General features: G+C 36.5%; 1 protein-coding gene and 2 long non-coding RNA genes across 4 annotated transcripts; all 3 read right to left on the minus strand.

Moving 5' to 3' along the window:
- Positions 1-8,306: 8,306 nt before the first annotated feature.
- LOC131301410 (inactive leucine-rich repeat receptor-like serine/threonine-protein kinase At1g60630) lies at positions 8,307-31,831 on the minus strand. The gene is made up of 2 exons (XM_058327706.1): positions 29,871-31,831; positions 8,307-9,230 (listed from the first exon to the last, which is right to left on the minus strand). Exons 1-2 carry the CDS (start codon positions 31,231-31,233, stop codon positions 8,584-8,586), a joined length of 2,010 nt encoding a protein of 669 aa, XP_058183689.1. The 5' UTR covers positions 31,234-31,831; the 3' UTR covers positions 8,307-8,583.
- On the minus strand, positions 18,790-27,725 carry LOC131301411 (uncharacterized). Its single transcript, XR_009191274.1, has 2 exons — positions 19,642-27,725; positions 18,790-19,561 (listed from the first exon to the last, which is right to left on the minus strand). It is a non-coding gene; the product is annotated as an uncharacterized LOC131301411 (long non-coding RNA).
- A 31,522-nt stretch (positions 31,832-63,353) lies between the features above and the next one.
- On the minus strand, positions 63,354-65,844 carry LOC131300980 (uncharacterized). Of its 2 annotated transcripts, XR_009191123.1 has the most exons (4): positions 65,768-65,844; positions 64,865-65,618; positions 64,668-64,790; positions 63,354-64,063 (listed from the first exon to the last, which is right to left on the minus strand). It is a non-coding gene; the product is annotated as an uncharacterized LOC131300980 (long non-coding RNA). The 2 variants fall into 2 exon arrangements; XR_009191122.1 differs by having other exon boundaries at positions 64,865-65,838.
- Between the last annotated feature and the right edge of the window lie 6,245 nt (positions 65,845-72,089).

Raw genomic sequence — 72,089 nt, forward strand, 5'->3', positions numbered from 1 at the left:
CAAGATATCAAGGATTCTCGTTTCCTTTATCAGTTCATTACCTTAATCCTTGTAGGACTCTTTTCCATAACAAGCCGAACATCCCATACTCGTTGGGTATCTTTCTCAGATCCTATATTCTCGGGATCTTATTCCTTAACGGAATACTATTGTTTCTGGATTCTTCCAGAATATTCCTTATGCTCCAATACTTGACTGAAGTTCTTTCTTTTGTTCGGCCATCTCGTTGCCGAACAGACTTCCTGGACCAGTTACTTCACATGTAACTTGGTCCAAACATAATCAGAATGTCTCTTATCTGCCGAACAGATAGTTTTACACCAGTGAGTTGTCATGTCATTGACCTTTATTTAGCCGAACAGATTGCATGAACCAAGAACTTCCCATATCGTTGATTCATATCGCTGTTCTTCATACTGCCCGGCGATAAGTCCGGTCGTATTCACCATGTGCTCCCAAACATCACGTGTTCGGCAACTAAATGTATGTGCTCGGGAATACCTCCCTACAATAGACGAAGAAGCATGCCTGCATTTAATGGCCGCACCTGAACAAGAAACTGTCTGCAGAAAATGAAGAGTCGCCTGGGAAAAGGGAAACACCATGCGACGTTAAGCTACACTACATATCGTTCTTGGGATAATTAACTTATTTCCGTTAAAGCGTTAAATTATTAGGCAGTTTCTCTATTGAAAAGTTGCATTTAGTGCCCCGAGCACTCATCCTCCGGGACTTCGTCGCATTTGGTGCCCCGAGCACTCGTCCTCATGGACTTCGTCACATTTAGTCCTTCAAGACTTCATTGCATTTTAGTGCCCCGAGAACTCGTCCTCCGGGACTTCATCACATTTAGTCCTTCAAGACTTCGTTGCACTCTAGTTCCCCGAGCACTCGTCCTCCAGGACTTCGTAACATTTAGTCCCTCGAGACTTGTTCACATTTTAGTGCCCGAGCGCTCATCCTCCGGAACTTCGTCATATTTTAGTCCTCCGGGACTTCATTATATTTTAGTGCACCGAGCACTTGTTCCCCAGGACTTCGTCGCTTATAGTGCCCCAAGCACTCATCCTTCTTAAGTTTTGCTATTTACTCCTGCATTTTGTCCTCCAAGACTCACTTTATCTGTATTGTCTCAATTGAACTACGTTGGTCTGATCCCGACAAATGGGGTACGTAGGCAGCTCCATGAGCGCGACCACCATTGTTATTTACTTGCATGTTGGTTTCTCGTTTAAAGACTTTGGAGTAGCGGATTAGGATGCCTATTTCTTTAACGTCACTCATTCCAATCAATGGTATTCGAGTTCCGTTAAAGAGGGACTACTATAGACACCCCAATCTGACCTCCGAATGATCTTTAAATTTCCCAATGATGAAACAAAGGAATGATACCTCCTAGATATTGAATGCGGACTTCTAAAGCCCAAAGAGCCAGAAAAAAGCCCAAAAGAAGCCCACAAAGCCCAAAACTGGACCTGAACATCGCGCGGTGTTACTACCTAAGCTGTATGGTGTAATGTTCTTAATATACCGCACGAGGTTTTATGGTACGCCGCACAATGTTTCGAGGAAAAGTTCTTACAGGTTCAGAAGGCTGTCGACCACGCTTGCTGGAGCCTTACCTAAAAAACGACTTTGCAAAGAACATTAATAAATTTTATTCCGCCTAGAAGCCACCTTCCCTCATTGCATTCATAATTCTTGGCCCTCTTGCCTATAAATACACCATCCCTTTAGTTGAAAGGCACCCCCTTCATTCTTGGAAAAGTTATTCTGACATTCCCCAGACATTCTCTCTCTCTAGAAATATTCCATTCTTCTTTCTCTTCCAAAGCTCAATAACTACAAACTTTGGAAGATCACAACTCCAAAGCCACAAACCCCCGCTCTACAATCCACATACTCAAAGATAAAGGTAAAAAGTAAGCTTCCTTGGGCTAAGCTCAATCATAGCCCTGAGAGGAGCTTTCTGCAATCACACTTAGCCTCTTCGCGTTAAGTATTGACTTAAAAATCATTTTCAAAAGCAAATAAAGCAAAAACCAGTGACTGAACTGAAAAACACTACACCGTGCAGTGTTTTAGTACACTGCACGATGTAACGAAATCCAGCACGCGGCGTTTTGTTTCCAGTATGCTTTTCTCATTCTGTTGTTTCATTTAACCCATGGATCACACTTACTTGCTGCCTATTCTGCTAATACTATTGAGAGAGTGTGCAGATGTATTTCAGAGCATAGCTTTATGATAAGGATCACTTTTAGTTTGTTTAAAACATTTTTGAATACTTTGAAAGAGATTTTTAAATATCATTTCATATGATCAAGTGAACCAAAAAGGTCTAACAAATTGTTTTATGCAGGATTAGAAAGGATAAAAGAAATAAAAACTATTTTCTAACCCATGGTTTATTTCATTTTGAAAATGCTAAGTTGTTCTAAAATATATGAGAAGCACACCATACGATGTTCTGGTCACACTGTGCGATGTACCAAATACACCACTGGAGATTCTAAATAATACAAATGGATTGTTGATAGAAAGGTACATCCACGATGTTTTGATAATATCGTGCGATGTATCTCCTACACCGTGCGGTGTTTGTTATGACATGGGCAGATTGTTGTCGTACTATTATCACATTTCTGCACATTATTCATTCAGCATTTACTGTACATTAAGCACCACGAGCACGTTTAAGTTATATATCCAAACCCATGTCCCTATCCCGTATTTGTTTTCTAAAAATTTAATTTTTCAAATGATATTAAATTTTTCGCCTTGAAAATGTTTAGTAGAGACCGATTTTTACCGGGCGAGCAGGTTGCTTTATCAACAAAACTTTTCTCATTCGTAACTTGGCTCCCGGACTCAAAAACTCACATTTTCGCTAGGCCAAAAGCCTTCTTTTCAAAATCAAACCCTTGGTTTCTCCATCTCAAAAATTCGAGTGGCGACTCCCGAGCGCGCCGGTCGGGGAGCCCACTCTCTCTCTCTCTCTCTCTCTCTCTCTCTCCTAACAATGACCTCCTTCTTCTGAATCCCACCAACGCCGAGCCGCCGATGACTTCAACCAGTCCACACAATGTGAGTTCATTTTCAATCCCTCTTTCTTTTCCTTTATTTTACATATCTATATATCTGTCACCTGCCAATCCACAATTCCCCTGATTCAAACCCAATTGCAACAGACACTAAGAACTTTGTGTCTTCTTCTAGGCATTCCACTCTAGATAGATTCATTCAGAAGGTGGGACCCGGTATTCGATTGGAGGACCGGATCGATCGGGAAATCAATCAGGACAGGGTCGAGAAAATAGACCTAGATAAGTTCAAGGGCCGTGGACTGGTGAGTTACGTTGAGATCGATGAGAGGGTGAAAAAATATGGATTTACCCAGGTTTTATTTACTACTACACATTTAATTTTCCTATTCTTTTTCTGTAATGGTTTTAGGCTTTCAGGATTTTTGTTTATCGGTTTAAAAAGGGTTATAGTTTTCATGGGTTTTGGTAATTTATTGAAAATGTGACACACGCGCGCGCATACGACATTCCTTGAATAGGACGTTGAACACCATCAAATTTGCCATCGGGAATTCTCATCAATTTCACTCTCCTTTTCGTTAAGTGAGTTCACTTTGATAAGGTGCAAAAAACTCTTACTTGATGGTTTTTTGAAATCCTATAGTAAATCATACACTTCTATTCTTGATTGGAAATTTTTTCTTCCTCAATTAATGTCCCCTTGGAATATGGACGAAGTATTGAAAATAGAGAACTCACCACCTATTTGACGTAAGGCTGGAATGAAAGTACAAACAAACAGGGAGCAACAAACTCAGAGTTAAAAGAATTCTCACTTTTTTAATTAAAATTTTTTACTTTGATTTTCTTGAGACATCTACATTTATACAACAGTTACAGTCCATAAGTTGTGGATAATTATTTCTTTAATGTCTCTGTAAGTTTTTAGCACCAATGAAAAGATAAAATTTATAGTGATTTGATTGTGAATTGTGGGTGACATTCCCTTGGGTATGAGTGGGTGGCCTAACATTTTCTCTTAGAATGCAGGGTTAGTCTTTGTCCAGATCCCTTAAGTTGTGGATAATTATTTTTTTAATTAACTTTTTAGCACCAATAAAAAGATAAATTTTATAGTGATATTATTGTGGATTGTGGGTGACATTCCCTTGGGTATGAGTGGGTGGCCTAACATTTTCTCTTAGAATGCAGTGTTAGTCTTTACCCAGATCCCTTAAGTTGTCTCCCCATGGTTGGGACGACTCTATAACTATGCAATGCAATTTAAACATAATCATATGCCTATTGTTTCATTAAGTTTATCAATGAGTCCCTGATGTGTGAATTCATTTGGCAGGTTTAAGGTTTTGACAATTGAAAGTAATTCGGATCTCACTCTGCTCTCCCTACCCCTATAACTCTATGTGATTCTCTCAGTTGTGGCAACCACTAGGTATGATATTCTCTTTACTTCATCCATTGTTTTGTCTCTTAACTATGTGTTTGGCTTTTCTAAAATCATTATTGGCTACATTTTACCATGGCTTAGACTTTATCCACTTTTTTTCTTTTTTTCAATTTTTTTTGGGTTTTTGTTACTTATTTACCTGCACATAATTTGTGCAATAACGGTGATACAATTCTAATTGTGTGCCTTTGGTTTTATGTTAGCTTTCTTTTTCTTTATCGTTACCCCATCCTCTTCACCTACAGAAATTCTTTTGGTTTTCTCCTTTGGAGAACAAATTATGGTTGCATGTCTTGGCCCTTGGGTAAATAAAGTGAGTTACAGAGTTGGTAAGCAACCATGGGGTACTACAGAGACTGGATGTGAATGAACTTTTTTCCAATTTCATTTTTCAAGCAAGGACAAAAGTTAAGACTATTTCAGTTGCACCTAATGGTTGTGGCTTTTCTTCTTCAAAACAACAAATTTATTAATCTAACATATTGAGATTATACTTCATATTATCAGGAAAGCAAGGGAGCTCCAAGCTTTCTATGGAATGACTTATAGACTTGAATATTTTCACTTGATCAAATATTCTTCATGCATGTTAAAGTTTAGATCACTTTGTTACCCGTTTGATAATGTTTCAAATAATATTTAGAATTCTAAGATATACTTTGTTTCCTCCTTTTGTGAATGTTTGTTTTGTGATGAAAGAGAACGGAGAATTATAGGAACATAATATATTTTCTTAATAGGGTACGGATAATTAGAGGCAATGGCTAGCAAAGGGAAGCCAACACAGTAGGCAATGGAGAAAAGATTCACGGGTATAACCTTTTGGCATATTTTCTATCTTTATTTTGATTAAAAAAAATAAAGGGAGTCACCTTACTAAACTACATCTTTTGACCTATTTGGGTAGACAACAACATTAGTGTTTCAATTTTTTTAATGAGTATTGGGACTACAATAATAATTTATTAGAGTTGGTGCTACACATAATTTAGGCACAATCTGGTAAAGAGATATCAAAAGTAACACTTGCACAACATGTACGACAAGAACGAGAACAAATTTTAAAGCAAAACACTGCACGGCAATCGGAACAACACTCAACGTGAGATACAAATGTAAGACTCTTATAAATCAAAATCTTGTTCGACTATCTGCATCTTCCAACTATGTTAGTTGTAATTATTTTTGCAATTTTTTAGTTTCAATGTTTGCTTAAAGGAAATAAACATGATTGAGTATAATGATGCTTTTTAGAATCGTACCACTGTACTTAGTATGTGAACTGAAGTGCCATCCCTTTTTTAAAATTTAATTGCTAGATGATTGAAATGGTATGTAAACTGAAGCCCCATCCATTTTTTATAGGTTGCATCGGCTAACCAGTAACAGATACCGAGTTGGTTGAAGCTTGAAGCTTAGAAAGTCTACAACTTTGTTATCAGTGATTCAATATAAGTGAAATTACGTTGTTATATTCAATTGAAGGGTTGATTATGTTCTTCCTTTTCTTTTTGATTTTACTAAACTTGATGAAGAAAATATTATCATTTAATTGAATTACTGATTTTGTATTCTTAAATTCTGAAATTAAGCTACTAAGCTTAATTTATTTTTAAGCCCATAAATTGAATTTTGTAATAACAATTGGGTTTTTGCCAACTGTTATTAGTACATACTATAAATTTAAATGGCTGATTTATGTTAACCGGTGGATATACTTGAGCTATTGTTTTTTGCGCAACGAATTTTGTAAATGGGGCGTTGGCCTTCAAGAGGTTAGAGGGACAAAACTAGATAATTTGGTAAATACCAATTTCGAGCCGTGCCGGCATGCACTAGTTTTCCCATATTTCAGAGTTGTTATATTTTTATATGTATAGACTTTATAGTGTCTTTAACAAATTTAGACCATCAATTACATTAATTATAAATGGGTTGCTCTGGTTCAGTTTCTCTCCAGTGGTGACGAGGTGGTTGCGGTCCCCATGGATGGGTTGCTCTTGGTCGTCTTTGTGTGCCGAAGTTCGGGCTGTAAATGAATTGAGCCATTCGCGAACTGTTCGAGATTCGGTTTGGTAAGAGCTCGTTCGAGTTCGATTCGTCTGCTAAACAAACTTAACCTGAACGTCAATTCTAGGCTCGTTCTGTAAATGAGCCGAACCTGAGCCTAACGGTATTCGGCTCGGTTAGGTTCGCGAACCTATACTTAAATTTAATTAATAATTCAATAGAGGTCTATTTGTAAATGTAAAAAATTTTAAGGTTGTATATATAATTCAATACTTATTTTTCTCCCAAATTCTATACAATCAATGAGAGAGTTTGGGTTCACTTGAGTTTAATGAGCTGAGCCGAATCAAACCTGAGTCTTGACGAGCTCAATTCGAGCTTAGATTCGGCTCGGCTCGATTCATTTGAGTTTAACGAGCCAAACTCGAGCCAAGATGTTCAAGTTCGAATTGAACCCGAGCCGAACTCAAGCCAGACTAGTACCTTAACAAACCCAACCAAGCCGAACCCGAGCCATGAAAAATTTTAACGAGTCGAACTCGAGCCAAGTTGTTCAGGCTCAAATCAAACTCGAGCCGAACTCATACCTTAATGAACCCGAGCCGAACTTAACAGGGTTTGGCTCGATTCAGTTCGTTTACAGCCCTAGCCGAAGTCCAACCGGCAGCCTTTTCGAGATCTCATTTGGGCGAGGGACCGGCAGTTCGTCTTCTCTGGTCTGTTGTTGCTGCTATTGAAGATCGTGAAGTTTGGAGGGGTTTTGTTGGGTTTTTGTTGCTGATGTTGGTGGTCAGTTGGGTGCCCTTGCCCTGGCTGCTTTGGCGGTCTCTTTCGTAGGCTGGATTCCAGCCGCTGGTTACTACTTCTGGGAGTGGCCGGATCGGCTTAACAGCGAGGCTGTGTTTTTTCCAGTGGTTTGTACGGCAGGGTTGCCTTTGTGGTTAGGGTTTTGGCTTGGGTGGGCCGGTATTTGGGTGTTTGGGCTTTATTTTTTATTTGGATGTTGATTGGGCTCTATTGTTTCTATTTTTGTGGACCCATGTAGACCCTTGGGTGATTGGGCCTTTGCCCTTTAGATGAGTATTCCAACTTTTGTTGAATCCCGTTTCCCCATTTTTAATAAAATTTCATCTTTTGCCAATAAAAAAAAAATTACATTAATTATAAAGATGAACGAAATACTATTACTTCCCACCGTCAGGGAGAAAAACATTCCTTTTTCGGTACATATCCCCTATTCTAAACCTCCAACGTTCCCATATCACACATGCGATTTATAAAAGGAAATTGATTTTCACACTCTCCTATTTAAAATCCACTCTTCTTTGCTTTTTAGTGTTGAAAATGTATGGTTTTTTTTTTTTTTTAAAAAAAAGTGTGGATATAAAAAAGGTGAGTGTGAAAATCACTCCCCTTTATAAAGATCCAAGACAAAGTCTACGTGGGCACCATCTGGCATAATTTTACTTTCAATTGGTGAGCAACCGGTTTCGTACATCATTGGAAATGACGGGAAAAAGCAAATGGCTGCCAACAGTCTTTGTAAAACTCAGCCGCTGTCGCAACAAAATATGAGGTTGCATCTCCTACTACGGATGTCAAATTTGACACAGTATGCCAAGTGAAAGAACTAACATGTGAAGCAATTCTAATTCAAATGTCAAATATTTATGTATCATTTGACATTTCCCTCCTCGTGTCAAATTTGACATGTGATGTTAAAAATTTATTTTCATCACTTTATTCCAAAACTTTCTAAAAAAATAAATTTGACATGTTTGTTGGAATGGGCACCTTGAAGATGTCAAATTCAAACATGTTAAATTGCCATGTAAGCCTTAAAATTTTGATATCCTCAAAATTCGAAGCCAAGGCTTGCAGATGCTCTAAGCTGCAAACTGGAAATGTACTACTCCAGAGTGGCTTCAACAGCTAAAACAATAACTAGGAGAGGAAATTGAATGAAAACCTTTACACCAAACAGACTCTACAAAATCTAGCAATGCCTAGTTGAAGAATACGATTTTGAAAATCATGTGCCAAAAAAAAAAAATTCAAAATCCCAAATCAATGAACAACTCAAATACTCAAATGTTCTTCCCTCGGTAAGCTTTGAACTGTATCGGACCACCTACCCGGTGAATGATCACTGCTATTCGAAGACACTTGGGCTTCTGCCCTCATCTCTCTAATCATCCTCAACACTTCCCTCATCACAGGCCGATCTTCCGGCCCAATCGACACACAACCCATGGCAATGTTCAAAAGGGCCCCGAGTTTCTCCTCGGAAGCGTCATTACTATCACCTGATTCAGTCTCTTCTTCGCGTACTGACCGAACCCACAAGGGGATATCCGACCCGTGCTCCAAAACAAGGTCTTGGAATGGTGTTTTACCCGTTAGGAGCTCTAAAAGGAGAACACCGAAGCTGTAGACGTCAGATTGTTGAGTGGGAGGTTTTCGGATGTCGCGACATTCTGGGGCCCTATAGAAGAGGGAGGAGGCGCTGGATTCCTCGTGGGTATCCGGGTTTTTAAATGGGTTTAGCCCGTAATCCGTGAGACAGGATTCAAAGTCGGATCCTAATAGTACGTTCGAGGATTTTATGTTTCCATGGGTTAGACCTGGGTTTTGGTGGATGTAGAGTAGTCCTGTGGCCAAGTCCTCTGCTATTTTGAGGCATGAGGTCCAGTGGAGAGGTTTTCCACCTCCGTTAGCTCTTGTTCCTGAGGACAGTAGCAATTGTTATGGGCAAATCATGGACAATATTAACGAAACACGATGAAAACCAAGGGAGGAGTTTCGAATCAGCAAAAAGGCAGGAAAATTAGTACACAACCAAACAAGCAAAAAAGCTTGTGCACTGACAGAATTCATTAATCTGGTAAAAATAATTCCGTTGATTTGATAATATTTGTCCAAATAGTTTAAAATTGCTCCAAAACCTACTGATATATAGGTGACAGTATATCAGTAGAAAAAAAAAACCAAGGCTGCTTATTAGGTTTTCAAAGGGATGACAAGTTTTTCCTGTCTCCCTGTTGTCCTATCATTTGCTATGTTCTAAATGTATGTAACCACCCACGTTGGATGCTGGATACTTGGATAAGGCTGTGGAGAGGTGTCCAACGGCCATATCCAATTCGGATACATAAGTCGACTAATTTTTGTAGAGTACGGAAAAAGGATAAGCAGGTAATAGCTGGAAAATAATCATTTCTAAAGTTTCACATGGATTGGAGTTAGACGTGCCTTATGTTTCTTTAACCCAAACTATTGTCATGCATATTTCTATTGTTTAGGAATGCTAGACCCTGCACAACACCAATATGTGCTCAGGACGAGTTCCCACGACCAATATCTAACATTTGGACCCACCACATTCAAAAAATTCAAGTGTAGAAAGGTTACTTTAGGACACATCCCCATCCAAAAATTCGAGTGTTGAAAGGTTTGACACTTCGATACATGCCCCATACTCAATCGTTTTATTCAAATCAGCTCATATCGTCGTCAAGTAGTTAAAATGGGGGCAAAAGAGTGGAACATGGAAGATAAATATTAAATTCGTGACAACACTAGGCAGCAGAAGTAACTCAAAACAGCTAAATCAAAGGTAAGGGAAACACAAACCAGAAATCAATCGTTTTTTGGGTACACATCATTTTTCCACGAACATTTTTCAATTTTGGTAATGAAAACTCCTCTAAGACAATGAAGTTGAACATATATAAGAGCATCAAATTTACGGTCCGTCTCAATAACAACTTAACCATCTGGTCTGGAAGGTGCTTTCTGAAGAAAGTGAAAGCCACGTTCAACAATTTCAAACAGACCCAATGAGGAATTAAACCATTAGGATTATACACTATCCGGCTATTTGTCAGCTGGATGAGTTTTAGGGGATAAGCATAAGGTGAATATTATAGAATGGAGAATATGGTAGAAGGGGAACGAACTAAAGAGATGGTTTGTTTATGGTATTTGTAAAGAATGATGAGTATATATGTGCATGATTTGTTTTGTACTTGTTGATGGGAGTCACTTGGAGTCCTGTACATATAAGAATATCCCACAAGGAGTTACGGATCCTGAAATATTGAGTTCCCCTCTCTCCTTTTTACATCATAATAATATCCTATATCGTCTGGGCAACTAGAGAGACTGTGCATGCACCCCCGTCTACCACCGATCCCGTAATGTGGAGAATACGTCTTTATGCATCTTGGAGTGATATATGATTGTTAGAACCTACACGAAGGGAGGCAAATATGGCTTCATGATTTTAGTGTTTCCCACTATTTTGATCACTTGTTTAGTGTTTGATGATTGTTATGTGATAAATTCCCAATAATTAGTATGGGTGGACAAGAGCGGGTGGATGATGATTGTAGTGGCCCGGAGTAAGCAGACTCGGGCCGACCCCGAGACGCTTCCCATTGCGCATCCCGGTTCGGATACTAGTGCCCAACAGCGCAAAGCCTCAAGGCAATATTATTAAAGGCCCAGGCAGCCTTTGGGATGTCACTCAGTACATCACGAAGCGACCACCCATGGTGCCTCAGGAACAACCCCCTGTCTCGATGAGCCAGGTCCCTCGGGCGAACGCGTCACCATGACGTAAGCCGAGACAGTTATTGCATGAGGATCATCATTGGAGTTGACCTGGCCATGTGCTCCGTAACCGCCTTATCCCATACGTCACCTATTAAGTCACCCGAGGTGGTTACCCGAGCGTACCCTCCACGCGCTAGCTTGGAGGCCAAGCAAAGCAAGGTCTATAAATACAAAGTTACTCTAACCTAGAGAGAGGTATGTTATTCTATCCTAACCTTAGACCTATACACTTCTCCATACATCTAACTTGATCATCGGAGGGTCAAGACTTCCACAGGCCTAATGACTTGTTTCAGGTCCCACAGCGGGCGCACAGAGCAGCAGAGGAAGGAACCAAAACCAACCCACGGTCAAGATCCCGATAAACCAAATCCCTACAATTGGCGACTCCGCTGGAGATCTGATCGACTTCTCAGCATTCCATTTCTTCTCCTTCCCAAAATCTCCGTTCAAAATTCCCGAACCAAGATGGTGGAGGTACAAGATCCACCTCTCAGCGACACGACCTCAGACTCGGACCCCTGGGAGTTCCCCACCTGGGCTCCGACGCAATGTCCTAGGCAAGCAGCACGTCTCCATCGCTGTCGGAGCCAGCACCTCAAACACCAGACGCAAGGCTGTCCTCCGAACTCCATACCTACATCTGTCACCTGGAGCAGAAGATCGATGACCTCACGACGGTCATGGAACAGGACAGGCACGTTAGGAACGAGTTGGTGGAGATCAAGCACCTCCTCCAGATCTCTCACTCTCGCTCTGCCGAAAGCTGTGACGAGCAAAGGAGCCACCACAGCCCACCCCGCAACCAAGGAAAGGGCCCCCTGGTGGAGCATAGATCACGACCTTCAGCAAAAGACCACCTTGAGCCACCAGAGGAGGTAGCCCGCGTCGAAAAGAACAGCGACGCGAGGAACGCTCCTGCTCTCCCGACCCAAACCCAAAATGGCACCCAGGGAAGTGATCCGCCTTTGAGGAGTTTGGAAGTGTCTCCGTCTCCTCCACCCATCCTATTAGGAGCAGGGGGCATATAGAGCCCACCCCTAGCTTCACAAAAATCGCACGAGAGGACAACAGTCTTTCGGAGATCCAAACCAAAGGGTACCGCGAACGCCTAAAAAACAGACACGAATGAAGCCCGATCGTTGAGCACCACAAAAACGGACGCGACAGAAGTCCAATTACGAAGCGCCTCGAGCACCACTCTCGAGACAGTTATAAATTTGATAGACGAAAGGACCAGCACGAACACACACCCCAGAAGTCAGAGAGCGTTCCGCCAAAACCAAAGAACTTTGAAAGATTGGACCATCTCACTCCAAAGAAACGCACCATGACCGAGCGTCCAAACGGTCCCAACCGTTCGATCCGACCTCATCGCAATGCACGTCTTGAGAGACTCTCGACTTCTCTATTCACAAAGGAGATCGATTCAATCACCCCTCCCAAATGATTCACCCAACCCAAGTTTGCCAAGTACGACAGAAAATCCTAAGCTTACACTCACTTGGTACAGTATAAGCATGTTATGTCTCTATTCCTCATGAACGGCCCCTCCGACGACGCCTTCCTTTGCAAAGTATTTCCTGCGAACCTCGGGAACCTGGGCCTTACATGGTTTAACCAACTGCCTCCCCGCTCCATTTCCTCATTTGATTCCCTTTGTGACGCCTTCATGGCTTGGTTCGTCACCAGTAACAAGCTCGCAAAGGAAATCGACTCTCTCCTAGCATTACGCAAACGGGGCGATGAGACGCTTCGCCAATACGCCGATCGATACTGGGAGCTCTTTAATGAAATCGAAGAATGTGACAAAGTCATTTTGGCCCCAGGGTTTAAGCTAGGTCTCACCACGCAGGACGAGCAAGTATACGATGACCTAGCTCGAAACAAACCAGGATCCATGAAAGAGCTCATGACCCAGATCGAAGGGTGGTGCCAATTGATCGAATCAAAGGTTGAGCGAGGAATCGGGAAGCCCGCAGCATTGAAGGTTCCTACTGCCTCGGCAGTCATCCAGAGCGCCGCACATGCCTCGACCTCCAAAAAAACAGGTCAACAACATCAAGCAATCACCAAAGCGGGGACCGAAGCCAAGCAATTTCAATGCCAAAAAAACCGTCTTCGCCATCCCAATCTACCGGATCATTGACCAAGGACCAGCCCTTCTTCTCCTTCCCGAACCAAAAGCTTAGCACTGAGAACAGGAAGATCAAGAACCCGATTGTCTGATGCACCTACAATAACGAGCAAGGCCATTTCACCACCGCTTGCAAGCCCTTCAAGACTTACTTGGAGCAGCTTGTCGCAAGTGGCAACCTTGGTAATCTCAATGATCATGAAAAAACTAGGTCTAGAGCATAACGGGCCACAGGCCAGAACGAGGAGGAGGTTCAAACGATCCATGTCATCCACAGTCCCCTGGACGCCGAGGCTGCACGGATCATTCGTGCCGAACTTGATGATGCTTCATCATCCAAACAAGTCCTGCTGGTAGGTCCCGAGCCTAAGCGCCGCCGTAATGACAATTGCTCTAAATAGACTATCTCGCTCACCGAGAAAAACCTAGACTCTGTCCAGCTTCCGCATAACGATGCCCTCATTGCAACACTACGCATCGAAGCCTTCAACGCCTGGCGTCTCTTCGTCGACCAGGGCAGCTCGGCTGAAGTAATGTACTACTCCCTATTCAAGGATCTAAACCTCCCAGAGATTGACCTCCACCCCTCTGAGGTCCCCTTCGTTGGTTTCAGCGGAGCTCCGGTATGGCCCCTTGGACTCATCACCCTTCCTGTCGATGCCGGGTCGGTGACACACCAAATGGAGTTTGTCGTGGTGGATGTACCGAGCCTTTACAATACCATTGTCGGACTCACCTGGCTTCACAAAATGAATGCCATTGCCTCTACCTATCACTAGGTAGTACAATTCATTGGCACTTATGACCGTCAAGAAGACCTTTATGGAGATCAGATTGCTACTAAGAAATGCTATGTCAATGCAATCCGAAGCAACAAAAAAACGTCTCAGGTCAACCTCATCGAGGTCCCCGATGCCTCAGTCCTTGAAGCCATCGGCCCTTCAAGCAATTGAAGGTTTGATTACCGTCCCTATCACCGAAGATGGCTCCCAATTCTTCCTTGTCGGCTCATCCCTCAGCGATACCGAGCGGATGGAATTGGTGGACTTTCTCAAGAAAAACATCGAGGTGTTCGCCTGGACGCCAAATGAGATGCCCAGGATTGACCTCTCGTTCATCTGCCACGAGCTCAACATCGATAAAAGCGAGCGTCCGTTCATGCAAAAGGCAAGGCAATCATCCCCGATATATTTCGAAGCCATTATCGAAGAAGTTGGGCGCCTCCTAAACACTCGGGCCATCCGCAAAGTTCAGTACCCAAAATGGTAGGCCAACACTATAGTTGAGATAAAAAAGAACGACAAGTGGCGTGCGTGCGTCGACTATTCCAATGTCAACGATGCCTTCCCGAAGGACTTCTTCCCCCTTCCGCGGATCGATCAGTTAGTTGACGCCACTGCCGATCATGCCCGACTCAGCTTTATGGATGCTTGCCGAGGCTATCACCAGATAGCAATAAGCGAGGACAATGTTGAAAATACAACCTTCATTACCCCACAGTATTTTCGCATATCTCGTCATGCCCTTTGGCCTCAAAAATGTCGGGGCTACATTTCAGCGTATGATAACCAAAATGTTCGAACGATTGCTGGGAGATACCATGATGACCTACATCGATGATATGGTTGTGAAAAGCATGTTGGCAAGCAACCAGCTAGCCAGTCTCACCGAAGCCTTCGACAACCTCAAGACGCACAAACTACGTTTCAATGCCGAGAAGTGCGCCTTCGGGGTAAGCTCGGGCAAATTCCACGGCCACCTTGTTTCCCGGCGTGGCATCAAAGCAGATCCAACGCAGCTCCTCACAATCGAGAAACTCTCTGCTCTACATAACAAAAAGGACGTCCAACATCTCAATGGCCTCTTAATCGATTCATCAACCGCTCCTCAGACAGGTGCCCACCCATTCTTTGCACTTCTGAAAGGTAGCCGACGCTATTTCAGCTGGATCAAGGAATTTGACCGCGCATTACAATAGCTCAAGACTTACCTCTTCGAGCCCCCGCTCCTCGTCGCACCTTGGGACCAGAAGGACCTCTTCTTGTACCTAGTCATCTCCCCGCACGCCATAAGTTTAGTGCTCGTCCGCCAAGAGGGTCAGGACCATCAACCCATAAACTATACAAGCAAGACAATGACTCCAGCCGAGACACGTTATTTGCCTTAGGAAAAGCTTGTCTTTACCTTAGTCTCAGCCTCCCGGAAGCTCACTCCCAACTTCCAGGCGCACCGAACCATAGTTCTCACCGAGTTTCCACTTAAATCCCTCCTTCAAAAGGCGGATCTCTTCAACCAAATCTCCCAGTGGGCCGTGGAACTCACGAACTTCGACATCCACTATCAGCCCCGAACGGCTATAAAGACTCGGGTCCTTGCTGACTTCATAGCCAAGCTTACCCCGGAGCGATGCCCCCACCCCGAGCCCAACTCCCAATCCCGACGCAACACTCCAAGCAAACCCCAGTTCTGCCTGGAAGTTATTCCACGGTGATGTCTAGAAAATGTACGTGACGGAGCCTTAAAAAGCCGAGGCGCCGGGGTTGGGATTGTACTCCTTTCCCCCACCGGCATCCTCCATGAAAGCTCCCTCTCCAACAGCTTCCCAGCCTCAAACAACAAGGCCGAGTACGAAGACTAATCTCAGGACTCAAGGTCGCAGAAGCACTTGGTATTGACGAATTCATCGTCTACAGTGATTCTCAGCTGGTTGTTAATCAGCTCACCGAAGAGTACGAAGCTCAGGACGAGAGAATGCACACGTACCTCAACTCAGCTATTAGACTCACTAAAAACTTCAAGGCCATCCGCATCGAACACATTTCAAGAGAACAAAAGTCACACACCGGCGCTCTTGCTGGACTTGCCTCAGCATGCTCGGCCTCGGGACCCCGCTCTATTTTGTTCGGTACTATCGACAAGCCTAGTTTTGAGCTCGACGTCCTAGTCCACGAAGTCCTCAATATTGACCATGGATCAAGCTAGATGGACGAGATCGTTAGCTACCTCCGGGACGACATCATCCCCTCTGATAAAAAGGAAGCTCACCAACTCCGCAACAAGGCTGCTCTCTATTGGTTGAACCCCAATGGCAAGCTCTACCGACGGTCCTTCACCGGCTCGTACTTGTTGGTAGCACATCCACACCAGGTGCCTGGAATCATAGAAAAACTTCACGCTGGCAACAGTGGTTGTCACTCAGGTGGTCATTCCCAAGTACACCGAGCCATCATTCAGGGTTATTGGTGGCCTACGATGAAGCACGACTCCGAGGAGTACATTAAACAATGCCAGATGTTTTCTCCCATCATCCATCAGCCCGCCCGAGACCTCAAACCCTCTCACCAGTCCGTGGCCACTTTCACAATGTGGCCACTTTCGCAATGGGGAATGGATATCGTGGGAAAGCTTCCCGTTGCTCTAGGAGGATTCAAATTCCTCCTAACAGCCACCGACTACTTTTCTAAGTGGGTCGAGCCGAGCCTATGGTCACCATTGAAGAAGCCGACGTCATTCGTTTTGTTTGGGGGAACATCATCTCCCACTTTGGCATTCCTTTCGCTATCATCACTGACAACGACAAACAGTTCACCGGTCAGAGATATCGAGCCCTCCTCAACGAATACAGAATCAAGTGGGACACATCCACTCCGTAGTACCCACATGGCAACGGTCAGGCCGAGGCCGCCAACAAGGCTATCTCCGCTGGACTCAAGCGTCGACTCGAATCTCGACAAGGCAAGTGGGCAGAAGAACTACCGAGGGTGCTCTGGGGATACCAAACCACTCCCCGACGCTCCACCGGCCGCACCCCTTTCTCCCTGGCCTTTGGCATGGAAGCCGTCATCCCCCTCCAGGTTGGGCTACCTACGATCCGGATTGAACATTTTGATGAGGCGGTCAACGAGACAATTGCTCCGAACCTAGACCTGGCCGAAGAAGAGCGCAAGAACGCTCGGATCAAGCTCGCTTCCTATCAGCAAGAGGTTGCCCAAGGTTACAACAGGAGCGTCCACCTCCGATCATTCAAGCCTGATGACCTCGTTTGGAAGAAGGTGATAGAGAAGGCCAAAAAGAAGAAGCTCATACCTAACTGGGAAGGACCGTTCCATGTGCTCAAGCATTTTGGCTCGGGCAATTACAAACTTGAAAAGCTAGATGGAACTCTCATTGCCAAGTCTTGGAACTCCAACAATCTTAAGAAGTTCTTCGGCTAGTGATTAGTCATCTCGGGGTAGCCTTTTTAGGCCTCCTCCCCATTTGTTTTTATGTTGTTTCATTTTCCAAGAAAGGCTATTATTGTAATGACATTCGAGCAGTTATTAATGAGAAGCCACTTTTCATTCCCCTAAATATTGTGTTATCTACTATCATTTTTCTTTTGCAATCGTTTTATCCCGGCTCGGTTTGCATTTCCTTGTAAATCGTTTTATCACAACTTCCTGGACTTGGCCCTCCGAAAGGTTAAGCCCTCCTCCCCGGCTCAACTCCCACTAAGTCGCCTCAGGCCACTATGGTCGCTCGGCAGTGTTCTAAATGGCGGCCGCCTAGGCGCTTGGAGGTACCCTGCCGCCACGCCAACACCCCTTGGCGTTTGATTTGGTGCCCAGGGAGGTTTGGCGGTGTTTGGCGGCCGCCTAGGCGGCCTTGGCGGTCTCGGCGATTTGGCGCCCAGGGAGGTTTGGCGGCTGCCTAAGCGGTCTTGGGGGGCCTTGGCGGGGCTTGGCGACATCATCGACGTCTTTGGAGGCCTTTGGCGGCCTAAAATATATAGTATTAAACTAATGTAGATCAAGTTTTGGAAGGGTATGGAGGAGAAGAGTTAAAGAAAGGAGATGAACTTTTAACTCGGCATTAGGGATCTCCGATCTCGTTTATTTCTACTTATTGTCTTATTCAACTTATTTGCTAGTTGCTACTACTTAATTTCATTTGGGTTTGTACATTAAACTTTGCATTATGGTTATGTAGAACTTTGAACTTGTATTATGGATACATAGAATAAAGTTTGATTGGATAATGGTTTGTTAAAAAAAAAAAAAAAACGCCGAATTGTTTGGCGGCGCCTAGGCGGCTTGGCGCTTGGAGGTGGGTCTCCGCCCTACTAGCGCCAAGCGCCATTTAGAACATTGTCGCTCGGGCTTTCGACGGATTACCCCAAGCGCACTCATTCTGAAGGCTTGTTGGTATCCCAACCAGCCCTACCTAAAGCAAGGGACACCGAAAAATCTCTTAATTCAAAAGCTATCCACTTATTTTGCTTCGGTTTCACACTTGCTCGCAAATCTAGCAGGGCTTGCCCGAAGCAAGGGGCAGTGAAAAATCACTTTTTTCAAAACTATCCAGTTGTTATGCTTTAGTTTCAAACTTGCTCATATACCTGGCAGGGCTTGCCCGAAGCAAGGGGTGCAAGGATTGTCAAGCAAAGTTAGGAATACCCACTAAGCATGGCAACAAACACGAAACACTAAATAAACCATTCATGCACAAAAACAAAATGTCAAAAACATCCATGTGCAGAGAATCAGAAAGTGTGGTGTTAAAGCCTACCGAGGACCTGGCATGGGCCAATTGTTCGGCGCCAGTCCTGCCAAACAATTACAAGTGATCTAGCTCAGGCCAATTGTTCAGCTCTAGTCACACAGAGCAAAAAAATATTTACAAACCCACTGGAACGACAAACTCCAATTGTTCAGAGGTGTCCAGCCAAATGTAAACTATCCTAAGTTCAAAGTTTATCTGAATCAACACAAGAAAGAAACGTTCAGGGGGCAGAGGCTTCTACTGTTTTCGATGCGACCTTGCTTTCAGGCTTGTTGTTCAGCTCGGTTTTTTGTTCTTTGGCGACGGGATTGAGCATCTTTAGCATTTCGGTAGGAGGCTCGGGAAGGGTACGAATGTATGAACCCTCTGAAGGATTCAGAGTCGCCATCAAATGCTTGTGATACCACTTCACCCCAGCCTTAAAACGGTCAGAGTAGATATCAGCCACAATATCCCTCACATGCGCTTTATACTCCAGCGTCGCCTTATCATATCCTTCATCATAGCCTTTCTGGTCTGCTACATCCACCTGCAATTGCACTTGGCTCTTCAAAGCGGCAAGTTCTTCCTTGGCCTTCTGCCCTTGAGCTTGACGTCCTTCCACAATCTTTCGAACTTGTCGAAGTTCTTTTGATGCTTCGAGGCCACCTCTTGAGCCAGTCGCGACTGTTCATGCTCAATAGCCACGGCGTCTTTGGCTTCTCACATGGCCACGGACTGCTTAATCATTTCCCCATGAAGGCAAACGACACGAACACCAACCTGCCCAAAACAAAGCATCAGTCACCTGATGATAAAGTGTAGACGAGCAAAAGCATTATGAAATAAAATGATGCACTTACCAGGACCAGATACTGGGCTATCTCACTAATCAGCGAAGCTGGCTCCTTCTGAGCTTCGTTTACATCCCTCGGCAAAGATCCCGCTCGGAGAATTCCGTACGCCACCTACGAGCTCAGGCCGGCGCAATCCCCGTAGTTGATCTGACGTCCTAAGAAGGTCTCAAACACCAGAGTCCACGAAGCTTTTAGCTACTCGTCTGTAAGACGTTCGTTGGGCTGGGATCCCTCGGCCCTGACTCCCTCCCTCTGGATCAATCACATTCTTGCCCAAATTTGCCTTACTCCTTTCCCACCCTGTTGTCACGTCGGTCCGCTGCTTCTTGTGCGGTTGAGAATCCTCATAGAGGACTGTAGGGCGAGATGAGCTCAGCGAAGCTATGTGTCCTCTCCTCGCTCCCCCAACCGCCAGCCTCAGGTTGGCCAGCTCTCCCTCTTTCCTCACCATCTCTCCACTCTCGGGCGAATTGGCTCACAAATTCTCCCAAGCGGAGGCGAACTGCTGCTCCCGGTCGCCTCGGAAGATATCACCACTCCTGCTCGCCCTCTTCCTCTGCCCCTTCTCCCTCGACCGCATGCCCAAGTCGAGTTCTTACCGGCCTACTTCCTCAGTTTCTTTGTGAGAAAGCTGGTGTAGGATGACTTATAACCGCGGAGATGGGGCCCTCCTCCTGACGAGCGGAACGGCGTAAGCCGCTGTTATAACCGAGCGATTACACCACCTCCGATATCACTTTACAACGTTCTTCCCTGCGAAGGTAGACAAGGAACGATACTCAATAACGAATTACAATAAGAGCAATAAGGAGTAAAAATAAAGACAAGTGCAGACCGGGAGAGCCTGTATTCTATTGAACTGGATCGTTGCCAACCTCCCCGGGACCGAACATAAAGTTCCCTGACACGACAACGAATGCGTTCGCCCAAGACTCGGAGTCGGGCAAGCTCTCTATCAACAGATCCTTGTACTCTGGCCGACTGGCAAGGTAGTACCGACCATAGCCAGGGTTCTTCCTAAGCGAGTATGCCCCAAACAACTCCTCGATCCTGAAGTTTAGGACTTCCTTCCTCCGCAACTCGATAATGCTCATAATAATACGGTAGGAGTTGGTGGAAAGCTAAGAAAAGGTGAGGGTCAGCTCCCGAAGGACATGTCGGATGAAAGGATGGAGGGGAAACCTAACTCCACCCTCGGTAATGGCCATCTGAGGGAAAGTCAGCTCCCCCTCTCGGTATTGGATATCATCTGGACGTGACGCCCCTCTTCTAACTCGAACATCGGGAGGAATGGAGTAGGCCGCCCGAATTTCTCGTAGGACCCCACCTCCCCATCAAAGAAATGGAGGATTATGCATGGGCACTCCGCTTTTCCTCATCAGACCTCCTCTGGAGCCTCGGCCTCAACATCTTGGCCCGATGAGCTCACGGGGTCGGCGACGAGAGATGATATCGGAGAGTCTGACATCTATTCAAAAGGAGGGTCAAAAGGCTCGAAATAGTCTGTTGGGACAGAAGTGGCCCAGTGCACTCTCTGGACTACGAAGGAAGTCGTCCATGAAGTCTTCTTCGCTCAAGGTAATGAATGTTGAAGAGCTGTTGGAGCTGTCCGAGGAGATCTCAATGACCATTCGCCCAAACCTAACAAGATGCACATACAAGAGCTGTTAGCTACGTGGATGCTCGGAATCAAGGAGGTTCAGTCGTTCAGGCATAGTCAGGTCATCATTCCTCGAACACCAAAACACTAAGTTAAGATCCTGGACGAGGGATATTCTTCCTCGAGAAGAACATCGAGCTCGGGAAGAATTTGGAGCTCGGCAAGAACATTGAATAGTGTCTGTTCATCTTCTTCCCGCTTTCCAGTCAGTCCAAGTCTCTCCAAACAACGAATTCGACCAGAAAACGTTGCAGAATGCATTAAAAAAGCTAGAAAACTTGAGAGAAGTGTCGATCGATCAACATGCCTGAAGCTGGGAAGAGATCTCACTGCCAAACGCGCACATAGTCGAACCAAAGCCCTGGAAACTCGAGTTTTAGAGATAGGAGCTCTGATGTTGATGAACTAGAGAGAGAAAACGAAAGTGTCTCTCTCTTCCGCTCCTCCTTTTATACTAGCAGTTCAAAGATGGAGGGGGCACACGGGAAACAGAGTGACACCTCAGAGGCCGTTGGATGTGCAACACGTGGCGGCAATCAACGGCTCACAGAAGACCAGCGACGTCAAGAGCAGCGTCGGTTGTCCGAGCCATTAGGGTTGCGACGCATGGCAATGATTTGACAAAAAGTACCAATCAACTGACATGGCACGTGCCGAGCCAGCTATCACCGTACGATCGATGAAGAGGCGATTGATGCGTGGCTCCAAGGGCTGGGGCAAGGCTTTGGACGGTTGCCAAGGATATTATGAAGGTCCCCTCAGACAGAGATCTCGGTGCCTGCAATCACTACTATCAATCCCCCCCCCCCCCCCCCCCCGCGCTGAGAATGATGCCCGGACGGATTGAAGGGTTATTGTAGTGGCACAGAGTAAGCAGACTCCGGCCGACCCCGAGACGCTTCCCATTGCGCATCCCGGTTCAGATCTTGGTGCCCAACAGCGCATAGCCTCAAGGCAATATTATTAAAGGCCCAGGCAGCCTTTGGTATGTTACTCGGTACATCACGAAGCGACCACCCATGGTATCTCGGGAACAACCCCCTCTCTCGGTGAACCAGGTCCCTTAGGCAAACACATCACCATGACGTAAGCTGAGACAGTTACTGCATGAGGATCATCATTGGAGCTAACCTGGCCATGTGCTCCGTAACCGCTTTATCCCATATGTCGCCTATTACGTCACCCAAGGCGGTTACCCGAGCGTATCCTTCATGCGCTAGCTTGGAGGCCAAGCAAAGCAAGGCCTACAAAGGGACTCTAACCTAGAGAGGTACTGTATGTCATTCTACCCTAACCCTAGACCTATACATTCTACCCTAACCCTAAACCTATATACTTCTCCCTACATCTAACTTGATCGTCGGAGGGTCACTGGGCTTCCACAGCCCTAGTGACTTGTTACAGGTCCGGCGGCAGGCGCGCGGAGTAGTGGAGGAAGGAACCAAAACCAACCCATGGTCATGATTCCGATAAACCGAACCCCTACAATGATTAAATGTGTTGATTGTACATTTTAGTCCTTGCGTAATGGATAAAAGTGGAATCGATGGGGATATAATGGTCATTAAAAATGGCATATCGATACAGAAGGATTGGGGAGAGGTTGTCTTTTATGCATTTGGCTTCTCCCAGATATACACCCTCAGATATATAATTCGGGAATAGCATATCCCCCTCTATTCCATTGCAGACGGAATGGCAACAACTAATTGCATTACATTTTGATGACATCTAACGTAAATCCGTGATGCTTTATACGACATTAAACTCGGCGTCATATGAGCTACAAATAGTACAAGCAATTTAATCCATCCAACATATCATATCATATAGTACCCGCCTATGGTGGCAACCAGTTGATTTATCCCAAGAACAAATATTTTTTTACAAGTGAAAGATGGTTTATAGAAAAAATTACTAGTTAATTTGGATCACAGAGTATATAATCTACGGCCACCAAAACCAAAAGATTGAGGTAAAATTTATGTTTTATGCGGCTACAATGGTTCTAACCCAATGATATCGGACACTCTATAAAACTTTGTTTGAGTAATGATCGGAAGACCTGGGATCTTCTCCGGTCTCTAAAAAGAGATTGGACCATGGGGTTTATCTATTGGTGGGCCCTTTTATCATATTTTGTCCATCATATTTTTTGGATATCAATTATTATGATTACGGAATGAATTAATCTTGAAAAAAGATTCTTTATTACATTATATCAAACACAATTTATCAACATAAATCTGTACTAATCGTGTGTTGATTTGTATCAAACAAGAAGAATTTGGGCATAATGAATGTTATCGATGAGCTCTGAAAGAAGAACAAAGTCCGTTCATTAAAGAAGGCCGTTTAATGATCACAATTAGACAAAACTGGTCGCAGAGGAGCTGCTCCCACCCCAGAATGTTGCCAAACTTGGGAATTACTAATAAGTATACGATTCATTAAAATAAAAAGGTGGGTGGTCTCTTCCACATTTCAAATTTTTTTAATAAGTGTTCCCAAAAAAGGGAACACAAAAAAGAAAAACAAGGTTTGCCATCAAATCTTTATTCTTTTACCCAAATATTTTACTAGCTAAAAGAATATAGTAATGATTTTTTAAGCATATGATATCATACTCTCCTCCTCCGAGCATCTTTCTCTACTGATAGCTTCACACAAAGTCACTTCTCCGAGTACTTCTCCAGGGCACGTGGACACGTGCATGCATGATTTTCTTTTTCTTTTTCTTTTTAAACCAACATGTATGCATCATTTCTAGTACTAATGTATTCTCCTCTCTTCATTATTTTATACTTTTTAGCGCTTTTAAGGAGCAATTATTCAATGTTCACCTAACACCATGTGACATTACCTACGTTGTACTCCCAACCATTTACATAGCAACAAATTATGTATGCTAATTATTATTATTATGTTACCATAGTTTTTTTTTTTTTTTGGTTATATTATCATGTTTCTTGTTTTGTCTAGGCCATTATTCGTGTTTCCTATTTGGTATAAGTTTTTTAGTTACGTATATTTTTCTAATTTATTTAGGGCTCTTGGCGGTCAAGTCTTGTAGCCTATATAAAGGCATGTTAGGCTAATGTTTTAGATACAATCAATATTACACATCAATGAAAACAAGCTTCTTATCTATTCACTTTTTTGTATCAGAGTCATGAGATCTAGGCCCTCAAGGATACTTGCTCTCTTACGAGAAACCTAAGCCTCACCACCAACTGTTGGGCACGCATAGTTTACTTTGTCAATCTCCTTCATGCTTTCCAGTTGCCTGCCCACCATGCCTCTTCACCACCAGCGTTCATGGCTTTCCAATTTCTGGCTTCTTCATTTTTTCGGCTTTCCTTGGTTTCTCCAGGCTGTCTTTCTCGTGCCTAGCTGTTTCTTTTGGCTCTCGATTTCTCCTGGCTGTCTCTTCTAAGTTTTAGCTCCTCGACTCTTGGTTTCCTATTCAAACTCAAATTGGTAGATCTACTTGAATTTGAGGAGAGATGTTAACATAATACTAGAAAATATTATGTTACCATGTTCCTTGGTTCTATTACGTTTCTTCTTTTGTTTAGGTCATTATTCTTGTTTCCTAATTTGTCTAAGTTTCTTTGTTGTGTGTGTTTTCCTAATTTATTTGGGGTTCTTGGTGGTCAACTCTTATAGCCTATATAAAGGCATGCAAGAGTTATGTTTTAGACACAATTAATATTACACATCAACGAAAACAAGCTTCTTATCTATTCACTTTTCTATCAATGCGTTAGGAACGTTATCGTTCACTTTTGTTGATAGTTGAAAGACAACGAGCGCCAAAGGGCTTGTAGCCTAATGGTATTTCTTGATCATTCCTTTGTGAGAGGCCTGGATTCGAAGGCCGTCAAGGGCGTTTGCGGTTCAGGGCTATAGTCTTTGGACCTCCTGTGGACTAACTTACTAAATATCCCCCAAACCCCCGTTGATGTATACCGCTTGGCAAAAAAGAAGAAGAAAGAGAGCGACTAATATTGTGTGGTAGTGATCTTTTGTTTGAGGGGAGTAGCACATCATGTGGATCCCCAATAGCAAAATGAATACCAGAAACGATCGGACAAACACAGACGATCCTGTAAAAAGTCAGTAGGTAGTGGACTAAACGTGCCCCTCAATTGACTAACTTATGTGCTTGGAATTTTCACAAAGGCCAAACGAATGGAAGGGAAAGAAAAGAAAATAAGAAATTGGATGATTAATAAGTGGATTAATTTGCATTTTAGAGCTTGTATTATGTGTAACTTTAAGCACAATGACAAATTTTGGATTGCATTTGTGAAAAAGTTTAGAGCAAAAAATATTAATCTTCTTTAGGAGAGAATATAAATGTTTGTCAAAATAATATTATTAACATTAGAGCATCTCAAAAGGGCACAAGGGAGGTATCGAATTTCTATACCACATCTTAATGACATACTCATACTCAGGAAGGACTGACATGGGAGCACGTGGGGGCATATGCGCCCACTCGAAACTAAAGTAATTTTGTTATATTTGCGTATATTTAGCATAATCTGAAAGTGTGCTACTACACATACACGTACACTCACCTATAATAATTTTGTTATGTTTCAATTTCGTCATATGGTGCATTTATACTTGTTGATTTCCGAATTGTTTGTTTATTTGGAACAATTTTTTCTTAATTCTATTTATTTTTAACCGGTCTAATAGCAATATTTTAAAATAAAGTCATTAATAAAACTGTCTCGATCATTCTAAAACTTGTCGATGTCCATGTAAAAAATGGTCTAAAATTTTAGTTTGAGATTTTGTACTCATTTTTACATAATTTAACTAAAAATATGTGTTATAAACTTTTGTAGTTTGTAATGCATGCCTTAATTATGTACGATCTTATTGTGGCTAACAAAAAAAATTAATTTTTACCATTATGATTAACAATGTGCCCTCACTAAGCTACATTTTTGGGATCCGTCCCTGCTCATACTTCCTATATCGCAATTCCTTGACTTTTTGGGAGCAAGCTACTCTGTCCTCAGTTCTCGTCCCGAGCTTCAAATTACGAGTATATATAATTCTGTTGTGTGCTTTGAAAATGTATTAGCTATAATTGAAGAAAACCACGATTTGCTTTTAGTGGATTAACGATGTCAAATTGCCTTGATTTTGTACATAAAATTTCTTCGCGTGATCAAAGAGCGTTTCAGATTAGGACTATGAGCTCTGGACGAAAATTGAACTAAAAGCACAACATGGCCCTTGCGTCCCCATTTATGAGACAAGTTGAAGAGTTACTTGCAACGAGAAAATTCCAAGGGACTCTTTAAACTTCAATTTCTTTGACTTTAGGCAACTATTGTAAACAAATTAGTGTTTTCTTTTGTTTGTGATTTGAGTAGTATTTTTGGATAATGAATGGAGAGGAATGAGAGTAATGATTGGAGAGCGAGATAAAAAGTGGAGAGAGATAGAGTAAGAAATAAGAGTAATGATAGAAAAGTAAAAGAGAGAAATGAGATTAATGATTTAGTTGAGAAATAACTTAACGTTCTGTTATAGAGAAATAACTCAGCTATCAAAAAGTTTATTTTTGTTATGATGTGATTGAAGAGATATTTTTCAATAACTTAACGTTCTGTTATAGAGGACATGAAAAAAAAAGTTATAGAGGACATTAAAATTACACTAGCTGAACCTACCGAAGAGAAAAGGGGAAAAAAAAAAAAAAAAAACCACTGCCATATCTAATGGTCCACCCCTGCCCGAAAGCTTTAAAATTCATTAAAAAAATATATAGTTGCATTCTTACTTGAATAGTATGAAATTCACCGCGGGTTTGACTTATTGGTTAAGTTGGCTCATTTATTTCTTTAATGTTTTGTTAACAAAACAACAAGAATATTATTATCACTCCCTTTGTTGTAAAAATATAAATTACAATGGAAAACATCATCTTAAGCAAATTGATTTTATAAATTACTAAAAATATTTCATAGACTAAACTAAGTAGCAAAATAAAAAAATTGACCTATAAAGAAATATATTCTTTCCAAATTGTCGAAGTACACAATTTTTTGACACGTGTATTCTTTAGGAAAATGATTTTCATATTCCCTTTTTTAATAAATACAATCCATTTTTTGTCTTTTCGTAAAGTTTTTGTGTGTATTTTTCTCATTAAAAGACACGAAAAATGCATTTATAAGAAAAAGAAGTGCAAAAATCATAACCCATTTTTCAAATGATCTTATTGTTTGTCCTCTTTTCGTTACTATAATTTTACGTTGAGATGATCTTTACCCTATTCCGCTAAGGATTCTTAAAAAATAAATATTTATTTGTAATTTTTAAATTTAAAATTAATGTATAGACGAAAATAATTTTTTGATTTTTTTGCACTATTCAAATAGAAGATCTCATCGAGATCTGTTAAATAAGATCCATATTGCACAAATAATTATTGGGATACTTAAATATCCATCCTCAATTCATACCCGACTTATGTTTTCACCTTAGTCATTTTGAATACTTATGTTTTCATCCTCACTTTAAAATAAACCCTATATATATATATATATATATATATATATATATATATATATATAGGAATTTTAGGATGGAAAGATAAGTCCTGAAGTCCCAAACCCAAAAATTTTGCTAAAATCATTTATCACAAACCGAAAATCTCGGCACCGAAAATGTCGCAACCAAAAAGCATTTAACCCACCCCATTTCCTTTTCCATCTCCCACAACCCCCGTCCCCCCCATTTTCCGTTTCCATTAACCACCCTCCCCCCTTCCATTTTCGTTTCAATTAATTTGAGGTGAGGCTCGCCCAACTGGACCATAGCGGGATTTCGAGAAGCAAGCGACGAAACCAGTTTCATTTCCGAAATGATCTCTGGGCAAGCAGTGGCGAGATCTGGAACGGGATTTCGAGAGGGTTTGGCGTCTGGGTAAGGTTTTCGGAGAGTCTTCGGGAGTCGAAACAGGCACTCGTTACCAAATCTGAGGATTTCGAGATTTGTTGAGAGTCGTCGGTAGACAAAAAACGTTCGCTGGTGGTCGGTGAGGGCTGGGCTTCAATCGTCGGTTGTCGACGATGCAGAAGGTGGATTACGATGGTGACGACGTGTATTCATGTTTAAATAATCATCCTCTTTATCCAATAATCATCATCTCTATCGTGTTCACGTTGTAATCGTCATGGTAATTTAACCATATAAGGTCATGGTAATTTAACCATCTGATAAATTATTTGAACCGTTTACCATGAAAAATATTTGTTTGAATCATGGGATATTTATCGTGTTCCCGTTGTAATCGTCATAGTAGTTTAACCATGTAAGGTCATGCTAATTTAACCATGTAACGGTTTGAGTATGTTATAGTATGTTATGTTATTTCTTTTTTTATGGTAATTTAGCCATGTTTCGTGTAATAAGATCAATGAAAAATATGATTTTTTATTGTCTAGTTGGCCAACTAGAAGAATGAAGAAAAAATGCAAAGATGTGGTCAACTTAACATGTTATATTCATAAAAATATTGATTTCTCAAATACATTCCATGATAAATAAATAAAAATCAATCATATTGAAATTTACCAAATCCCACTGAATTAGGAAAATAATCCAATTCAATCCCACTAAATTAGGAAAACAATCCAATCCAATCCCACCAAATTATGAAAACAATATAACATAATAAATGTATATCATTGGGAAAAGGGTAAGAAAGGTAATTCACACATTAAGAAGATGAAAACATAAGCATAAAAAAATGGCGGGATGAATTCTTACATGACATATAAAGAGGATGGATATTTAAATATTCCATAATTATTTCAGTAAATTCATTATTTTTAAGCTTAAAAATTACAAATAAGTACTTATTTTTTAAAAATCCTTAACAGAACACCAATATTTTGACTGAAAATTAAAAATCACTAATATTTAGAATAAATATTTTTGTTGTGTTCGGTTGAGAGTTTAGTTTAGTTTAGTTTTAATAGTGGGTGGAGGGAGAAATAGAGTAATGATTGAATATAGGGGTAATGATTGGAGAGAGATAGAGAGAGATGTGAAAGTAATAATTGAAAAAATAGGGTAATAATTAGAGAAAAAAGTAGGATAGTGATTGAAAAACAAAACTAAAACAAAAACTCATTCCACCGGTTCTATGCCCTGTTTCGCAACCTGGTTTCAAATTCTACCCTAATCCTACAAAAAGTTCCCCACTTTCATAATTTTCCCACCCAATAATCCCTACCACTTAAGCAACATTAATCATAATTAGCAGCACCATTCACAAATTTAAAAGGTACAGTATGAAAGAATAGTGGAGTAAAAATCGGAGAATAAATTCTTTACACCACCGGTGTAAACATTTATTTCCTCCGAATCAATTGCATTGCGCCACATCGCCATATTTTATTAATTGGGACCACTATTTTGACACGTGTCACAATACAATTGATTTAGAGAAAACAAATATTTACACCGACGGTGTAAAGAATTTATTCTTAAATCGATTGACATATACTCCGTACTACTAGAAGAGAAAGAGGCATACCGTGGATGAGAGAGAAAAGGCTGCCGTTAGGAAAATAATCGTAAACAAGCAGCCGCTCCTCCTTGGTCTGAAAATAAGCCCTGATGGGAACAAGATTCGGGTGGCTGAGCCGCCCCAGCACCTCCATGTGCCGCCTGAACTCCTCTACCCTTACCGGGTACCTCGAATCCTTCAGCCTTTTCACCGTCACGATAAACCCCGACTCCATCACCGCCTTGTACGTGCTCCCCACCGTCCCCCTCCCCAGCGTCTCCGCTGACGCCTTCAGCAAATCCTCCAGGCTGTAACTCATCTGCTGGTCCCCTGGCCCACAGAACACCAGCCTCCCCAACCCCTCCCCTTCCCACGCATACCCCCCTTTCTTTTCACCACCGTTGTCGTTATCATTGTTGTTATTGTTATTATTCCCTCCTCCTCCTCCTCCTCCTCCTCCTCCTCCTCCGCCACTCGCTTCCCCCTCCTCCTCTCCGCCCCTGGCCGCCGCCTTCCCTCTTCCTTCCCTAGTCTCGCTTTTGTTTCTTTTTTTACAGACCAAACAGAGCACCAATGAACAGACTAAAATCAGAACAAACCCACCAACGCTTCCGCAGATTATTGCAATGATTTTCCACCGCCGTTTACGCTTTCCCAGCTTCGGATTGGCCGCGGGAATCGTAGATGGCGGAGGCCCATTAGTCACATTACAGGGTACACCAATCTGGACTCCACATAGAGCGATGTTACTGAAAAACGACGACGAATTGAACCTGACCAGAGCGGGGGTGACCGGGATATCGCCGGAGAGTAGATTATTCGACACGTTGAAGAACCTGAGACTGGTCTGGTTGAAAGGCGGGATTTCTCCACTAAACCGGTTATCTTGCAGGTAAAGGAGGTAAAGCCTGGGGAGATTCAAAAGAGAGGGCGGGATATCGCCGGAGATTTGGTTTTCCGACAAGACGATGATCTTGAGACGGTGGAGGAAGGACAGGGAGGCGGGGAAGTCGCCGGAGAAGTTGTTTTGGCTGAGGAATATGGACTTGAGGTTTTTTAAACCGGAGAGGGAGGGGATTCCGCCGGATAAGGAGTTGGATTTGAAGCTGAGGACTCGGAGCTGGTCTAATTGGTTTAGAATCGTTTCGTGTAGTTGGCCGGTTAGGTTTAGGTGTTCGAGGACTAGTTTTGTGACTCTCCCGTTGATGCACTGCTTGATTCCTTCCCAGTTGCAAACGTCGGGGCCTGTCCATTGTAAGGTGTTTGATGGGTCGATTGAGGATTTTAGGGCTGATAGGGCTTGAAAATCGTCTGATGCAATGAGGGGAAAGCATAGGGAACAAAAGATAAAGAGGTGGAAGAAAGAACAGGGTTTTGGTTTTGGACCCATTGTGAGGAGAGAGAAAAGAGATTTTTGATTTGGTTCTCTCTCTCCTATCTCACTCTCTCTCTCTCTCTTTCTGGGTGTTGGATTGATTCAATGGCCAGGGAGGAGGGTGATCGTTGATTGATGAGTTGAATGAAGGGCATTGGGGGATCATGATGAAGAAATCGAAAAACGGATCTGAAAAGATGTTTCCTTTTCCGTCATTCCCTTTTTTCTACCAGATCTGAAAAACAATTTCAATCAATGGGTCCGGAAAAACCCCGAGGAATGGCGCCATTTAATGTCATTATCGCAACTGACTCTATAGAATAGAGTAGTAGTAGTAGACCAGTAGTGATGACAAACTATATGGGTGTTCATCTACTTACTGTCGTTTTTAGCAGAAGAAACTGAAAACTCAATGAATTGAAGGGCAGAAAACAGAGGGAGAGGGAATTCAATTCGTGAACACTCTCTCTCTCTCTCTAAAATTGGTGAAATGGAGTCTCCTGACTTTGCTTATCGTTTCCCTAGATGAATAATAACTCGTGGGGCTCACCGACACCAAACAGCTTGTTGCTCACGTGAGGCCCTTCAGAAGTTGCAGATCCAAATACATTTATTTACTCCTATTTCTCACCCTCTATATAAAAATAATTTAAAAATAATTTGGAATTGCCTGCTGCTCATCGAACTCAGAAGAAAGGAAAAAAAGAAAACACTCCTTCCATTCTTGGGCTGCTCAAAACATTGGATCTGATACTGGAACTGCCCCCCAAACTAGATCCCCCAAGTAAAGGAAAAAACATTTTTTCAAACCAAACCTTCACATTATCAACCAACCCATTACTCCACAAAGCAAGCACGATTATTCGTAATTCCACTCCGGAACCTCTATTAAACAAGATAAATGTAATTCACTTGACCATTGAATGTAAAATCGTATTCATATTTAATTACAGAATTTGTTTTCTCGGAGTTCCAAAACTTTTTTCTCCACCTTCTCTATGCAAAGCCATCAATGATATTAGTACTTTATTCTTTCTATCAAAAGTTCAAAACCCCCCTCCCCCACAACTTTCCTCAAATCAAACAGCCCCTCCTAGTTTGGGCTGCCTGGGCCCATTAAATTAGATAAGTGGTTCCCTCAAATCATCTGAATGTCATGGTTGCAATAATTTGAGAAAAAGAGAGAGATGACTCTGAAAGTTTCTCAGGAAATGGGTGAGCCAACTAAATTGCTAGTCGATGGAAGTAAATAATGTAGTCAAAACTACCGTACACGTGTCATGTATGGGTCCCTTACACGTGGTAGTAAAGTTGGGTGTACCAAATTGTAGTTGAGTTCACGCATAAAGGGAAAATTGTGCAGAGTAATTATTACTTCCTCAGTCCATTTTTGTTAATACCTTTTGAAAATCTGTCATTTTAAATGTTCATACTCCGTAGCTTTCAATAAAAATTTTAAAAAATATACAATATAGATCTTATTTAATAATTCTTAATTAATTTTATTATTCTATATTTTTAAAATTATAAAAAATATGATAACTTAAAAGATAAAATGGTTTAAACATGGCACAAATTTTCAAAATGGATCAATAAAAATGGACGGAAGAAGTAATGTCTCAGAATACTTGGGTTATTTGGTAAATGCTTTGAGTGAGTTTTTAGAGATAATATAAATAGAGAGAGATGAACAGGTGTAAAAGCAATAATAAGTAGGGTGAGAATTTATTAGGAATCGTGTTGACAGATGGAGTGGTTTTAAAAATCTCAAATAACTTCTTAAAGCCTTCAACACCAAGAGCAGTTTATGTACTTTGTCTTGAATTCCATACTAATGTGTGGCCAAGTAAGGGGCCGAAGACACGGGTAATGCTCTTGAATAATTCTTCCTCAACACAAGGTGTTCGCACGACACTCATAATTTTAATTGTGGACTCCATGTAGATGCAGCGTTTATGGCCTCGGAGCACTCAATAATTTTTCAATTGTGTGGCCAGCAGGCAAATTGAAGATTGGTTGGATTTGGTCGGAAAAAAAAAAAAGCGTCGTGCAGAGCCGTTCCCGTGAATATTATGATTTGTGGGCGATTTTTCACTCTATCTAGCTTATGGGCCGCAGTATTAAATGGGAAAATGACGGTCAAGAACGTGTTTTAATAATTAATACCCGCCAAGAACATTTTTAACATTAACAAATATTCTTAGCTTGTCCTTGACCGGTATTAATTATCAAAACATGTCTTGAGCCGTCATTTTCCCGTATTATAAATTCAGCGTTTTTTAATTAGGCCCAACCCATTTACAAAGCATACTCTCCGAGAAAGTAGGATAGGCCCATTTAACTGCAATTCACGAGGGAAATGGCCTACAATTCAATTCACATCCTTCCACACGAAATAAGAAAATGGAAAATTGAATTGTGCCAATCAAGATTGAAATTCTTTTTTTGCATCAAGGGTGGGGTTTTTTGTTTTTTGACGTAATAATAATGTAATGTAGAAATAAATAAAAAATAACCCCCTGTTTTCAAGAGAGGGAGAGAGAGAACAAAACCAGTTCCAGATTCAGGGGAGGGGGGCTGCCGCCTCATTCTCCTCCTGCCTCCCCCTGTCTTCCTTTCCCCTCTCTCCACCTCCCAATTCTCCTGTTTTCGTTCCTCCCCGCTTCCTCCCTTCCGTCCCTTTTACCTTCAGTTTTTCTAGCCGGTGCTCCAGCCCTCGTGATGGGTTCTTGTCCTTGATGTTCGATGATGCTGGTTCAGACCGGAGCTAGAGGTGGTCCGGCAAGCGGCGGACGTTGATGTGGTAATAAGGTGAGGTTTGGGGTTAGGGTTTTGGCTTTTTCTTTTCTTTACCGGCCGGTCTCCCCGGTCCGTTCTGTACGAGTCTAGGTTACTAGATCCGGTGTGTCATGCCCTCGATTTTCAACATAAATAAATAAACCATTTCGATAAAAGATCCTCTCATAAGATAAATAATACCCAAAAGAGTTCCCACCTGTTTAACTTTACAAAACAAGTCCCCAAGTTTACAGTTATACAACATTGGCACACCGGCCCCAAAATATGCTTAAGTACGAATACGAACAAGTTATTAAGTTCCAAACGATTTAGTCAAAAGGAATTTCTAGAGTAATTAGTTACAAACTCATCTTTGTCAAAAGAAAACTATTACAATATGATTAGGTAACTAAATGCAGTTAGCTTCCAAAATGTCTTCACATCCCAACACATGAGGCATGCAAGCTATTGTCCGGCAATGGAACTTGAAAAGAATGATAGGTTGAGCTACACTAGCCCAGTGGGAAAAATATTTACCAATTCTATGTGCAAATATGATGATAAGTGCAAATGAATAAAGGCAAGAAGATATAGTTCACTCAATGGATGGCAATCAACTCATAGGTGAACCAACATTCACTACAATCGTTCTAAGACATGCCATTATCGCAATTAGCCACATAGCTCAAAAACTAAAGCAACTCTAATAATATGACACGACTCGCTACACAAATCTCCACTATCTGTATTTTCACCCCTTGCATTACAATATAACACATCGAGGGTCACTGTATTGTCACCCCTTACATTACAGTGAACCTTAACAACTCGGATCACCGTATTGCCACCCTTTGCATTACGAGACCCACTTGAGTTACTGTATTACAATCCTTTGCGTTACGGGACTTCCTATCCCAACTTCCGACCCAAACAACTACTTTCTTCTTCAATTTGCAAGCTATAAGACTTCTCCATAATCACATTCCTACATGAGACATCATACGATATGTCAACAATGCCATAAATATACTACAAATGTTCACAAGTAGTCAACCAATCAACAAGATGCATTTTCAACGTGGTTTTAATCAAGTAAACTTCTATTCATTCCTCACTAATGGAAGGCCAACGGAACAAGGACAACATCGATTAATCATAGAAAGTCAATTGAACATGCTTGAGATAGGTTAGGAGATGTCAAAAAGGTGCTAGAAGTGTCCGGGGTTCAAAACAATCGATATGGGAACAGCGTGAACAAAATTGTCCCTTAAGGTCCTGGTATGGATACAACAAAAAGAGTTGTATCGATAGAACAAGCATATGGTGCCACTAGATTCAAGATAAGCAACTGGTATGGATACAACAAAAAAGGTTGTATTGATACAGATACGTTTCGAGCAGCGATTCTGCAAAAATTCAAGGGAAACCAAAACATATAGTTTGAAAAAATAGGAAATCCTGATACGAAAATTCAAATATAAGAAAATTTTATGTTTTGCATTAATTTTTTCATGGTTATACAAGAAATTCTAATTATCAACGTTGTTAGCGAAATATCAATTATCCGCATTAACAACATCCTTTCAGTTTTGAAAAATAAAATTTTTGTTGTGTTTCAATTTGAAGAAAAAAAATAGCAAACCTTATTTTGTACATATTTTGACCAAATATAAAAGGATCGCCGTTTTAATAATGTGACCGGTGATTTTGTAGTTGATTCCTAATTTTTTTTAAAGTAAAATTACATGTACTCAAGCTATAGATATATGAGTGACCAAGACCGAGAAAATCAAAACGCATCACAAACTTCTTTATCTCTACTTTCTAATTTTACAATTTGAATTTTCATTGACAAAAAAATCGACGTCAAAATTGTTGACCAAAAGTTAAAAGAGAAAACATAATTTCCGCTGTCAGGAGTCAAACCTGGAAATTATCAACATATCCAGTTTATATGTGCTACATGCAACAAATTTTGTGTAAACATTATACAAACTTATTGTTTTATATTTCTAATCTAAATACGAATTTGAAAAACTCTTCGATAACCTATAGTTTGAAAAAATAGGAAATTCGGACATAAAAATTCAAAAACAAGAAAATTTATGTTTTGCATTAATTTTTTCATGGTTTTACGAGAAATTCTTATTATAAACGTTGTCAGCATAATATTAATTCCCCACATTAACAATATCCTTCCAGTTTCGAAAAATAAAAATTTTGATGTCGTAATTCTAATTCGAAGAAAAAAAATAGCAAACCTTATTTTATACATTTTTCGAGAAAATATAAAGGAATTATCGTTTTTATAATGTGACCGGTGATTTTATGGCTGATTCCTAATTTTTTTAAAGTAAAATTACCAGTCCTCAAGTTACAGATATACGAGTTACCAAGAATGAGAAAACGAAACGCATCTCTAACTTCTTTATCTCTACTTTCTACTTTTACTATTTGAATTTTAATTAACAAAAAAATCAACTTCAAAATTGTTGACCACAAAAAGTTAAAAAAGAAAATATAATTTTTGCTGCAAGGAGTCAAACCTAAAAACTTTTCAACATTGCCGGTATATATTTGTTACCACAAATTTTTTGTTAACATTATGCAAACTTATTGTTTGTTATCTCTAATCTAAATACGAATTCGAAAAACTCTTTAATAACCTATTATTTGAAAAAATTGAAAATTCCGATAAGAAAATTCAAATACAAGAAAATTTGTGTTCTGCATTAATTTTTTCATGCTTCAACGAGAAATTCTTATTATCAACGCTGTTTGCTAAATATCAATTTCCGCATTAACAACATCCTTTCAATTTCGAAAAAATAAAATTTTTGTTGTCGTGTTTCAATTCGAAGGAAAAAAATAGCAAACCTAATTTTCTACATTTTTCAACGAAATATATGGGGTTTGCCGTTTCTATAATGTGACCGGTGATTTTGTGGCTTATTCTTATTTTTTTTAAAGTAAAAATTATCAGTACTCAAACTACAGATATATGAGTTACCAAGAACAAGAAAAATGAAATGCTTCCCAAAGTTCTTTATCTCTATTTTCTAATTTTACCTTTTGAATTATCATTGACAAAAAAAATTTGACGTTGAAATTGTTGACCGCAAAAAGTTCAAAAATAAAACATAATTTCCACTGCTAGAAGTCGAACCTAAAAAATTTCAACATATCCAGTTTATATGTGTGCTACAACAGATTTTGAGTTAACTTTATTCAAACTTATTTTTTTATATCTCTAATCTAAATATGAATTCAAAAAACTCTTCAATAACCTATAGTTTGAAAAAATAGAAAATCCAGATACGAAAATTCAAATACAAGAAAATTTGTGCTATGCATTAATTTTTTCATGGTTCTATGATAAACTTTTATTATCAACGCTATTAGCGAAATATCAAAAAAGAAAACATAGTTTCCACTGCTAGAAGTCGAACCTAGAAAACTTTCAACATATCCAGTTTATATGTGTGCTACAACAGATTTTGAGTTAACTTTACTCAAACTTATTGTTTTATATCTCTAATCTAAATACGAATTCAAAAAACTCTTCAATAACCTATAGTTTGAAAAAATAGGAAATCTAGATAAGAAAATTCAAATACAAGAAAATTTGTGTTATGCATTAATTAATTCATGATTCTACGAAAAATTCTTATTATCACGCTGTTAGCGAAACATCAATTTCCGCATAACAACATCCTTTCAATTTCGAAAAATAAAATTTTTGTTATCATGCTTCAAATTGAAGAAAAAAAATAGCAAACCCAATTTTTTACATTTTTCTACCAAATATATAGAGATCGCCGTTTTTATAATGTGACCGATGATTTTGTGGCTAATTCCTTTTTTTTTTAAAAGTAAAATTACCAGTACCCAATCTGAAGATATAAGAGTTACAAAGAATAAGGAAAACGAAATACTTCCCAAACTTCTTTATCTCTACTTTCTAATTTTTCATTTTGAATTATCATTGACGAAAAAAATTCGACATCAAAATTTTTGACCACAAAAAGTTAAAAAAGAAAACATAATTTTCGATGTTAGGATTCGAACCTGAAATTTTTTTAACATATCTAGTTTATATGTGTGCTACAATAGATTTTGTGTTAACATTATGCAAACTTATTATTTTATATATCTAATCTAAATATGAATTCAAAAAACTCTTTAATAACCTATAGTTTGAAAAAATAGGGAAATTTGGATATGAAAATTCAAATACAAGAAAATTTGTGTTCTGCATTAATTTTTTCCTGATTCTACTAGAAATTCTTATTATCAATGCTGCTAGTGAAATATCAATTCACCCTAATAACATCATCCTTTCAGTTTAAAAAAATAAAATTTTTGTTGTCTAATTCCAATTCGAAGATAAAAAATAGCAAATCATATTTTGTACATTTTCCGACCCAATATAAAGGAATTACCTTTTTTATAATGTGACCGCTAATTTTGTGGTTGATTCCTAATTTTTTAAAAGTATAATTACCAGTTTTCATGCTACAGATATGCGTGTTTCCAAAAACGAGGAAAACGAAATGCATAACAAACTTCTTTATCTCTACTTTCTAATTTTGCATTTTGAAGTATCATTAACAAAAAAAATTCGACGACGAAATTGTTGAAGGCAAAAATTTTAAAAAGAAAAAATAATTTCCGTTACAAGGAGTCGACCCTTGAAAATTTTCAACATATCCAATTTATATGTGCTACAACAAATTTTTTGTTAACATTATGCAAACTTATTTTTTTATATCTCTAATCTTAATACTAATTCAAAAAACTCTTCAATAGCCTATAGTTTGAAAAAATTGGAAATCCGGATAAGAAAATTCAAATACAAGAAAATTTATGTTTTGCATTAATTTTTTCATGGTTCTACGAGAAATTCTTATTATCAACCATGTTAGCAAAATATCAATATTCTACATTAACAACATACTTTCAAATTCGAAAAATAAATTTTTTGCTATCATAATTCCAATTCGAAGAAAAAAATAGCAAACTTTATTTTGTACATTTTTTGACAAAATATAAAGGTATTGTCGTTTTTATAATATGACCGGTAATTTTTTGGATGATTCCTAATTTTTTTAAAGTAAAAAATTATCAGTACTCAAGCTACAGATATACGAGTTACCAAGAACGAGGAAAATGAAACGCACACTAAACTTCTTTATCTCTATTTTATAATTTTACATTTTGAATTATCATTAACAAAATAATTACGTCAAAATCGTTGCTCAGAAAAAGTTAAAAAAGAAAACATAATTTCGGCTGCCAGGAGTCGAACCTGGAAAATTTTAGACATATCCAGTTTATATGTGTTACATCGGATTTTTGTTAACATTATGCAAATTTATTATTTTATATCTCTAATCTAAATACGAATACGAAAAACTTTTCAATAACCTGTAGTTCTAAAAAATAAGAAATCCCGATATGAAAATTCAAATACAAGAACATTTGTGTTCGGCATTAATTTTTTCGTGGTTCTACGAGAAATTCTTAATATCAACACTGTTAGCAAAATATCAATTCTCTGCATTAGCAACATCCTTTTAGTTTTGAAAAATAAAATTTTTATTGTTGTGATTCCAATTCGAAGAAAAAAAAATAGCAATCCTTATTTTTTGCATTTTTCGACCAAATATAAAGGGATCGGCGTTTTTATAATGTGATCGGTGATTTTGTGGCTGATTCCTAATTTTTTTTAAATAACTTACCAATACTCAAACTACAAATATACGAGTTACCAAGAATGAGGAAAATGAAACGCATACCAATCTTCTTTATCTCTACTTTCTTATTTTACTTTTAGAATTATTATTGACAAAAATAATTCGACGTCGAGAATGTTGATTGCAAAAAGTTAAAAAGGAAAACATAATTTACGCCGCCAGAAATTGAGCCTGAAAAATTTAAAAATATCCAGTTTACATGTGCTACAACAGATTTTGTGTTAACATTATGCAAAATTATTATTTTACAATAAATCTACTAGTAAAGCAAAATCATACAGATTTGTTGTGGGACCCATTACAGGTTTCACACTAATGATCCAAGCATCGGATTGAACTGATTTTTTGTGATTGCCCACAAAAAACTGTTTTATATTCAATGAACGGCTCGAATCATTTGTGTGGTACCCATAGTGGGCCCCAACAAAAATCTGTACACAAATCTATATGATTTTGCTGTACCAGTAGACTTAAAAATTGGTTTATATCTCTAATCTAAATACGAATTCAGAAAACTCTTCAATAACCTATAGTTTGAAAAAATTGGAAATCCCGATACTAAAATTCAAAGACAAGAAAATTTGTGTTCTGTGTTAATTTTTTTATGGTTCTACGAGAAATTCTTATTAATACTGCTAGCGAAATATCAATTCTCCGCATAAACAACATCTTTTCAGTTTAAAAAAATAAATATTTTGTTGTAGTAATTCCAATTTGAAGAAAAAAAATAGCAAACCTTATTTTGTACATTTTTCGACCCAATATAAAGGGATCGCATTTTTTATAATGTGACCGATGATTTTGTGGTTGATTCCTAATTTTTTTAAAGTAGAATTACCAGTATTCATGCGACGGATATAATAGTTACCAAGAAAGAGGAAAACAAAACGCATAACAAACTTCTTTATCTCTACCTTCTTATTTCACATTTTGAATTATCATTGACAATAAAAATTCGACGACGAAATTGTTGACCACAAAAATTGAAAAAAGAAACATAATTTCCGCTGCCAAGAGTCGAACCTGAAAAATGTTAAACATATCCAGTTAATATATGCTACAACAGATTTTGTATTCACGTTATGTAAACTTATTGTTTTATATCTCTAATCTAAATAAGAATTCGAAAAACTTTACAATAACCTATAGTTTGAAAAAATAGGAAATCCGAAAACGAAAATTCAAATACATGAAAATTTGTGTTATGAATTAATTTTTTTATGGTTCTACGAGAAATTCTTATTATCAATGTTGTTAGCGAAATATTAAAATTCCGCATTAACAACATACTTTTAGTTTCGAAAAATAAAATTTGGGTTGTCGTAATTTCAATTCGAAGAAAAAAAATAGAAAACCTTATTTTGTACATTTTTCAACCAAATATAAAGGGATCGCTGTTTTTAAAATATGACCGGTGATTTTTTGGCTGATTCTTAATATTTTTAAAGTAAAAAATTACCAGTACTCAAGCTATAGATACACAAGTTACCAAGAGCGAGGAAAATGAAACGCATAACAAACTTCTTTATCTCTATTTCATAATTTTTCATTATGAAATATCATTAACAAAATAATTCAACGTCGAAATTGTTGCTCGGAAAAAGTTTAAAAAGAAAACATAATTTCCGCTGCCAGGAGCTGAACCTGGAAAATTTTAGACATATGCAGTTTATATGTGTTCCAACAGATTTTTTGTTAACATTATGCAAACTTATTGTTTTATATCTCTACTATAAATACGAATTCAAAAACTTTTCAATAACCTATGGTTCTAAAAAATAAGAAATCCCGATATGAAAATTCAAATACAAGAAAATTTATGTTCGGCATTAATTTTTTCATGGTTCTACGAGAAATTCTTAATATCAACACTGTTAGCAAAATATCAATTCTTTGCATTTGCAACATCCTTTTAATTTCGAAAAATAAAATTTTCATTGTTGTGATTCCAATTCGAAGAAAAAAATATCAAACCTTATTTTGTGCATTTTTTGACTAAATATAAAGGGATCATGGTTTTTATAATGTGAGCAGTGATTTTATGGCTGATTCCTAAATTTTTTTTAAATAAATTACCAATACTCAAACTACAGATATCCGAGTTACCAAGAATGAGAAAAATGAAACGCATACCACTCTTCTTTATCTCTACTTTCTTATTTTACTTTTAGAATTATTATTGACAAAAATAATTCGACGTCGAGAATGTTGATTGCAAAAAGTTAAAAAGGAAAATACAATTTACGCCGCCAGAAGTCGAGCCTGGAAAATTTAAAAATATCCAGTTTACAAGTCAACAGATTTTGTGCTAACATTATGCAAATTTATTATTTTACAGTAAGTCTACTAGTAAAGCAAAATCATACAGATTTGTTGTGGGGCCCACTACATGTCCCACACTAATGATCCAAGCATCAGATTGAACTAATTTTTTGTGATTGCCCACGAAAATTGTTTTACATTCAATGAACGACTCGAATAATATGTGTGGGATCCGTAGTGAGCCCCAACAAAAATCTGTACGTAAAATCTATACGATTTTGCTGTACTAATAGACTTACAAATTGGTTTATATCTCTAATCTAAATACGAATTCGGAAAACTCTTCAATAACCTATAGTTTGAAAAAATAGAAAATCATGATACTAAAATTAAAAGACAAGAAAATTTGTGTTCTGCGTTAATTTTTTCATGGTTCTACGAGAAAATCTTATTAATGCTGCTAGCGAAATATCAATTCTTCACATAAACAACATCCTTTTAGTTTCAAAAATTAAAATTTTTGTTGTCGCAATTCCAATTCGAAGAAAAAAAAATGTGAAACCTTATTTTGTACTTTTTTCCACCCAATATAAAGAGATCGCATTTTTTATTGTGTGACCGGTGATTTTGTGGTTGATTGCCAATTTTTTTAAATTAGAATTACCAGTATTCATGCTATAGATATACGAGTTACCAAAAAAGAGGAAAACGAAACACATAACAAACTTCTTTATCTCTATTATCTATTTTCACATTTTGAATTATCATTAACAATAAAAATTCGACGGCGAAATTGTTGACCGCAAAAATTGAAAAAAGAAAACATAATTTCCGCTGCCAAGAGTCGAACCTAAAAAATGTTAAACATATCCAATTAATATGTGCTTCAACCGATTTTGTATTCACATTATGCAAACTTATTATTTTATATCTCTAATCTAAATAAGAATTCGAAAAACTTTACAATAACCTATAGTTTGAAAAAATAGAAAATCCGGAAACGAAAATTCAAATACATGAAAATTTGTGTTATGAATTAATTTTTTCATGGTTCTGCGAGAAATTCTTATTATCAATGTTGTTAGCAAAATATTAAAATTCCACATTAACAATATCCTTTCAAATTCGAAAAATAAAATTTGTGTTGTCGTAATTCCAATTCGAAGAAAAAAATTAGCAAACCTTATTTTTTACATTTTTCAACCAAATATAAAGGGATCACCGTTTTTAAAATATGACCGGTGATTTTTTGGCTGATTCCTAATTTTTTTTAAGTAAAAAATTACCAGTACTCAATCTACAAATATACCAGTTACCAAGAAAGTGGAAAATGAAACGCCTACCAAACTTCTTTATCTCTATTTCATAATTTTTCATTATGAATTATCATTAACAAAATAATTCGACGTCGAAATTGTTGCTTGGAAAAAGTTAAAAAAGAAAACATAATTTTCGCTGGTAGGAGCTAAACCTGAAAAATTTTCGACATATCCAATTTATATGTGTTCCAACGGATTTTTTGTTAACATTATTCAAACTTATTGTTTTATATCTCTAATATAAATACGAATTCAAAAACTTTTCAATAACCTGTGGTTCTCAAAAATAAGAAATCCCGATATGAAAATTCAAATACAAGAAAATTTATGTTCGGCATTAATTTTTTCATGGTTCTACGAGAAATTCTTAACATCAACACTGTTAGCGAAATATTAATTCTCCGCATTAGCAACATCCTTTTAGTTTCAAAAAATAAAATTTTCATTGTTGTGATTCCAAGTCGAAGAAAAAAATATCAAACCTTATTTTTTGCATTTTTCGACTAAATATAAAAGGATCGCCGTTTTTATAATGTGAGCGGTGATTTTGTGGCCGATCCTTTTGTGCATACCAATCTTCTTTATCTCTACTTTCTTATTTTACTTTTAGAATTATTATTAACAAAAATAATTTGACGTCGAGAATGTTGATTGCAAAAAGTTAAAAAGGAAAACATAATTTACGCTGCCAGAAGTCGAGCCTGAAAAATTTAAAAATATCCAGTTTACATGTGCTACAACAGATTTTGTGTTAACATTATGCAAATTTATTATTTTACAGTAAAGTCTACTAGTAAAGCAAAATCATACAGATTCGTTGTGGGGCCCACTATAGGTCCCACACTAATGATCCAAGCATCGGATTGAACTGATTTTTTGTGATTGCCCACGAAAAACTGTTTTACATTCAATGAACAGTTCGTATCATTTGTGTGGGCTGGACTCAAAATCTTTACGATTTTGCTTTACCAGTAGACTTACAAATTGGTTTATAACTCAAATCTAAATACGAATTCGGAAAACTCTTCAATAACCTATAGTTTGAAAAAATAGGAAATCCCGATACTAAAATTCAAAGACAAGAAAATTTGTGTTCTGAGTTAATTTTTTCATGGTTCTACGAGAAATTCTTATTAATGCTGCTAGCGTAATATCAACTCTCCGCATAAATAACATCCTTTCAGTTTCAAAAATAAAAATTTTGTTGTCATAATTCCAATTCGAAGAAAAAAAAATGGCATACCTTATTTTGTACATTTCTCGACCCAATGTAAAGGGATCGCATTTTTTATAGTGTGACCTGTAACGTCCCGATTTTCGGACACTTTAATTATATTATTTTTAATTGATTTAATAATTCATAAAACTGATTTAAGAAATAAAATTTTATTAAACGGAGTTTAGTAGTGAAAATCTCAAATACTAAACTACTTAATTGTCTTACAACTCAACAAAAATAAAATAGAGTTTGACAAATGTGATAACACTTTTGGAAATTCAAATAACATTACTCCAAATTAACAATGCTTCTAAGGATAAGGCATCCAAGGCTCGACAAACTCCCTTTCCGCAGCTGTGAGGTCTTCACCCTGGTACTGATCATCTTGTAGAGGATTCTGTTCTTCGATCTCCTGATTACCTGGCATGAAACGCCAGCCCAACGGCACTATAATGAGTTTTGAAACTCAGTAGATAAATCTTACCCATTAACCCTTACTCTACAAGCAATCACATTTATAATAAAAGGAGGTAATAATCGAAAAGCACAAAACTTACTTCAAGATATAACCATCAACTTAAGTAAATTCCAGAATCTCAACTTTTATAATCATTCCAACACCACAGTATTTACCACGTTCCAAACTCAGAATTTCACTGGACATATTTTACAGGTCCTACTAGGCTACTCTCACAATTCTAGGTCCATCAGGTTACCCTTAAGGTCCTGCTAGGCTACCCTCAATACATGAGGTCCCGCCAGGCTACCCCTGAGGTCATGCTTGGTCACCCCCACAATTCTAGGTCCAGCAGGCTGCCCTCAAGGTCCTGCTAGGCTACCCTCAATACCTGAGGTCCTGCCAGGCTACCCCTGAGGTCCTGCTTGGCCACCCTAGCTACACCGGGTCTTGCAGGCTGCCCTCAAGGTCCTATTAGGCTACCCCCGATCACACGAGGTCCTGTCAGGCTACCCCTGAGGTCCTGCTAAGCCCACAACCTTTCATCTGTTTCCTTTTCCTGTTAACCAGAACAACTTCTACAAAATTTCTCTAAGTCCACAACTCATCCAACGTCCCTAATATCCTTTCTACGTTCCCAGTTCAATCGGCAAAACAATCATTTCAAATGACGAGCAAATAGATCATAATATAACCACAGATACAGGATAACTGAACCACTGTACATCCACCTCTAGTGAGCACAAGTCCAAACTAACCTCTCAACGATTTCAATATGTTTCGATGTCAGATTAATTGCAAATGGATCAACAATAACAGTTCACAAAAAAAATTACAGAAGCATAACATTATCAACAGTTCAAAAGGCAGAAGAATTTCACATGAAGTATTCGGATTTGTCCTTACGACTTTTGGGTATCATTAGGATTTCGCACATTAGTTCATTTTAGTAATTTCTATTATTTGAGGATTGAATAGTTATTTCGGACCTTTGGCTCTTTTTCGCACTTTGGTTAAATATAGGGTTAATCTTTTAGTTGGTTAACTATTTGGGGTTAACTCGTGGCTTTGCAAGCTCTAGAGTTTATCTTGTAATTTTATTAAAATAGACTTTGACTTGATTACACTACAAAAATAATTAGATAAGGTATCACTTGAACTTGACATCTATTATCTTCTAAATTTACATTTCTTTTGCAAAAGAAAATATCTTTTATACAAATCATAAGGCAACTTTTTCATTGCTAAAGCAGTAGGATCTCTTTTCATAAAACGACAGTTACTAATCATTACTAAACTAACTAATTTACATAGTGTCATTTAAATAGATTCTTGATTTTACAAATTTTCGCTTAACAGTTATTTTATTCCCCTTTTCTTTTAGATGTATAATTTAATTAATAATTTCTAGATGTCATTAACTTCTCAAGTCTTTCACCCCTGTGATTTCAAAACAAGATTTTATAACTCATTACATATACAACTATACAAATCATTTTCTTTCGTACATGTATTAACCTAACATAATAACATGCACTGAGATTATTTTATTACAAGAACAACATAGTCTAGTATCAATTTAACAAAAACGGCAATTAGCTATGTGCATGGCAACACTCAAACATATCATCATCGATCAATAACTAAAGCATTAACATTTAACATAGTTTCAAAAACAGGAATGAGGTTTACGGGCCGCAAGGTTGGATCGTGCCAATTGTCCGACCAAAAGATCAGATTATATCATGCATGAGTTCAAGTTACGGTAGTAAGGTCGTGTCTCGTGGACGCGAGGTGCTCAACTCGTACAAACAAATATTTGTTATTTTTCATTTCACTTTGCATGGATTGATCCAAGTCACGATTTTATGATGAAACTATTTTAATATACTTAGAGTTAAAGGGTAAAGAAAAATCTACCTTGATCCTTGGAGTTTCGAGATAAGATTTAAAGAAAATAGAGGTGTGCGGTGGCGACAATGGTGGAACCCAATGGTGGTGATACGGTGCCGATTTGGAGCTCCGGTGTGCACTGCACGGTAATGGTGTATGCCCTATTCCTTCTCCTCCTCTTCTCCTCTTTTCTTCCTCTTTTCTCCTCCTCCCAGTAATCTGGCCCTCCTCTCTCTCTCGGCAAAAGCAATGAAAGAAAATAAAAGGGCAAGGGATGATGTTGTTGTTGTTGCTCCAAATGATGGAAGAAAGCAAGAAATAAGGAAATGGTTTGGTACCCTCTCTCTCCAGCCGAATAAATTGGGATTGCAAGGTGGATTTGGTTTTTGCACAAAAAGAGGGGATGAAATAGATGGGTGATGGAGAGGTGGTGGAGTGGGGGAGGAAAGTGAGGAGTTAGTTTCAATAAGATTTTAGTCAGGGTTTAGTTAGGAAGGATAAGAGATGAGTATGGATCCAGGTATATCTAAAGCATAATATATATCCTATGCAAGTTTGCAGGTAATATCAATTATACACATGATCATGTATTTAAGTTATTCAATCTAATTAATTATTGGATTCAAAATTTAACGTTACAATTTTTATTCGAAAAGAAAAAAACATTAGGGTAAATATTAGGGTCATTACATGACTGGAGATTTTGTGATCGATTCCTAATTTTTTAAAAGTAGAATTACCAGTATTCATGCTACAGATGTACGAGTTACCAGGAAAGAGGAAAACGAAACGCATAACAAACTTCTTTATCTCTACTTTCTAATTTCACATTTTGAATTATCATTGACAATAAAAATTCGACGACGAAATTGTTAACCGCAAAAATTGAAAAAAGAAAACATAATTTCCGCTGCCAAGAGTCGAACCTGAAAAATGTAAAACATATCTAGTTAATATGTCCTACAATAGATTTTGCATTCACATTATGCAAACTTATTATTTTATATCTCTGATCTAAATAAGAATTCGAAAAACTTTACAACAACCTATAGTTTGAAAAAATAGGAAATCCGGAAACTAAAATTCAAATACATGAAAATTTGTGTTATGAATTAATTTTTTCATAGTTCTATGAGAAATTCTTATTATCAATGTTGTTAGCGAAATATTAAAATTCCGCCTTAACAACATCCTTTTAGTTTCAAAAAATAAAATTTGTGTTGTCGTAATTCCAATTCGAAGAAAAAAATTAGCAAACCTTATTTTGTATATTTTTCAACCAAATATAAAGGGATTGCTGTTTTCAAAATATGACCGGTGAATTTTTGGCAGATTCCAAATTTTTTTAAATTAAAAAATTACCAGTACTCAAGCTACAGATATACGAGTTACCAAGAACGAGCAAAATGAAACGCATAGCAAACTTCTTTATCTCTATTTCATAAATTTTCATTATGAATTATCATTAACAAAATAATTCGATGTCGAAATTGTTGCTCGGAAAAAGTTAAAAAAGAAAACATAATTTCCACTACCAGGAGCTAAACCTGGAAATTTTTTGACATATCCAGTTTATATGTGTTCCAACGGATTTTTGTTAACATTTTGCAAACTTATTGTTTTATATCTCTAATATAAATACGAATTCAAAAACTTTTCAATAACCTTTGGTTCTAAAAAATAAGAAATCCCGATATGATAATTCAAATACAAGAAAATTTATGTTCGGCATTAATTATTTCGCGGTTCTACGAAGAGAATTCTTAATATCGACACTGTTAGCGAAATATCAATTCTCCGTATTAGTAACATCCTTTTAGTTTCGAAAAATAAAATTTTCATTGTTCTGATTCCAAATCGAAGAAAAAAATATCAAACCTTATTTTGTGCATTTTTCGACTAAATATAAAGGGATCGCCGTTTTTATAATGTGAGCGGTGATTTTGTGGCAGATTCCTAAATTTTTTTAAATAAATTACCAATACTCAAACTACAGATATACGAGTTACCAAGAATGAGAAAATTGAAACGCATACCAATCTTCTTTATCTCTACTTTCTTATTTTACTTTTAGAATTATTATTGAAAAAAATAATTCGACGTCAAGAATGTTCATTGCAAAAAGTTAAAAAGAAAAACATAATTTACGCCGCCCAAAGTCGAGCCTGGAAAATTTAAAGATATCCAGTGTACATGTGCAACAACAGATTTTGTGTTAACATAATGCAAATTTATTATTTTACAGTAAGTCTACTAGTAAAGCAAAATCATACAGATTTGTTATAGGGCCCACTATAGGTCCCAAAATAATGATCCAAGCATCGGATTGAACTGATTTTTTGTGATTGCCCACGAAAATCTATTTTACATTAAATGAACGGCTCGAATCATTTGTGTGGGACCCGTAGTGGGCCCCAACAAAAATATGTACGCAAAATCTATACGATTTTGCTGTACCAGTAGACTTACAAATTGGTTTATATCTCTAATCTAAATACTAATTCGGAAAACTCTTCAATAACCTCTAGTTTGAAAAAATGGGAAATCCCGATACTAAAATTCAAAGACAAGAAAATTTGTGTTCTGCGTTAATTTTTTCATGGTTCTAGGAGAAATTCTTATTAATGCTGGTAGCGAATTATCAATTCTCCGCATAAACAACATCCTTTCAGTTTCAAAAAATAAAAATTTTGTTGTCGCAATTCCAATTCGAAGAAAAAAAAATGGGAAACCTTATTTTGTACATTTTTCAACCCAATACAAAGGGATTGCATTTTTTATAGTGTGACCGGTGATTTTGTGGTTGATTCTTAATTTTTTTAAAGTAGAATTACCAGTATTCATGCTACAGATATACGAGTTACCAAGAAACAGGAAAAAGAAAGGCATAACAAACTTCTTTATCTCTACATTCTAATTTCAGGTTTTGAATTATCATTGACAATAAAATTCGACGACTAAATTGTAAACCGCAAAAATTGAAAAAAGAAAAAAACATAATTTCCGCTTCCAAGAGCCGAAGCTGAAAAATGTTAAACATATCCTTTTAATATGTGCTACAACAGATTTTGTATTCACATTATGCAAACTTATTATTTTATATCTCTAATCTAAATAAGAATTCGAAAAACTTTACAATAACCTATAGTTTGAAAAAATAGGAAATCCGGAAACGAAAATTCAAATACATGAAAATTTGTGTTATGAATTAATTTTTTCATGGTTCTACGAGAAATTTTTATTATTAATGTTGTTAGCGAAATATTAAAATTCCGCATTAACAACATACTTTTAGTTTCGAAAATTAAAATTTGTGTTGTCGTAATTCCAATTCGAATAAAAAAAATTAGCAAATCTTATTTAGTACATTTTTCAATTAAATATAAAGGGATCGCTGTTTTTAAAATATGAGCGGTGATTTTTTGGTTGATTCCTAATTTTTTTAAAATAAAAAATTACCAGTACTCAAGCTATAGATATACCAGTTACAAAGAACGAGGAAAATGAAATGCATACCAAACTTCTTTATCTCTGTTTCATAATTTTTCATTATCAATTGTCATTAACAAAATAATTCGACGTTGAAATTGTTGCTCGGAAAAAGTTTAAAAAGAAAACATAATTTTTGCTGCCAGGAGCTAAACCTGGAAAATTTTCGACATATCCAGTTTATATGTGTTCCAACGGATTTTTTGTTAACATTATGCAAACTTATTGTTATATATCTCTAATATAAATACGAATTCAAAAACTTTTCAATAACATGTGGTTCTAAAAAATAAGAAATCCCGATATGAAAATTCAAATACAAGAAAATTTATGTTCGGCATTAATTTTTTCATGGTTCTACGAAAAATTCTTAATATTAACACTGTTAGCGAAATATGAATTCTCTGCATTAGCAACTTCCATTTAGTTTCGAAAAATAAAATTTTCATTGTTGTGATTCCAATTCGAAGAAAAAAATATCAAACCTTATTTTGTCCATTTTTCGACTAAATATAAAGGGATCGTTGTTTTTATAATGTGAGCGATGATTTTGTGGCTGATTCCTAAATTTTTTTAAATAAATTACAAATACTCAAACTACAGATATTCGAGTTACCAAGAATGATGAAAATGAAACGCATACCAATCTTCTTTATCTCTACTTTCTTATTTTACTTTTAGAATTATTACTGACAAAAATAATTCGACGTCGAGAATGTTGATTGCAAAAAGTTAAAAAGGAAAACATAATTTACGCCGCCAGAAGTCGAGCCTGGAAAATTTTAAAATATCCAGTTTACATGTGTGCCACAACAGATTTTGTGTTAACATTATGCAAATTTATTATTTTACAGTAAGTCTACTAGTAACGCAAAATCATACATATTTGTTGTGGGGCCCACTACATGTCCCACACTAATGATCCAAGCATCGGATTGAACTTATTTTTTGTGATTGCCCACGAAAAACTGTTTTTTACATTCAATGAACGTCTCGAATCATTTGTGTGGGACCCATAATGGGCCCCAACAAAAATATATACGCAAAATCTATACGATTTTTCTATACCAGTAGACTTACAAATTGGTTTATATCTCTAATCTAAATACGAATTCGGAAAACTCTTCAATAACCTATAGTTTGAAAAAATAGGAAATCCCGTTACTAAAATTCAAAGACTAGAAAATTTGTCTTCTGCGTTAATTTTTTCATGGTTCTACGAGAAATTCTTATTAATGCTGCTAGCGAAATATCAATTCTCCGCATAAACAACATCCTTTCAGTTTCAAAAAATAAAAATTTTGTTGTCGCAATTCCAATTCGAAGAAAAAAAATGGGAAACCTTATTTTGTACATTTTTCGACCCAATATAAAGGGATCGCATTTTTTATAGTGTGACCGGTGATTTTGTGGTTGATTCCTAATTTTTTTTAAGTAGAATTACCAGTATTCATGCTACAGATATACGAGTTAACAAGAAACAGGAAAACGAAACGCATCACAAACTTGTTTATCTCTACTTTCTAAATTCACGTTTTGAATTATCGTTGACAATAAAATTCGACGACTAAATTATAGACCACAAAAATTTAAAAAAGAAAACATAATTTCCGCTGCCAAGAGTCGAACTTGAAAAATGTTAAACATATCCAGTTAATGTGTGCTACAACAGATTTTGTATTCACATTATGCAAACTTATTATTTTATATCTCTAATTTAAATAAAAATTTGAAAAACTTTACAATAACCTATAGTTTGAAAAAATAGGAAATCCGGAAATGAAAATTCAAGTACATGAAAATTTGTGTTATGAATTAATTTTTTCATGGTTCTATAAGAAATTCTTATTATCAATGTTGTTAGCGAAATATTAAAATTCCGCATTAATAACATCCTTTCAGTTTCGAAAAATAAAATTTGTGTTGTCGTAATTCCAATTCGAAGAAAAAAATTAGCAAACCTTATTTTGTACATTTTTCAACCAAATTTAAAGGGTTCTCTATTTTTAAAATATGACCGGTGATTTTTTGGCTGATTCCTAATTTTTTTAATGTAAAAAATTAAAAGTACTCAAGCTACAAATATACCAGTTACCAAGAACGAGGAAAATGAAACGCATACCAAACTTCTTTATCTCTATTTCATAATTTTTCATTATGAATTATCATTAACAAAATAATTCGACGTCGAAATTGTTGCTTGGAAAAAGTTAAAAAAGAAAACATAATTTTCGCTGCCAGGAGCCGAACCTTCAAAATTTTCGACATATCCAGTTTATATGTGTTCCAATGGATTTTTTGTTAACATTATGCAAACTTATTGTTTTATATGTCTAATATAAATATGAATTCAAAAACTTTTCAATAACTTGTGGTTCTAAAAAATAAGAAATCCCGATACGAATATTCAAATACAAGAAAATTTATGTTCGGCATTAATTTTTTCATGGTTCTACGAGAAATTCTTAATATCAACACTATTAGCGAAATATCAATTCTCCGCATTAGCAACATCCTTTTAGTTTTGAAAAATAAAATTTTCAGTGTTGTGATTCCAATGCGAAGAAAAAAATATCAAACCTTATTTTGTGCATTTTTCGACTAAATATAAAGTGAGCGCCGTTTTTATAATGTGAGCGGTAATTTTGTGGTTGATTCCTAAATTTTTTTAAATAAAATACCAATACTCAAACTACAGATATTCGAGTTACCAAGAATGAGGAAAATGAAAAGCAGATTTAAAAATATCCAATTTACATGTGCTACAACAGATTTTGTGTTAACATTATGCAAATTTATTATTTTACAGTAAATCTACTAGTAAAGCAAAATCATACAGATTTGTTGTGGGGCCCACTACAGGTCCCGCACTAATGATCCATGCATCGGATTGAACTGATTTTTTGTGATTGCCCACGAAAAACTGTTTTACATTCAATGAACAACTCAAATAATTTGTGTGGGACTTGTAGTGGGCCCCAACAAAAATATGTATGCAAAATCTATACGATTTTGCTGTACCAGTAGACTTACAAATTGGTTTATATCTCTAATCTAAATACGAATTCGGAAAACTCTTCAATAACGTATAGTTTGAAAAAATAGGAAATCCCGATACTAAGATTCAAAGACAAGAAAATTTGTGTTCTGCGTTAATTTTTTCATGGTTCTACGAGAAATTCTTATTAATGCTGCTAGCGAAATATCAATTCTCCGCATAAACAACATCCTTTCAGTTTCAAAAAATAAAAATTTTATTTTCGTAATTCCAATTCGAAGAAACAAAAATGGCAAACCTTATTTTGTACATTTCTCGACCCAATATAAAGGGATCGCATTTTTTATAGTGTGACCTGTAATGCCCTGATTTTCGTACACTTTAATTAAATTATTTTTAATTGATTGAATAATTCATAAAATTGATTTAAGAAATAAAATTTTATTAAACGGAGTTTAGTAGCGGAAATCTCAAATACTAAATTCAAAACTACTTAATTGTCTTACAACTCAACAAAAATAAAATAGAGTTTGACAAATGTGATAACACTTTTGGAAATTCAAATAACATTACTCCAAATTAACAATGCTTCTAAGGATAAGGCATCCAAGGCTCGACAAACTCCCTTTCCGCAGCTGTGAGGTCTTCACCCTGGTACTGATCATCTTGTAGAGGATTCTGTTCTTCGATCTCCTGATTACCTGGCATGAAACGCCAGCCCAACGGCACTATAATGAGTTTTGAAACTCAGTAGATAAATCTTACCCATTAACCCTTACTCTACAAGCAATCACATTTATAATAAAAGGAGGGAATAATCGAAAAGCACAAAACTTACTTCAATATATAACCATCAACTTAAGTAAATTCCAGAATCTCAATTTTTATAATCATTCCAACAGCGCAGTATTTACCACGTTCCAAACTCAGAATTTCATTGGACATTTTTTAAAGGTCCTACTAGGCTACTTTCACAATTCTAGGTCCATCAGGCTACCCTCAAAGTCCTGCTAGGCTACCCTCAATACCTGAGGTCCCGCCAGGCTACCCTTGAGGTCCTGCTTGGTCACCCCCACAATTCTAGATCCATTAGGCTGCCTTCAAGGTCCTGCTAAGCTACCCTTAATACCTGAAGTCCTGCCAGGCTACCCCTGAGGTCTTGCTTGGCCACCCTAGCTACACCGGGTCTTTCAGACTGCCCTCAAGGTCCTACTAGGATACCCCCGATCACACGAGGTCTTGTCAAGCTACCCTTGAGGTCCTGCTAAGCCCACAACCTTTCATCTATTTCCTTTTCCTGTTAACCAGAACAACATCTACAAAATTTCTATAAGTCCACAACTCATCCAACGTCCCTAATATCCTTTCTACGTTCCCGGTTCAATTGGCAAAACAATCATTTCAAATGACGAGCAAACAGATCATAATATAACCACAGATATAGGATAACTGAACCACTGTACATCCACCTCCAGTGAGCTCAAGTCTAAACTAATGTAACGCCCCGACTTTTCGGAAGCAATATAAAAATAAAATCTTAAAAAAATTTGCTAAATAAATATAATTTTTCAAAATAAAGTTTAGCTATTACAGTCACAAGATAAATTTACTGATTCAAAATACATTAACTTCAAAACTGACTCTAGGCTTGATACAAATCCGAAGAATACTCGATCTTCATTCCTGATATTCTTTCCGTGTCGATCTGCACCATCTTTGAATCCTCTCCATTGAATCCTGCGCCTTCTGGCAAATTGATCGCCGAAGCAAACGATTTGCCAGGATACAGACGTATCTGTGAGTGATAAATCACCCAGTAGAATAATCCAACCCAACTACCCCCTTACTTTACAGTTAGCAAGCAGCAGGATAAATATGGTACGAAGAAGTAAAACAAAGATTCAGAAACATTAATTTGTTACTATTCATTATTCTAATGTGAAATCTAAGATCTCTCCGCGAGATCTTTCCTCCTCAACCGCTAGCCATGCCCTGTCCCATGAGATCACTTTCTTTTGTTGTCGCGGATTGCACCTCAGTTATGTACCTAGCGTGTATCCCTCTCATTACAACAAAAGGAAGCTTATCATGCCCGAATCATAACTAGGGTTCGCCTATCTTATGCACCACTTCACAATCACCATAATCATCACTGGGCTTACTTTGCCAGTATCAATTCATCACTCAACATTGGGCTTACTTTGCCAATCATCATTCATCAATCAACACTGGGCTTACTTTGCCAGTTTCAAACCATCACATCTCAAAATCCCGCCTGCAGGCAATCTAAAAAAAATAAAACTTTCCAATTTATCCATTATCTAGCATCGTCTAGATGAGTTCTATTTCGCAACACCACCCCATGTCTCTAGGGTCCAATCTAGTATTCAAATCAAATATCGATGCAATATACAACAAATCAATAATAATTAAAACAATTAATAAGCAATGTAATCACGCAACTTATTATGAACGGGCTGTTGCCCTTAGTCTTGTATGGCCAAGATGTTATTAATAAAATAAGAAACTATATATTTTTTTATGAATAAAGGCGTTTTAGAGAATTACATGAATAAAAGTAAAACCATTAAAAAATGTCTGTATGATCGGTAAAAGTAAAATAATACTTCACATTATAATGACATTAATTTTTTATACCAATATAACATTTAAGTTGTAAAATTAAAACGCATTGTTGACTAGAACATAGATTTTACTATTTTAGTAAACCTAGGGGCTTAATCATCATAACTTGTGTTTTCTAATTTGGACCGAAACACTATACTAAAATAGTCAAGGGGGAAAACTGTAATTATATCTTAAAATCTCAAATTTCCAACGTCCAGGAACAGAGACAAAACGGAAAACTGGGTTTCGGTCGTGGTGATCGTCCCCGATTGATTTCTTCCCCTCGAAACACTTCGATTCAATACATTAACACATAATATACTTAGGGAGATGTAGAGGAGAGATTTTTCTACCTTGGGTCCGGTCGAAAAGCGAGAAACGGGTTCCAAAAACTCAAGGCGGTGTTCGGTGGTAGTCCGTCGGGGCCCGCAGCGGTGGTGCGCCCACGAAACTCACGGTACATACACTCACGGCCACAATTCATTGCTCATGGTGGAGTATGGCAGTCCGTTGGTGGCGGGTACAGGCTGAAAGAGGTGATACGGGAAGGTGGTGGCTATGGAAAAATGGAGATTTCAGTGGCGAGGTGGTGGCCTACGGTGGTGGGTCAGTGTAAGGAGGGCTACGGTTGGTGGTGGTGTTCTCGGCAGGTGGTGACGATGGCAACCGAGGGAGGTAGTGCGGGGTGCGGCGGTTATGGTGGTGTGGGGAGGTGGCTACCGAGGAGGGTCGAGACGGAGGAGGTGAGGCGATCTCGGTGTCGAGGTAGTGGTGCACGGGTATGGTGACGATAGGAGGTGGTATTTATAAGGTGGGGGGAGGAGTGGGGTGCAAGGATAAGTATGGAGGTGGTGGAATGCGGGAGGAGAGAGAGATATAGTTTAGGGAGAGTTTGAAGGAGAGTGGAAGATTGGTTTGATAGAATTTTGGTTAGAGAGGAAGTATAGACTGAGTAGGAGACAGAGAGACGGAAGGAGTTTGTATTTGTGCATGCATGTAATTTATGTGTAGAAAAATTTTAAAAAGAATACATGTATATATTACATGCATAATTGTATTTAAAAAAAATTGCATTAAGGAAAATAATTCTAAATAGTATTATATTTAGGAAAAAAAATTGAGTCAAAAATCCGGGTCGTTACACCTAACCTCTCAACGATTTCAATATGTTTCGATGTCAGAGTAATTGCAAATGGATCAACAATAACAGTTCATAAAAAAATTACAGAAGCATAACATTATCAACAGTTCAAAAGGCAGAAGAATTTCACATGAAGTATTCGGATTTGTCCTTATGACTTCTGGGTTTCATTAGGATTTCGCACGGTTCATTTTAGTAATTTCTATTATTTGAGGATTGAATAGTTATTTCGGACCTTTGGTTCTTTTTCGCACTTTGGTTAAATATAGGGTTAATCTTTAAGTTGGTTAACTGTTAGGGTTAACTCGTGGCTTTGCAAGCTCTAGAGTTTATCTTGTAATTTTATTAAAATAGACTTTGACTTGATTACACTACAAAAATAATTAGATAAGGTATCACTTGAACTTGACATCTATTATCTTCTAAATTTACATTTCTTTTGCAAAAGAAAATATCTTTTATACAAATCATAAGGCAACTTTTTCATTCCTAAAGGAGTAGGATCTCTTTTCATAAAACGACTGTTACTAATCATTACTAAACTAACTAATTTACATAGTGTCATTTAAATAGATTCTTGATTTTACAAATTTTCGCTTAACAGTTATTTTATTCCCTTTTTTTTTAGATGTATAATTTAATTAATAATTTCTAGATGTCATTAACTTCTCAAGTCTTTCACCCCAGTGATTTCAAAACAAGATTTTATAGCTCATTACATATATAACAATACAAATCATTTTCTTTTGTACATGTATTAACCTAAGATAATAACATGCACTGAGATTACTTTATTACAAGAACAATATAGTCTAGTATCAATTTAACAGAAACAACAATTAGCTATGTGCATGGCAACACTCAAACATATCATCACCGATCAATAACTAAAGCATTAACATTTAACATAGTTTCAAAAACAGGAATGAGGTTTACGGGCCGCAAGGTCAGATCGTGCCAATTGTCCGACCAAAAGATCAGATTATATCATGAATGAGTTCAAGTTACGGTAGTAAGGTCGTGACTCGTGGACGCGAGGTGTTCAACTCGTACAAACAATATTTGTTATTTTTCATTTCACTTTGCATGGATTGATCCAAGTCGCGATTTTATGATGAAACTATTTTAATATACTTAGAGTTAAAGGGTAAAGAAAAATCTACCTTGATCCTTGGAGTTTCGAGCTAAGATTTAAAGAAAATAAAGGTGTGCGGTGGCGACAATGGTGGAACCCGGTGGTGGTGATACGGTGCCAATTCGGAGCTCCGGTGTGCACTGCACAGTAATGGTGTATGCCCTATTCCTACTCCTCCTATTCTCCTCTTTTTCCTTCCTCTTTTCTCCTCCTTCTAGTAATCTGGCCCTCCTCTCTCTCTCTCTCTCTCTCTCTCTCTCTCTCTCTCTCTGCAAAAGCAATGAAAGAAAATAAAAGGGCAAGGGATGATGTTGTTGTTGTTGCTCCAAATGATGGAAGAAAGCAAGAAATAAGGAAATAGTTCGGTACCCTCTCTCTCCAGCCGAATAAATTGGGATTGCAAGGTGGGTTTGGTTTTTGAACAAAAAGAGGGGATGAAATAGATGGGTGATGGAGAGGTAGTGGAGTGTGGGAGGAAAGTGAGGAGTTAGTTTCAATAAGATTTTAGTCAGGGTTTAGTTAGGAAGGATAAGAGATTAGTATGGATCCAAGTATATCTAAAGCATAATATATATCCTATGCAAGTTTGTGGGTAACATCAATTATACACATGATCATGTATTTAGTTATTCAATCTAATTAATTATTGGATTCAAAATTTAACGTTACAATTTTTATTGGAAAAGAAAAAAAAATTAGGGTAAAAATAGGGTTATTACATGACCGGTGATTTTGTGGTCGATTCCTAATTTTTTTTAAAAGTAGAATTACCAGTATTCATGCTACAGATATACGAGTTACCAAGAAAGAGGAAAATGAAACGCATAACAAAGTTCTTTATCTATACTTTCTAATTTCACATTTTGAATTATCATTGACAATAAAAATTCGACGACGAAATTGTGGACCGCAAAAATTGAAAAAAAAAAACATGAAGGGATCGCAAACCTTATTTTGTACATTTTTCGAACCAATATAAAGGGATCGCATTTTTTATAGTGTGATAGGTGATTTTGTGGTTGATTCCTAATTTTTTAAAAGTAGAATTACCAGTATTCATGCTACAGATGTACGAGTTACCAGGAAAGAGGAAAACGAAACACATAACAAAGTTCTTTATCTATACTTTCTAATTTCACATTTTGAATTATCATTGACAATAAAAATTCGACGATGAAATTGTGGACCGCAAAAATTGAAAAAAGAAAACATAATTTCCGCTGCCAAGAGTCGAACCTGAAAAATGTTGTACATATCCAGTTAATATGTGCTAAAACAGATTTTGTATTCACATTATGCAAACTTATTATTTTATATCTCTAATTTAAATAAGAATTCGAAAAACTTTACAATAACCTATAGTTTGAAAAAATAGAAATCCGGAAACGAAAATTCAAATACATGAAAATTTGTGTTATGAATTAATTTTTTCATGGTTCTACGAGAAATTCTTATTATCAATGTTGTTAGCGAAATATTAAAATTCTGTATTAACAACATCCTTTCAGTTTCGGAAAATAAAATTTGTGTTGTCGTTATTCCAATTCGAAGAAAAAAATTAGCAAACCTTATTTTGTACATTTTTCAACAAAATATAAAGGGATCGCTGTTTTTAAAATATGACCGGTGATTTTTTGACTGATTCCTAATTTTTTTAATGTAAAAAATTAAAAGTACTCAAGCTACAAATATACCAGTTACCAAGAACGAGGAAAATGAAACGCATACCAAACTTCTTTATCTCTATTTCATAATTTTTCATTATGAATTATCATTAACAAAATAATTCGACGTCGAAATTGTTGCTTGGAAAAAGTTAAAAAAGAAAACATAATTTCCGCTGCCAGGAGCCGAACCTTCAAAATTTTCGACATATCCAGTTTATATGTGTTCCAATGGATTTTTTGTTAACATTATGCAAACTTATTGTTTTATATGTCTAATATAAATACGAATTCAAAAACTTTTCAATAACCTGTGGTTCTAAAAAATAAGAAATCCCGATACGAAAATTCAAATACAAGAAAATTTATGTTCGGCATTAATTTTTTCATGGTTCTACGAGAAATTCTTAATATCAACATTATTAGCGAAATATCAATTCTCCGCATTAGCAACATCCTTTTAGTTTTGAAAAATAAAATTTTCAGTGTTGTGATTCCAATGCGAAGAAAATAATATCAAACCTTATTTTGTGCATTTGTCGACTAAATATAAAGTGATCGCCGTTTTTATAATGTGAGCGGTAATTTTGTGGTTGATTCCTAATTTTTTTTAAATAAATTACCAATACTCAAACTACAGATATTCGAGTTACCAAGAATGAGGAAAATGAAACGCATACCAATCTTCTTTATCTCTACTTTCTTATTTTACTTTTAGAATTATTATTGACAAAAATAATTCAACGTCGAGAATGTTGATTGCAAAAAGTTTAAAAGGAAAATATAATTTACGCCTCCAGAAGTCGAGCCTGGAAAATTTAAAAATATCCAGTTTACATGTGCTACAACAGATTTTGTTTTAACATTATGCAAATTTATTATTTTACAGTAAGTCTACTAGTAAAGCAAAATCATACAGATTTGTTATGGGGCCCACTACAGGTCACACACTAATGATCCAAGCATCGGATTGAACTGATTTTTTTGTGATTGCACACGAAAAACTGTTTTACATTCAATGAACGGCTCGAATCATTTGTGTGGGACTCGTAGTGGGCCCCAACAAAAATCTGTACGCAAAATCTATACGATTTCGCTGTACCCATAGACTTACAAATTGGTTTGTATCTCTAATCTAAATACGAATCCGGAAAACTCTTCAATAACATAGAGTTTGAAAAAATAGAAAATCCCGATACTAAAATTCAAAGAGAAGAAAATTTGTGTTATGCGTTAATTTTTTCATGGTTCTACGAGAAATTCTTATTAATGCTGCTTACGAAATATCAATTCTTCGCATAAATAATATCCTTTCAGTTTCCAAAAATAAAAATTTTGTTGTTGTAATTCCAATTCGAAGAAAAAAAAATAGCAAACCATATTTTGTACATTTTTCGACTAAATATAAAGGGGTCGCCGTTTTTATAATGCGACCGGTAATTTTATGGCTGATTCCTAACTTTTTTAAAGTAAAAAATTACTAGTACTCAAGCGACAGATATATGAGTTACCAAGAACGAGGAAAATGAAACGCACACCGAACTTCTTTATCTCTATTGTCTAATTTTACATTTTGAATTATCATTAATAAAATAATTCGACGTCGAAATTGTTGATCGAAAAAAGTTAAAAAATAAACATAATTTCCGCTGCTAGGAGCCGAACCTGAAATTTTTTAAACATATCCAGTTCATATTTGTTACAACGGATTTTTTTGTTAACATATCTCTAATTTAAATACGAATTCGAAAAACTTTTCAATAACCTGTAGTTCTAAATAATAAGAAATCCAATATGAAAATTCAAATTCAAGAAATTTTGTGTTCTGCAATAATTTTTTCATGGTTCAACGGGAATTCTTAATATCAACACTGTTAGCGAAGTATCCATTCTCCGCATTTGCAACATCCTTTCAGTTTCGAAAAATATAATTTTCATTGTTGTGATTCCAATTCGAAGGAAAAAAAATAGAAAACCTTATTTTGTGCATTTTTCGACCAAATATAAAGGGATCACTGTTTTTATAATGTGAATAGTGATTTTGTGGCTGATTCCTAATTTTTTAAAAATAAATTTCTAGTACTCAAATTACAGATATACGAGTTACCAAGAACGAGGAAAACGAAATGCATACCAATTTTCTTTATCTCTACTTTCTTATTTACATTTTGAATTATTATTGAAAAAAATTATTCGACGTCGAGAATGTTGATTGCAAAAAGTTAAAAAGGAAAACATAGTTTACATTGCCAGAAGTCGAACCTGGAAAATTTTAAAAATATCCAGTTTATATGTGTTACAACGGATTTTGTGTTAACATTATGCAAACTTATTGTTTTACAGTAAGTCTACTGACAAAGCAAAATCATACAGATTTTGCGTACAGATTTGTTGCGAGACCCACTACGGCTCCCACACTATTGATCCAAGCCATTCATTAAATGTAAAATATTTTTTCAAGGGTCTCCGCAGAAAATCATCTCAATGCGATACTTATATGTGCTCGATTTAATCATCTAAGTTTTGATTTAGATTCCAGGATAATGAAACATTATATGATTGGATTGAACATTTATAAGTATCGAATTGAACTACTTTTTTGTGAGTGCTCTTGAAAAATTATTTTATATTAATTGAACGGCTCAGATCATTTGTGTGTGACCCATACTGGGACCCAACACAAATCTGTACGCAAAATCTGTACGATTTTACTGTACCAGTAGACTTACAAATTGTTTTATCTCTAATCTAAGTACGAATTCGGAAAACTCTTCAATAACCAATTGTTTGAAAAAATAGAAAATCCCGATACGAAAATTCAAATACAAGAAAATTTATGCCCTACATTATTTTTTTCATGGTTCTACGGGAAATTCTTATTATCAACGTTGTTAGCGAAATATCAATTATCCGCATTAACAACATCCTTTCAGTTTCGAAAAATAAATTTTTTGTTTTCGCGATTTCAATTTGAAGAAAAAAAATAGCAAAACTTATTTTGTACATTTTTTGACCAAATATAAAGGGATCGCCGTTTTTATAATGTGGCTGGTGATTTTGTGGCTAATTCATAATTTTTTAAAGTAAAATTATCAGTACTCAAGCTACAGATATACGAGTTACCATGAACGAGGAAAACAAAATGCATTCCAAACTTCTCTATCTCTACTTTCTAATTTTACATTTTGAAATATCATTGACAAAAATAATTCGACGTCGAAATTGTTGATTGCAAAAAGATAAAAAAGAAAACATAATTTCTACTGCCATAAGTCGGACATGAAATTTTTTAAAAATATCCAGATTATATGTGTTACAACAGATTTTGTGTTAATATTATGCAAACTTATTGTTTTACTAGAGATTGTGCCCGTGCCTGAAGGCACTTAGCTGAAATCTGACAAAAACCTTTACTATCACTACAGTTTATCCGCAATGCTCCTATCCTCAAATAACCTGACTAATGCAATAACACCTAGGTCAAGAAGACGTGGAAAGAACTCTAATCTAGCGACTATGCCAGTGCTTGAAGGCATGATGCAACACATTCGCAACAAATAAGCATGTGCCCGAAGGCATTTATTTTATTTTTTTGCTAATCATGAAGGCACTTATTCAAAAGTACTAACCTAATACAAAAGTTTAATGGACTCACAATAAAAAAATCGCCTACGCTCAAAATCACAAAGCATGCACTAAGTTAATCAAAAGAGTTTTCAATATCACTTAAGATTATTAAATTAAATTCAGTACATAATAGAGGCCTTCCAACCAAAATTCGAAGTCAGCATAGTTGATGTAACACTTAACAACGACCAACAAAAAAGATGGAATGGAAGTCATTCATTCAGGAAATAAGGATAGAATAGAAGTCATTCGGAAGATCCAAACGATTAGGAAGAGAATAGCCAACAGTATATGACCTTCACCACCACTTTCCATCTCTGGTTACCTACATATCGAATCTAAACGTTGGTGTAACAGGATTAAAGAGAATCATTTGATTTTTGTATTAAAAAAATATGTTTAGAAACACGACAAAACACAACCAAGAATACTTCTCGTTCAACTCTGAGGGCGCCCTCAAAAAGCACAATCATCACCTCCTGTTAGCATAGAAACTAAAAACAATTCATCAAAAATAGATAGGAACTATAGCCGAAGAATTATGGAAACAATGTTATAGAATTTTATGAAATAAAAGTAAACTCGCATTTGTCGAAGACTTTACTCCAACACAAAACCCATTTAGTCCCCAACACCCTAGCCTCACTTTCAAATCTGAAGACAAAAAGCTAAAGGTGAGGGAGATGCCTACTTATCTTGAGGTGATTCACTTAACCGGTCTAAGATTCACTAACCCAGATTAGTTAAAAAAGGAGAAAAATGAATTAGAAACATAGATTATAGAAAGAATCGAATTTGAGCTGAATTGAAGAAAAATTTAATATGTAATTGAACCCTCGTTCGAATCAGGTTCCCAAGCTTATTCTTATTCTTTGTCCTTTTTTATTATGAAGCCAACATAAACCAAGATTGATCTCCACAAATTTGCGCGTGCACACACACACCCCCCTTACCACCAAAATCTGATCACAAATTTTGTCGATAACACTTACATTAACTCAAAGCCAAAGTATGTCAACATTCAACAATAACAACCAAAGCCATACTGATACCAATCCAAAAAAAATTAAAAGAGCAACTTACCTAAATGGATCTCTGATTATACCGCCATAGTCCCAAAAGAATAGGAGCTTTGCAAGAAAGATCGGTGGTGGAACACTGATCATCCACCAAATTAAAAACACTTCCACTCTTTCCATGTTACCCCTACAATGATAGAAAATGTGAACCTCATGCAACTCCAAAATAATTATCACGCAGGGGTAAGAGGGAACGTGAACCTCTCAGATTGAATTTTAGCTTTGTATCAAGACGTGTTACCCGTAGATGATATCAGAAATAAATGGTAAGAGGGAATTTTGGAACTCTACTTGTAAAGTGATTCGTATCCCAAATTAATGTCACTCTTGGACTGTAAGAAATAAATTACTAAATAAAAATTTATTGCATTCACGCTTTATTTTTTCATTTCCTAGCTAAGGCCCTCACCTAATCTAAGCCAAAGTAGCATTAGTCTTTCCCCATTAACTGTAATAGCCACATATCCGTTTACCCCAAACTATAACAATAGTCATTCTCACAAAGTAAAACAATTTCTACAGTTTTGCTTCATTAACAGAGCGCAAACATGGAAACAATTCATTAAACCAAAAATTGAAAAACCCACTTATTAAGGCAGAATCAGACAAATATGAAGCATTAGCCCCCATATGGTGAATTCCAAAAAAAAAAAAAAAAACAACCTAACCAATATGATTGGCCAATACCTGCAGTAAACATAAAATCAAGTTCTTATCATCAAAACCCAATCGAATCCTACTTGCAATTGCCCTTTAATTTTTCAGTTTGGCCAATACCCAACAGTAAACATAAAATCAAGTTCTTATCATCCAAGCCCAATTTATCAGTCTTTGTGAAACAGCTAGGGTTGAGATGACTTACATGAAGAAAGAAGCGATGATGATGAGGCCGATCGGGAGCATGAAGACGGCTAGGGTTGGGTACCGGGCTTGCTATAGGTTTCACTGATTGACCCTATTTTTCAGATCAGAAAATAGAAAACAAAAACAAAACGAATTTTTTAGATCTTCGATCGGCTTTTCTGTTTGTCTTAAAGACTATGGACACTCAAGAGAAGCGTGTACTAATTTTGAACAATAGATTGAGAGGTCGAGAGAGATTACCAGTGTTCGATCGTCGTTGAGAGGTCGAGAGAGAAAAGTCCCGGAAGTACTCATCGTCTATCTTGGCAGAGGCTTCGAATGATTGCTGCGGCGGACGGGGGAGGTCAGGTCAGAGGTTAGACGGAGGAGCAGAGACGAGCCAATCCACCATCGCTGTCCCCTTGTGAACGCCGTTTTTGTAACTTGAAGTCGTTTCTGAGAGAGAGAGAGAGAGATTGCTGCGGCGGACGGGGGAGGAGAGGTCGGAGGTTAGACGGAGGAGCAGAGACGGGCCAATCCACCATCGCCGTCCCCTTGTGAACGCCGTTTTTGTAACTTGAAGTCGTTTCTGAGAGAGAGAGAGAGAGAGAGAGAGAGAGAGAGGGAGGGGGGGGGGGGGGGGAAAGCGTTTCAAATTTTGAAAACAAAAAAAAAAATTACCCAGCTCAACATTTGCCATTAAACATCACATGTATTTACCAAACTGTCATCCTAAAGTTAGTTTGTGAGAGGGACATTTGTGGACCCTTGGATGTATAGAATTGGAGAGTTGAGATTGAAAGAAAAAAGAATATTCTTTTAGAATCTTTAGATACCTTCCCTCCTTTGTTATATAGATACCTCTAATCTAAATACGAATTCGAAAAACTTTTCAATACAAGAAATTTTTTGTTCTACGTTAATTTTGTCATGATTCTACGTGAAATTCTTATTATCAATGTTATTTGCGAAATATCAATTCTCTGCATTAACAAAATCTTCTCAATTTCGAAAAATAATATTTTTGTTATTGTGTTTCAATTCGAAGAAAAAAAATTGCAAACCTGATTTTATACATTTTTTGACCAAATATATAGGGATCGCTGCTTTTATAATGTGACTAGTGATTTTGTTGCTGATGCCAATTTGTTTTTCCAGTAAAATTACCAGTACTCAAGCTACAGATATATGAGTTACCAAGAACAAGGAAAATGAAATGCTTCCCAAACTTCTTCTTTATCTCTACTATCTATATCATTTAAATTATCATAGACAAAAAAATCGACGTCAAAATTGTTGACTGCAAAAAGTTAAAAAAGAAAACATAATTTCCACTGTCACGAGCCGAACCTGAAAAATTTTACACGTATCCAACTTATATGTGCTATAACAGATTTTGTGTTAACATTATGCAAACTTATTGTTTTATATCTCTAATCTAAATACGAATTCAAAAAACTTTTCGATAATCTATAGTTTCAAAAAATAGGAAATCCCGATACGAAAATTCAAATACAAGAAAATTTGTGTTATGCATTAAAATTTTCATGGTTCTACGAAAAATTCTTATTATCAACGCTGTAACTGAAATATCAATTCTTTGCATTAACAATATCCTTTGAGTTTCGTAAAATAAAATTTTTGTTGTCGTAATTCTAATTCGAAGAAAAAAAATAGCAAACATAATTTGTACATGTTTTCACCAAATATGAAGGGATCGCTGTTTTTATAATCTGACCGGGAATTTTGTGGCTGATTCCTATTCTTTTCTAAAGTAAAATTACCAGTACTCAAACTACAGATATACAAGTAACCAAGAACTAGGAAAACAAAATGCATAACAAACTTCTTTATCTCTACTTTCTAATTTTTACCTTTTGAATTATCATTGACTAAAAAATTCGACTTCATAATTGTTGACCACAAAATGCTAAAAAAGAAAACATAATTTTCGCTGTAAGAAGTCGAACCTGGAAAATTTTAAACACATCATGTTTATATGTGCTACAACGGATTTTGTACTACCATTATGCAAACTTATTGTTTTATATCTCTATCTAAATATTAATTCGAAAAACTCTTCAATAACCTATAGTTTGAAAAATAAAAAATCCAGATACAAAAATTTAAAAATAAGAAAATTTGTGTTCTGCATTAATCTTTTCATGTTTACACGTGAATGTATTATTATCAATGTTGTAACTGAAATATCAATTTTTTGAATTAACAATATCCTTTCAATTTCGAAAAGCAAAATTTTTGTTCTCGTGATTCCAATTCTAAGAAAAAAAAATAACATACTCGATTTTGTACATGTTTAGACCAAATACAAAGGGATCACTGTTTTTATAATGTGATCGGTGATTTTGTTGCTGTTTCCAATTTTTTTTAAAGTAAAATTACCAGTACACAAACTATAGATATATGAGTTATCAAGAACGAGGAAAACGAAACGCAATCCAAACTTCTTTATTTCTACTTTCTACTTTTACCTTTTGAATTATCATTGACAAAAAAAAAATTGACGTCGAAATTGTTGACTGCAAAAACTTTAAAAAAAAAACATAATTTTAGCTGCCAAGAATCAAAACTGGAAAATTTTCAACATAACCAGTTTATATGTGGTACAACAGATTCTGTTGAACATTATGCAAACTTATTGTTTTATACTTCTAATTTAAATACAAATTCGAAAAACTCTTCAATAACCTAAAATTTGAAAAAATAGAAAATCCCGATTGAAAATTCAAATACAAGAAAATTTGTGTTCTGCTTTATGGTTCTACATGAAATTTTTATTATCAACGCTATAAACGAAATATCAATTATCCGAATTAAAAATATCCTTTCAGTTTCGAAAAATAAAATTTTTTTTTGTCGTGATTCCAATTCGAATAAAAAAAGAAAGCTAATTTTGTACATGTTTTGACCAAATATAAAGGGATTGCCATTTTTATAGTGTGATCGGTGATTTTGTGACTGATTTCTAATTTGTTTTAAAGTAAAATTACTAGTACTCAAACTACAGCTATACAAGTTACCAAGAACGAGGAAAACGAAATGCATCCCAAACTTCTTTATCTCTACTTTCTAATTTTACCTTTTGAATTATCATTGACAAAAAAAAATTCGATATTACAATTGTTGACCGCAAAAAGTTAAAAAAGAAAACATAATTTTCACTCCAAGGAGTTGAACCTGAAAAATTCTCAACATATTCAATTTATATGTGCTACAGCAAATTTCGTGTTAACAATATGCAAACTTATTATTTTATATCTCTAATCAAAATATGAATTCGGAAAACTCTTCACGAACCTATAATTTGAAAAAATAGGAATCCCCGATGTGAAAATTCAAATGCAAGAAAATTTGTGTTATGCATTAAAATTTTCATATAGTTCTACTTGAAATTCTTATTTTCAATGCTATAACTGAAGTATCTATTCGCTGCATTAACAACATCATTTTAGTTTCGAAAAGTAAAATTTTTGTTGTCATGATTCCAATTCGAAGGAAAAAAAAGAAGAGCAAAACCTTATTTGTACAAGTTTCGACCATATATAAAAGGATCGCCATTTTCATAGTGTGGCCAGTGATTTTATAGCTGATTCTGAATTTTTTTAAAGTAAAATTACCAGTGCTCAAACTACAGATATACGAGTTACCAAGAACGAGAAAAATGAAACGCATCCCAAACTTCTTTATCTCTACTTTCCAATTTTACCTTTTACTATATCACTAATAAAAAAAATTCAACGTCAAAATTGTTGACCACAAAAAGTTAAAAAAGAAAACATAATTTTTGCTAGCAAGAGTCGAACTAGGAAAATTCTCAACCTATCTAGTTTATATGTGCTACAACAGATTTTCTGTTAACATTATGCAAACTTATTTTTTTATATCTCTAATCTAAATACGAATTCGGAAAACTCTTCAATAACCTATAGTTTGAAAAAATAGAAATTTCTGAAATGAAAATTCAAACGCAAGAAAATTCTCCACAATAACAACATTTTTTTAGTTTCGAAAAGTAAAATTTTTATTGTTGTGATTCCAATTCGAAGAAGAAAAAAATTAACAAAACCTACGTGTTATCAAGAATAAGGAAAACGAAGCGTATCGAAAACTTCTTTATCTCCACTTTTTAATTTTACCTTTTGAATTATCATTGACAAAAAAAATTTGATGTCAAAATTGTTGACCGCAAAAGGTTAAAAAAGAAAACATAATTTCCGCTACCAGGAGTCAAACTTGAAAAATTCTCAACATATCCAATTTATATGTGCGACAGCGGATTTTGTGTTAACATTATGCAAAGTTATTGTTTTAAATCTCTAATCTAAATATTAATTCGGAAAACTCTTCAATAACATATATTTTGAAAAAAATAAGAATTCCTGATATGAAAAGTCAAATACAAGAAAATTTGTGTTCTGCATTAAATTTTTCATAGTTATACGAGAAATTCTCATTATCAACGCTATAACCGAAGTATTAATTCTACGCATTTACAATATTCTTTAAGTTTCAAAAAATAAATTTTTTTTGTCGTGATTCCAATTCGAAAAATAAAAATAGAAAAACCTGATTTTGTACATGTTTCGACCAAATATACAAGGATGACCGTTTTTATAGTGTGACCGGTGGGTTTGTGGCTGATTCCTAATTTTTTTTATAGTAAAATTATCAAACAAACTACAGTTATACGAGTTAAAATTATCATACAAACTACAGTTATATGAGTTAAAATTATCACACAAACTACAGTTATACGAGTTATCAAGAACGAGGAAAACGAAACGCACCCTAAATTTCCTTATCTCTACTTTTTAATTTTACCTTTTGAATTATCATTTGCAAATAAATTTTGATATCAAAATTGTTGACTGCAAAAAGTTAAAAAGATAACATAATTTTCGCTGTTAGGAGTCAAACCTAGAAAATTCTCAACATTTCCAGTTTATATGTGCTACAGCGGAGTTTGTGTTAACGTTATGCAAATTTATTATTTTATATCTCTAATCTAAATATGAATTCGGAAAACTCTTCAAGGACCTATAGTTTGAAGAAATAGGAATTCCCGATATGAAAATTCAAATACAAGAAAATTTGTGTTCTCCGTTAAATTTTTAACAGTCCTACGAGAAATTCATATTATCAACGCTATTATCGACGTATCAATTCTCGGCATTGATAATATCATTTCAATTTTGAACAATAAAAATTTTATTGTCGTGATTGCAATTCGAAGAAAAAAATAGAAAACCTGATTTTGTACATGTTTCGACTAAATATAAAGGGATTGCCATTTTTATAGTGTCTCCGGTGATTTTGTGGCTAATTCCTAATTTTTTTTAAGTAAAATTACCACTCAAAGTACAGATATACGAGTTATGAAGAACGAAGAAAAAGAAACGCACACAAACTTCTTTATATCTACTTTCTAATTTTACCTTTTGAATTATCCTTAACAAAAAAAATTCAATGTCAAAATTTTTGCCCGCTAAAAGTTAAAGAAGGAAACATTTTTTCTGATGGTAGGAGCCAAACCTGGAAAATTCTCAACAAATCCAGTTTATCTTTGCGGTCGACAATTTTTCTTAGAAAAGTATTTTAAAAATAGTTTTTTTTTTTTTGCAAAATGTGTTTTTTTTGTTAAAAATGGTTTTTTCAAAAACAATTTTTTTTTGCAAAAACAAATTTTGTTTTTCTGCAAAAGAATTTTGTAAAAACTTTTTAAAAAACTATTTGGAGGGATGAATTATGCGAAAAATGAAGGAAAAAGTTTGGTGGGAAGGAACTGGTGGCACTGGGCTCATTGGTTTTGATTATGGGTAATGAATGAACAATGTAGGATTTGAGATTACTTATTTTAACAAACTCACAATCGATAATTAAAATCTGATATGACAAATTTTGATTGTTCAATTTTGATTATTATATTGTGGATTCTCTAATACTCTACTACAAAATGTCGAAGAAGGGATGAAGCCCCTTGGGGCTTAATTGGATGTATTTTCGTTGGGTGTATTCCGCAATACACCCGGATGAGGGGTTGATGTGACTGGTTTAGTTGATTTGGCATCCCTATTTCCACCTATATTAGATCATCTCCCTTCTTCGCATATATAGGCCAATCCGGTGGTAGAGGTGTTAAATTATTACCACCCTTGAGCTCTCCATAGTTTATCCTGTCTAATACACCAACTTTTTGACCAAAACACCCCTCCTCATCCCCCTCCCCCAACGACTCTCTCTCTCTCTCTCTCTACTAACAGAGAGAATGAAGAAGAAGAAGAAGAAGAGCAGATCACCACCGACACAAAACACACTCACAAAATATGTATGTATATGTACAGAGATGTACTTGTTCTTGGGGGTGGGTTCAGAGACGATCGGAAAGAGAGACGGAGAGACTGGGAAGAAATTTGGGAGCAATTTTGAAGATTTATTGATTGGAGAGACTATACAAAATAACCACAAACACAGACCACAACCATCAGAACCACCACAAACCGCCACCACCACTGCAAAATTGGAACCCCCAATTTTGAATTTCAAACCCTAAATTTCAGAGAGA

Source organism: Rhododendron vialii, chromosome 9a (genome assembly GCF_030253575.1).
Source record: "Rhododendron vialii isolate Sample 1 chromosome 9a, ASM3025357v1".
Classification (NCBI taxonomy): Eukaryota; Viridiplantae; Streptophyta; class Magnoliopsida; order Ericales; family Ericaceae; genus Rhododendron; species Rhododendron vialii.

What these genes read in the sequence shown, in the direction of transcription:
- LOC131301410 (XM_058327706.1), bottom strand. Translation starts at nt 31,233, where the DNA reads ATGGGTCCAAAACCAAAACCCTGTTCTTTCTTCCACCTCTTTATCTTT. An exon ending in CCTTTTCTCTCTCATCCACG is followed by an intron (nt 9,231 to 29,870) that starts GTATGCCTCTTT and finishes TACTGTCCTCAG; the next exon opens with GAACAAGAGCTAACGGAGGT.